Genomic DNA, 67,057 nt, shown 5'->3' with positions numbered 1-67,057 from the left:
GCTCAGTAAACACAACAATGACATTACATTAGCAACTGCAAATGAATTTTCTTTTAAGAGGGAAATTGAGAATACTCTCTTTTTTCCCTCTCTCCCGCTCTCTCACACACACCCAGACCGTCTGTTTGTGTGAGACGCTCGCAAAACTCAAACCCAAGCCATTAAAAACAGGAAGATATTCAAACAAAACAAAAACACCAACAATATTTCCCTTTCCCCCTTTCTCTGCCTCTCTCTCTTTCTATCTCCATCTCTTTCTCACTCTCTCACAGAGAATCAGAGATTCAAATGTACACACACCACTCTGTTATATGATCTTTAAGCATATATTTGTAAACGTCTAACTGTCATAATATCACATGGATATTACAGTACTTTTAATTTTGCATGAAGTAATTATGAAATATCTTGAAAAAAAATGTATGAAAAAAGGTTTTGGTTTCTAGAGAGGGATGTTTTACACTTTTGAGAACAGTATCAATACATATTTTTATTGAATGTTTATTTAACGAGGCAAGTCATTTAAGAACACATTTTTATTTACAATGACGGTCCAGGAACAGTGGGTTAACTGCCTTGTTCAGGGGCAGAACAACAGACTTTTACCTTGTAATCTCGGGGGTTCAATCTAGCAATCTTTCGGTTACTAGCCCAACGCTCTAACCACTAGGCTACCTGCCGCCCCATATTGTGCTTTTAGGACCAATTTTTTATTTTATTAGGCAAGTCAGTTAAGAACACATTCTTATTTTCAATGGCAGCCTAGGAACAGTGAGTTAACTGCCTTGTTCATGGGTAGAACAACAGATTTGTACCTTGTCAGCTCGGGGATTCGATCTTGCAACCTTTCGGTTACTAGTCCAACACTCTAACCACTAGGCTACCTGCCACCCAATATCTAAAAAACATATTGTATAGAAATATGCATGTTTGGTCATTTTCTTATTTCTAAAACACATTATATTTATTCTGCTTACCTTTTAATTTTACAATTCTTTTGTTCTACATAAATATTTTCAGTCATGAAAATTCTCATTGTCAGAAATCTTTGTATCCTAAATAACACACTCCAGTCACTATTAAGGCCTAAGACAATGTGAGTGGCATAAATTATCAGGCTAATCAAATTAATAATTATGTTTTTATTGCACACATTATGTATTTTTCTCCAAGTAATCAGCCTTTGAAGTCTAGGAAATCCATTAAGGCCATGCAATAGATCATCTCATTTGGCCGACGTGTATGTATATCGCCAGGCTCGTTTAAGAATATTGAATCTGTTACAGTAAAGTAACCCCCCGGATTGAGTCGAATGTAAAAATCCATTCCTTTCATGCATCTGTGAAGAGCTGTCATTGTGTGCTGTAATGACGGATGACGCCGGCTCTCTCTTTCAGCGAGAGGTGATAAAAAGTCAAATTATGACTGCTGGGGAGACAGGTGGGGATGCACGGACACATAGACAGGGAATTGGAAAAGATCCGTCAAGAGATAAGGCCAATCAGTCAATGAGGAAAGTATTTCTTCATGTGAGTGATGGAAAGCGTTATTCTCTGCAGTCTGGAGTCAGGGGTTAGCGAGGGGTCAAGAACATGACCTTTGACCTGGCACTAGCTGAGGCAGCAGAATACCAGACTGCTCCAAAGACCTAAAGTCTACACAGTCTGTTTTTGTTATATTGCACAATATCACTTTCAAATGAACCTAATTGGAATGTAATTTGTATTGTGGAATAGATTATTATTTGTAGCAACTGATCATCATATAATTGTAATGGCACATAATAACAATCACATAAAAGGCTGGATGAAATAAATAAATAATAGCCCAGAAGTGAATGAAGATTTTCCTATAAACACAATTTTCCTATAAAAATGTTGCATAAAACCCATGCAGTGCTGGACACTGTGTTCCATCCATTGTATTGGTATTCAAAAGACTCCCTTACTGAAACAGTGTGGAGAAATGACATCCCATGGCACTCTGACAGCAAACAGAACTGTACTGCATGTCTACTCTTGTACTGTATCTGTAACACAAGGTTCCTTATGTCACAGTGGAAATATGACCCTGACTGAGCAGACAGCCTAGTACTATCGCTCTCTCTCTGCTATATATGTCTCTGTCTCGTCACCATCAAACAGAACGAGGCCCCCTGCCAAGATGGCCTTAGTGGTGACCCCATGGCTTTGGTCTGGGTTTGACCCCCACTGAGGTGTGAGGACAGCCTCTACCCCTAACGGATGGAGCTCCAGCCATTTTACTGTCCCCATCCCTGGCCTTTTATGGCCTCTGCCTTGATTACAGTGTGGCCCTTATTGGCCCCCAAATCCATGTCCTGGGGAGCGGCAAAGTGCCTCCAGAGCTGTTAGGGCTCCAGAGAGAGAGAGAAACAGACACATCAAAGAGGCTATGGGAGGAATGCCGACATTTGTTTGTTTTATCATCTGGCATTCTGCTGCTTAATCAAAAAGGATTGGCTGGGAACGAGGCGCTGAGCACTCCGATGGCCAAACAAACACTCCTCGCTGCTGTAAATGTATCTGCTGGTCAGATAGGGCAGATTCATCTCAGCCTCGCCAGCTCCCCTCGCTCTCAACACGGTGGGATATGTGGGTGGTTTTAGAACGGGAGTAAAGTGGGACCTTGCTTGATATGATAACACATTGCAGGTGCAGGACAGAGGACTGAAAGGCCTTTGAACATTTAATGCCTATTAATGTCATATTCCTCATCATCATAATCCTTATCATAAGAGCCACTGATCCTAAGGTATACTATGCTCTTGGCCTGTGGTTTAGTTACAAAGACTGTGTGACACACAACACTTTAATTAAGTCAGAGGATATCTCTCTCTTTACCCCCTTGGTCAATCTGTCTTTGTGTCTTTCGTATCCCCTGTGTGGGAGGCCTGTGTGCTGGGGTGAGAAGCTGGGAAAGTCCCATGATTTATGGCCTACTGCAGGCCTGACTGCCTCTCTCCTCAATGAGGTTAGCAGTAGAGGTAACGAGGGTTGATTGCTTCACTCTATTCTCTTATTTGTGAAATCCTATATTGTTCATTGGGATTTATTGTCACTCGCATCCTTTCCACTTTACGATCTGATTAACAATCCTATTCGGGAAAAGGGGAAATGTTTTTACCATTACGCGTCTATATGTAATTGACTGCATTTTATTAGTTTGATTATTACATTGTGGAGATCAGATGTTAATAATTAAGCAATGCAAAGAGAAAGAGAGGTTATGGAGATTTTATCACCTGTCTCACATGGTCGACTTTCATTTCCCTGTTCTATTTTTTTCACCTTTAGAAGAACGCAACATACACATATTGTACAAAACATTAAGAACACCTGCTCCTTCCATGCCATAGACTAACCAGGTGAAAGCTATGATCCCTTATTGATATCACCTGTTAAATCCACTTCATTCAGTGTAGATGAAGGGGCAATTGAGACATGGATTGTGTATGTGTGCCATTCAGAGGGTGAATGGGCAAGACAAAAGATTTAAGAGCCTTTGAACGGGGTATTTTTTTAATTTCACCTTTATTTAACTAGCCAAGTCAGTTAAGAACAAATTCTTGTTTACAATGACAGCCTACACCAGCCAAACCCGGACGATGCTGGGCCAATTGTGCGCCGCCCTATGGGACTCCCAATTATAGCTATGTGTGATTCAGCCTGGATTCAAACCAGGGTGTCTGTAGTGACACCTCTAGCACTGAGATGCAGTGCCTTAGACCTCTGTGCCACTTGGGAGCCCGGGTATGGTAGTAGGTGCCAGACGCACCGGTTTGAGTGTGTCAAGAACTGCAACACTGCTGGGTTTTTCATGCTTAACAGTTTCCCGTGTTTATCTAGAATGGTCTACCACCTAGAAGGTCACAACTGTGGGAAGCAACGTGGGCCAGCATCCCTGTGGAATGCTTTCGACACCTTGTTGAGTCCATGCCCCGAGGAATTAAGCTGTTCTGAGGGCAAATAGTGTAACGCAATATTTGGAAGGTGCTCCTAATGTTTTTTACACTCAGTGTAGATCCTTATAAAACTATAAAAGCATATTCTACACTGGAACAAACCCAAGAGCTAAACCTGGGATTTTTTACTTATTTCCTCAGATCTTAAATGTATCTCCTTCTAGATTTCCTCATTCTGTACGTAAATACATTTATCTTTACATTAAATATTTGTCTTCTTAGGTAGAGTAATGACCACTATAGCTTTCAAGCGTACCAAAGCAGCAAACCACTGTGAACATGGATGGATCACACTTGTGCATGGTCTACTAAATCCTCCATACCTCCATGTTGAATCACCTTGAGGTCCAGTTGAATACTCCTGCTCTCGTTTTGCATCAGATGGAGGATCAACAGACTCTGGGTTATTAAAGTCAGCCAAGCTTACATGGAGAGCAGGGCAAACCACAGAATATTGTAACTCAAGGCCAGAGGAGGTTTGTTTTTCTCATGGCAAAGCACCCAAATTATGTTGGTATGAAGAGTGCTATATAAATGCAAATTGTATGTGAGATCTACTAGAGTCCTGGAAAAAGGTTGTGTGTTAATGTCCTATAACACCACAGTGGAGCACTCAGCCCAGGCAGATTAGTATGGGCTACGTTTTTAAAAGACAGAATTGAATTAAAAAAAATGCAATTGCCTTGTGGAAAATCATAAACAAGGTGAGAACTTCAGTAATTAAATGGTTGAGGTATTCTATTTGATTTAATGTATATGCAAGAGAGATTGTTGTAAATGCTCCAGTGTCAGAGATTGTTGGTGCAGTTCATGGCATTTGCTTTACTAAGGGAAGAACTCTCATGCATATAATGTTATCTTATTAAAATTCTAAGATATGAAATCCAGAAATCATCATAGTTATGTTTCGTAGTCATTTGGGGCTTTTATTGTAGTGGTGCAGATGATCTAGTCTAGACCAGTAGTCCATTCAGATGAGGGGAAAGCAGGGAAAGGTTAACATTTTCAATAAATGATTTCTTGCTTTGCTTGTTTGTGTCCTAAAGGATAATGAATAACGACTTTTTTTGACCTGTAAAATAAACACCTGATATGGATTAATGAATTAAGTCCATAACATAAAATCCTCACATAAACATGTTCAAATGTACATTGTTGAAGTACAGTACAAGGAGTATCCAACGAGTGTGGATCTGTGAGTGCTGTGAGCAAGCATTATGTCATGGAGATCAATAGTAGAGAAATGGTGCCCTCTAGTTATTTTCTAGGAGAAACACAGTCCTTCTTTCTGACATCCTGTACGTGGGAATTACTGATACACAGAGGAATTTCCCTGACCCCTGACCCAGATAGTTTCACATACACACAACAAAGTATTCAGCTGTTTATACTTTAAAAAAAACTACTTTCAGAATGTAGACATCTTCATAAGAAGCATCATGACTATTACAAAACCTGGCAACATTAAGTACACAGAAATGACAGTTGAGAAATAATTGAATAATTCCCATTTTTTAGATAATAACATATATACAGTATAAACAAGTCAAGAAGCATTAATAAAATGCTGGTTATGTCAACATTATAGAATGCTTCTCTTTAAAGTATTTGCTCTTTTGCAACTGACCCATGATCTATTTAAAGATCACAATACTGTAAAACTATATTATGAGCAAGTCAAAAGCTTTGATTATGAAGACCACTCCACGTTTCACCTCCTACCCTTCGTTTGAGTGTTTGGGAATAAGTATGACCCTGGCGTCATTTCTTACCAACTGCTATGTTCTTGCACACCCATGGCATGCCATCCTATAAAGTGAGGAAGTAAACAGACTCATAGTGTTCAACATTAGAGTTCAATCAGTGTCTGTGAGGCTCTCTAAATGTACATATATGTGTGTACTGTGTTGTATGCAAATGTAATGTATGGGCAGTTCATGTGGAGATATGTGTGTTTTGCTGCGGTGACTGCAGAGCAGGCCTGGATCTGCTATACCTGGTCTCTGATGATGTGCAGATTGAGGCCCAACACACATGAGGTCAGGTGACATCATTACAAACAACGCAAGTTGATACTTAGGTTACAGCTATGTAATGAGATAATAAGGACCTAGGCAACGAGGCATTAGGTTCAAACATAATTAACAGCAAGTGGACCAGCTCCAAACCACTGTTTTGTTAACAGGGTTACCTGAAAGCACGTTATTGCATAACAGAGCCAACACACCAGAGCAGAAACAATGCAAGGCCAGGGCAGCAGGCAACCTCGGCCAATCACGACACGCCCTGGTGTGATAAGGATTGGCACAGACGAATCCAGAAGAGCCTGAGCTCCGAGTGCAGAAGGCAAGAAGCAATAAGAGCACAAACTTAGCTGTTAGCCTCTTGCCATGGCCTACCTTCACATCAGCCTTTGATTGGACAGCTAGGGTCAGTGCACAGCAACAAGACTCTTCTATTGGTTGTTCTATTGGTCTTTGGTCTGACTGTAAGAGTGAGGGATGCTTATGAGGTTTTCTTATACACTGATGTCACTGTACTTTTTGAGCCAGTCAACTAAACAGACAGCAGATTATCTAGCCACATCCTTGTGACATAGCTAATGTCAAAATGTCTGTAGCTTAGATACCTGAGCAGGCAACAATAATTAGGACTAGCTAAGTAAATTGAGAGACCACAGGTGACTCTGTTGGTTTATGGTACCTTATTATTGCATGAATCAGATTAAGCAGTACTCATTGGTTTAGATAGCTGATTGCCAATCACAAGGTAAAAAATTGTGTCCATAACATTTGAAACATTGTTCTTAGCTAGCTAGCTATTGCAAGCCTATGCACCACAGTAGCACGACTGATATGATTTGATCTGACAGTTACAACACAGTAATGAGTGATTTGCTTGAATGGCAACAAACATATCCTGCCAGGTACAAACCTTATTGGCAGGTGCAGTAAGCTGTAGTTGGCTAACGTTACCAGTTAAGTACTGCGCTAGCTAGATAATCTTTATTTAACGTTAGCTGTGTCACACTTACTTAGGGATAACTGACTGCTTTTATGTCTTTTTTTTATTATTATGAAAAATACAAAAACAGAAATATACAGACAAATGTAGATACACTTAACCTAGACGGGTATTACATGTCAAAATCAATGTTACATTTCTCAAAAAATTTTATGGTACGTATTGCTTTTTTGTTTTTATATTTACTGATTATTTCTAAATAATGTTTCAGTTCTATCTTAATGGGATAACTGACTACTCTCACCCATACAAATACAATATTGTACACTACCTTGTACACTACCTGTGGACACCTGCTCGTCGAACATCTCTTTATAAAACCAATGGCATTAATATGAAGTTGGTCCCCCTTTGCTGCTATAACAGCCTCCACTCTTCTGTGATTGCTTGCAACTAGATGTTGGAACATTGCTGCGGTACTTCTCTTGTGGCTGAATGGGGCTTCCATTCAGCCACAAGAGCATTAGTGAGGTCCGATACTGACATTGTGCGATTAGACCTGGCTCACAGTCCGCGTTCCAATTCAATCAAATGTATTTATGAAGACCTTTTTTTAAAAATGTTTTATTTTATTTGACCAGGCAAGTCAGTTAAGAACAAATTCTTATTTTCAATGACAGCCTAGGAACAGTGGGTTAACTACCTTTTCAGGGGCAGAACAACAGATTAGTACCTTGTCAGCTCGGGGGTTTGAACTTGCAACCTTCCGGTTCCTAGTCCAACTCTCTAACCACTAGGCTACCCTGCCGCCCCATTTTACATCAGCCGATGTCACAAAGTGCTATACAGAAACCCAGCCTAAAACCCCAAACAGCAAGCAATGCAGATGTAGAAGCAGGGTGGCTGGGGAAAACTCCCTAGAAAGGCAGGAACCATAGGAAGAAACCTAGAGAGGAACCAGGCTCTGAGGGGTGGCCAGTCCTCATCTGGCTGTGCCGGGTGGAGATTATAACAGAACATGGCCAAGATGTTCAAACGTTCATAGATGACCAGCAGGGTCAAATAATAATAATCACAGTGGTTGTCGAGGGTGCAACAGGTCAGCGCCTCAGGAGTAAATGTCAGTTTGCTTTTCATAGCCGATCATTCAGAGTTAGAGAGTTAGCAGGTGCGGTAGAGAGAGAGAGTTGAAAACAGCAGGTCACAAGATAGCACATCCGGTGAACAGGTCAGGGTTCCATAGCTGCAGACAGAACAGTTGAAACTGAAGCGGCAGCACGACCAGGTGGATTTGGGACAGCTAGGAGTCATCGGGCCAGGTAGTCCTGAGGCATAGTTCTAGGGCTCAGGTCCTCCGAGAGAAGAGAGAAAAGAGAGAAAGAGAGAGAGAGAGAATTAGAGAGAACATTCTTAACTTCACACAGGACACCGGATAAGACAGTAGAAATACTCCAGATATAACAGACTGACACTAGTCCCTCAACACAAACTACTGCAGCATAAATACTGGAGGCTGAGACAAGAGGGGCCGGGAGACACTGTGGCCTCGTCTAACAATACCCCCAGACAAGGCCAACCAGGCAGGATATAACCTCATCCACTTTGCCAAAGCACAGCCCACACACCACTAGAGGGATATCTTCAACCACCAACTTACCATCCTGAGACAAGGCCGAGTATAGCCCACGAAGATCTCCCCCATGTCACGAAGCCGAGGGGCGCACCAACCCGGACAGGAAGATCACGTCAGTGACTCAACCCACTCAAGTGACGCACCCCCCCGCATTGCAGTGAAAGTTAATATTATGTTCCCGAATGACATCACCAAGACGTAACATATACAGTGCCTTGCGAAAGTATTCGACCCCCTTGAACTTTGCGACCTTTTGCCACATTTCAGGCTTCAAACATAAAGATATAAAACTGTATTTTTGTGAAGAATCAACAACAAGTGGGACACAATCATGAAGTGGAATGACATTTATTTGATATTTCAAACTTTTTTAACAAATCAGAAACTGAAAAATTGGGCGTGCAAAATTATTCAGCCCCCTTAAGTTAATACTTTGTAGCGCCACCTTTTGCTGCGATTACAGCTGTAAGTCGCTTGGGGTATGTCTCTATCAGTTTTGCACATCGAGAGACTGAAAGTTTTTCCCATTCCTCCTTGCAAAACAGCTCGAGCTCAGTGAGGTTGGATGGAGAGTATTTGTGAACAGCAGTTTTCAGTTCTTTCCACAGATTCTCGAATGGATTCAGGTCTGGACTTTGACTTGGCCATTCTAACACCTGGATATGTTTATTTTTGAACCATTCCATTGTAGATTTTGCTTTATGTTTTGGATCATTGTCTTGTTGGAAGACAAATCTCTGTCCCAGTCTCAGGTCTTTTGCAGACTCCATCAGGTTTTCTTCCAGAATGGTCCTGTATTTGGCTCCATCCATCTTCCCATCAATTTTAACCATCTTCCCTGTCCCTGCTGAAGAAAAGCAGGCCCAAACCATGATGCTGCCACCACCATGTTTGACAGTGGGGATGGTGTGTTCAGGGTGATGAGCTGTGTTGCTTTTACGCCAAACATAACGTTTTGCATTGTTGTTAAATTTTGGTTTCATCTGACCAGAGCACCTTCTTCCACATGTTTGGTGTGTCTCCCAGGTGGCTTGTGGCAAACTTTAAACGACACTTTTTATGGATATCTTTAAGAAATGGCTTTCTTCTTGCCACTCTTCCATAAAGGCCAGATTTGTGCAATATACGACTGATTGTTGTCCTATGGACAGAGTCTCCCACCTCAGCTGTAGATCTCTGCAGTTCATCCAGAGTGATCATGAGCCTCTTGGCTGCATCTCTGATCAGTCTTCTCCTTGTATGAGCTGAAAGTTTAGAGGGACGGCCAGGTCTTGGTAGATTTGCAGTGGTCTGATACTCCTTCCATTTCAATATTATCGCTTGCACAGTGCTCCTTGGGATGTTTAAAGCTTGGGAAATATTTTTGTATCCAAATCTGGCTTTAAACTTCTTCACAACAGTATCTCGGACCTGCCTGGTGTGTTCCTTGTTCTTCATGATGCTCTCTGCGCTTTTAACGGACCTCTGAGACTATCACAGTGCAGGTGCATTTATACGGAGACTTGATTACACACAGGTGGATTGTATTTATCATCATTAGTCATTTAGGTCAACATTGGATCATTCAGAGATCCTCACTGAACTTCTGGAGAGAGTTTGCTGCACTGAAAGTAAAGGGGCTGAATAATTTTGCACGCCCAATTTTTCCGTTTTTGATTTGTTAAAAAAGTTTGAAATATCCAATAAATGTCGTTCCACTTCATGATTGTGTCCCACTTGTTGTTGATTCTTCACAAAAAAATACAGTTTTATATCTTTATGTTTGAAGCCTGAAATGTGGCAAAAGGTCGCAAAGTTCAAGGGGGCCGAATACTTTCGCAAGGCACTGTATATCGAAAACAATAGTGGTCCTAAAACGGAACCTTGAGGAACACCTACATTTACGGTTTCCAATCTCTCTAAAATATTGTGGTAATCGATGGTTAAAAAGCAGCACTAAGGTCTAGGACCACGAGGACAGATGCAGAGCCTTGGTCTGATGCCATTAAAAGGGCATTTACCACCTTCATGAATGCAGTCTCTGTACTAGGATGGGGTCTAAAACCAGACTGAAGCATTTTGTATGCATTGTTTGTCTTCAGGAAGGCAGTGAGTTGCTGCTCAACAGCTTTTTCTAAAAAATTTGAGAGGAATGGGAGATTCGATATAGGCCTATAGTTTTCTATATTTTTGGGGTCAAGGTTTGGCTTTTTCAAGAGAGGCCACCTCTCATAGCCTGGTTCCTCTCTAGGTTTCTTCCTAGGTTCTAGCCTTTATTATAGGGAGTTTTTCCTAGCCACCGTGCTTCTACTCCTGCATTGCTTGCTGTTTGGCGTTTTAGGCTGGGTTTCTGTACAGCACTTTGTGACATCAGCTGATGTAAGAAGGGCTTTATAAATACATTTGATTAGATTTGATGTTTCAGTCAGACCAATCACATCAAGATTATGATCATTGGTTAGTTCATTGACTATAACTGCCTTGGAAGTGAGGGATCTAAAGTTAAGTAGTCTTATTTTTTCTTGCTATGTTGTTGTCTTAAGGTCTCTCTTTATGAAGTGTTGTGTTGTCTCTCTTGTCATGATGTGTGTTTTGTCCTATATTTATACTTTATAATGTTTAATCCCAGCCCCCGTCCCCGCAGGAGGCCTTTTGCCTTTTGGTAGGCCGTCACTGTAAATAAGAATGTGTTCTTCACTGACGTGCCTAGTTAAATAAAGGTTAAACAAAAATAAAATAAAAAATAAAAATGGGGACTAGCCCAAACCATGAAAAACTGCCCCAGAACATTATTCCTCCTCCACCAAACTTTACAGTTCGCACTATGCATTGGGGCATGTAGCTTTCTCCTGGCATGCGCCAAAAATAGATCATAAGTCAGACTGCCAGATGGTGAAGCATGATTCATCACTCCAGAGAACGCGTTTCCACTAATCCAGAGTCCAATGGCGGCGATCTTTACACCACTCCAGCTGACTTTGGTATTGTGCATGGTGATCTTAGGCTTGTGTGCAGCTGGCCGAGTCTCAATGTTAACAGTGAAGAGGCGACTCCGGGATGCTGGCCTTCTAGGCAGAGTTCCTCTGTCCAGTGTCTGTGTCCTTTTGCCCATTATAATCTTTTATTTTTATTGGCCAGTCTTCGCAACTCTGCCTAGAAGGCCAGCATCCCCGGAGTCTCCTCTTCACTGTTGACTTTGAGACTGCTGTTTTGCGGGTACTATTTAATGAAGCTGCCAGTTGAGAACTTGTGAGGCGTCTGTTTCTCAAACTAAACACTCTAATGTACTTGTCCTGTTGCTCAGTTGTGCACCGGAGCCTCCCACTCCTGTTTATATTCTGGTTAGAGCTATTTTGCGCTGTTCTGTGAAGGGAGTAGTACACAGCGTTGTACGAGATCTTCAGTTTCTTCGCAATTTCTCGCATAGAATAACCTTCATTTCTCAGAACAAGAATAGACTGACAAGTTTCAGAAGAAAGTGCTTTGTTTCTCGCAATTTTGAGCCTGTAATCGAACCCACAAATGCTGATGCTCCAGATACTCAACTAGTCTAAAGAAGGCCAGTTTTTTTGCTTCTTTAATCAGATCAACAGGTTTTAGCTGTGCTAACATAATTGCAAATGGGTTTTCTAATGATCAGTTAGCCTTTTAAGATTATAAACTTGGATTAGCTAACACAACGTGCCCATTTGAACAGAGTGATGGTTGCTGATAATGGGCCTCTGTATGCCTATGTAGATATTCCATTAAAAATCATCCGTTTCCAGCTACAATAGTAATTTACAACACTAACAATGTCTACACTGTATTTCGGATCAATTTGATGTTATTTTAATGGACAAACATTTTTTGCTTTTATTTCAAAACAAGGACATTTCTATGTGACCCCAAACTTTTGGACGGTAGTGGATATATATAAAAAAAGTATTTGTATTATCTGTCATTTGCACCGCCTATTTTTTAAATTTATTTTATTATTATTATTTTTTTTATACTTTGTTTATTGAATTTTCAATACCAGCATTTAAAAAACAATTGCACTTGTAAGTTATTTGGTAGTAATATAGAACAACACATCAAAGACAACAATACAGCAAAACATAGAGAGACAGAGATAGAAAATACACATTTTAAATACAAAAAATTTAAATAAAAAGGATAAATATATAATTTGATACAGTTATAGGTAATATCGTCCTTAACATCTGAGATGTCGTGTATGCACATACCAGGCCTCTTACATCACAAATATATAAATATACATCACTCTGGAACTGCAGGGAAATGTAGTCGTTTAACATAAGAAAAGAAGGGAGCCAACATTGCATAGAATTTGTATACAGACCCATTGAGTGTGTTGAATTTTTTCCAACTTTATGCAACTCAAAACATATTTAATCTAAAGAGCATGAGAAGGGGCTGCAGAGGATTTCCATCTAAGTAAAATTAATCGTCTCGCTAACAAAGTGACAAAGGCAATTACATCCTTATTCATTTTGGTCAACTGTATTGTGGGTAAGGAAACCCCAAATAGTGCAATAAAAGGGTGTGGCTCGATCTGTGTGCGCTTAATTCTGAGAGTGTGTTAAAGATATCTTTCCAGAAACCAACAAGAGATGGGCAACACCAAAACATGTGTACATGATTAGCAGGAGACTGATTACATCGTAGACAATTATGGTTCACATCCTTGTTAATTTTGGATAATCTTGCTTTGGTCTAGTGGGCCCTATGAATGAGTTTGCATTGAATGAGGCCATGTTGAGCGCGGATAGAAGAGCTATGTACTTCTTTGAGTGCCCCTTCCCATAGTTCATCAGATATTTCCTCACCCAGTTCCTCCTCCCATGAGGATTTAATATTCTTCAATGAGATGGTTTGTAGTGAGCAAATTTGACTATTGATTATTGACATGGTGCTTTTCAGAGTAGGAAGTGAGATAAGAAATGTGCCGAACTGTGTTTTACCAGGAAGGGTGGGGATTCTTGGATCTATGCTGCGGACCTAACTCTGGACTTGTAAGAACCTAAAAAATGATGTCTGTTGAGACCAGATTTAGCTGATAATTGTTCAAACGTACTAAATGTATTGTTAATATACAGATCTCTGAATCTTTTAATTCCAAGACTAGACCATGTTGAGAAAGCACCATCAACCACAGATGGGGGGAAAAGCTATGTTTGAGGCTACCGGAGCCAAAGAAGAGGATGTTTGAAACCCAAAGTGACACCTAAATTGATTCCAGATCTTCAATGTTGTTTTGACATATATACTGTATTTTTGGTGAAGGAAGAGTAAGGGCTTGTAATGGAGGAGTGAACGAGGGAAGACAATGATGCCGGTATAGACGAGGTGGCCTCCATCTCTAGCCAAATTGGGGGTGGGAATATCTCTCTGCTCTGCAACCATTACTGAATGATCCTAAGGCCCAATAATAGAATCTAAAATCCGGTAGAGCTAGACTGCTGTCTGGTTTGGGCCTCTGCAAAAGCTGTTTTCGCATCCTGGGGGGCTTTTTGTCCCATATAAAGTGTAGTATTAGGCCATCGATCTTTTTGAAAAATGTGTTGGAAAGAAAAATCGGAAGGCACTGATAGAGATATAAGAATTTAGGGAGAGTATTCATTTTAATAGAATTAATTCTTGCGACTAAGGAGAGGTGTAGCAAAGACCAGCCTTTCAAATTGTCCTTAGTGCGGGTTAAAAGAGGAGCAAAGTTGGCATGAAAAAGGTTTTCAAATCTTATTGTGACATGTACCCCGAGATAAATAAAACTACTGTGAGCAATTTTAAATGGCAAGTTATGTAAAGGGGATTCTTTTTGTGGCCATATTAAGCGGCATCAATTCACTTTTACTAAGATTCAGTTTATACCCTGATAAGTGACTGAAGGAAGTGAAAGTGGCAAGGGCAGCAGGAACAGAGACAGAAAGATTGGATGTGTATAATAATAAATGATTTGCATGTAAAGACAGTTTGTGTTCGTGTCCGTATCTGACTATACCTTTGATGAGGGGGTTGGAGCGAAGTGCCTTTGCAAGAGGTTCTATGGCGAGGGCAAACAGTAAGTGACTGAAAGGGCAACCCTGGCATGTCGATCGTTGCAAAGGGAAGCAAACTGATTGAGTGTTATTAGTCCTGACAGAGGCTTGAGGGAATGAGTACAGAAGTCTTATCCAAGTAATGAATTTGGAGCCAAAAGCAAATTTATTTAGAGTGTAAAAAAGGTATTTCCATTCCACCCGATCAAACCCTTTCTCTGCATTCAGGGATATAATGGCTTCAGAGGTATTAAGGACAGAAGGAGTATACAGTATATAATATTAAAGAATTGTCGAAGATTGAAGAATGAGTGTCTATTTTTAATAAAAACCTGTTTGATCCGGAGAGATAATTGATGAGAGGACTGTTTCCAGACGCGTTGCCAGAAGTTTGGCTAGAATTTTATAGTCGACATTTAGCAGGCTAATTGGACGGTATGATACACAGTCAAGAGGGTCTTTGTTTTTTTAAAGAATAAGACAAATGGTTGCCTGAGTGAGAGTCTGTGGGAGAACACCATTTACAAATGCTTCATTGTACATTTAAATTAGAATGGGGCATATTTTGGAGATAAACTTTTTATAAAACTCTGCTGAGTAGCCGTCAGTCGAAGGCAAAGCAAGTAAGTGGAAGAAATCCAATTCCAATGTATCCGCTTTACTTTCAGAAGTATATAGAGACTGGTAAAATCTATTGAACTCATCATTGATCCCCCTAGGGTCTAATGATATCCCAGATGATGTACGCATTTTAGGAATCTGAAATGATGAGGATAGTTGATGTAACTTGTGAGCTAATAATTTACTGACTTTATCTCCTTGTTCTTAGGAAGGGCTCCTAGACTTTACAAGCAGTTCAGTAACCTGGTCTGTTAATAATGTGTCAAATTCTGCTTGCAGAGTTAAACGTTCCTTATAAATCTCCGGGGATGGTGAAACGGCCCAGATGTTAACACTCTGGGCAATACAGAGTGTTAACATAGACAGCCTATCCCTTTTCAGTTTGTTCTCATGTGCGGTGTAGGAAATAATTTCCCCTCTGATATAAGCTTTCAAAGTTTCCCAGAGAGTAGATGCAGAGATGTTTGGGGTTCTATTTGTAATCATGAAAAAGTCAATTTGACTCAAAACAAAACTGACAAAGTGTTCATTACTGAGCAGTTGAGTATTTAGCCCCAAGGAGGTCGCAGATTGTGAACATTTTGAAGGGCTACTTCCATAGCAACAGGGGCGTGGTCAGATACAACAATTGGATTATATGAACCTGACGATATGGAATGGAGGAGCCTGTCATCTACAAGGAAGTAGTCTATGCGCGTAAAAGTCTGGTGAACCCATGAGAAAAAAAGAGTATGCTTTTCCAGCTGGATTAAACATTCTCCATGGATCGAAGACTGTAAATTCAGACATAAAGGTTTGCGTTTCAGTATTATATGTTGGATAAAGGAATAAAGAGACACCAATGTTAAGTTCAATAGCCTTGTTCATGCACTGTACAAACCCCACATGCAGAGTCCGGGGACCAGTCCGGCTAGTCAATTACCTATCAACTAGACTCCGTAACATCATCCTTTTCAATAGAAAGTGCAAACATAATGGCATAACATTAAGTTCTTAACAGTCAAGACATAACAATTGAAAAAGCATCCTTTTTACTTCAGTTGTCATCTTCCTCTTGTATTATTTTTTATAAACAGAGGACAAGTTAATGCAGTCTCTTGCTCCTGTCTGACAGCTGACCCACCCGTGAGTAAGTATTGGCTCTGACAGGGGTAGGATTAGGGCCACGAGCTGGAGACCTTTGTGGGGTAGAAGCCTCACCTTCAGTTGGCTCGTGTCAATTCTGCGCCCCTTACCCTTAGGCCTGGGCTGTGATCCTGCTCATCTAGGTGAGTGTATGGCGTGTTCAGGTTTGTTGTCTGCTCTGCTACGCGCAGATCCACCCGATTGCTACGATAGAGGGAGCCACCAACAAGAACGTGGTGCAACTCTCTGTAGGCACGTGCCCAGGCTACAAAGTCGTGTGTGGTCTCCAGGCAGCGGTTTCATCCTTATAGTTTCACCCACCTCCAGCTCTGGTAGGTCTCGAGCAGTCCGGTCGTAGAAGCACTTAGCGAGATGCTTTCTGTTACGCAGTTTGTCCGTGACGCCAACCATGACGCAGGGCTCAAGTATCTTGTTAGCTACGGGGATGGTATGGTAGTCTTCAGACGTCTGGACAGAAGGTGTTGTGCTGGGCTGCTGTCCATGTTTTCGGTGGGTGTGTTCCTCCACTGTAAGATCGCTTTCCATGGGTCCTTGCTGTCGTGCAAGGCCCTGCTTAACAGGTTTTTTGCAATCTTGACAGCTGACTCTGCCTTGCCATTTGCTTTTGGGTGTCTTGGAGAGGAGGTCACGCGGTCAAACTCCCATTCTGAGGCGAAATGCTTGAACTGTGCAGTGAATTGTGGGCCATTGTCCGTGATTACCTTGTCAGGCTGACCTTGCAAAACTTTATGACCGTCTCTGCAGACAAGTCAGGGAGCAGTTCTTCTACCCCAACCTGTGAGAGCCATGGACTTCAGTGATTGTAGGTGTTTGTCCTTGTCAGTGTGTTGCCTGATCTGGGCTAGGCGGTGATCTGTGACTTTTAAGTAGTCTGCCTGATTGATCTGTTGAACATCTTGTTGTTCCTGCTGTAGCGAACAGCAGGAACAATAGACAGTGCCTCTGTCTGTACATTGTGCTGTTGCCCTGCTCAGTTTGCCGCTGATGTACATCTCTGGTCCTGGCTTGTAAATGACCTTCAGACTGTAGTTTTGCAGAGTCAGGAGCATGCTTTGAAGCGACTTGGGCACGTTAAGGAGAGGTTTACTGAATATGGCAATGAGTAGTTTGTGGTCAGTTTCAGCGGTGACCAGCTCTCGACCATATAAGTAGTGATGGAAGCGCTGGCAGGAGAAGACGATGCTGAGGCACTATTTCTCAATTTGTGCATAGTTTTGTTCGGTGGGGGTGAGCTCTCTCGAGGCAAACGCAATGGGCTGGCCTTCCTGCATAAGACAGCATCCAAGTCCCCTTTGGCTTGAGTTGCTCTGGATTGTGACAGGCTTCGTGACGTCATAGTAGTGCAACACTGGCATGGATGAAGCCAGAGATTTCAACTCCTGCACTGCGGCCTCGTGCTTGGGTAGCCAGTGCCATGGTGTGTCTTTGTCCAGCAACCGGTGCAGAGGCTCACAGACTGCTGATAGGTGTGGCATGAACTTTGCAAGATAGTTTGCAAAGCCGATGAGACGCTGTACTCCTTTTGCATCAGGCGGGTTTGGCATGTCGAGGATCGATCTGACCTTGTCTGGGTCCGGCTCCAGACCTTTTGCAGAGAGAATGTGGCCATGGAAGTGGACGTCTTTCACCTTGAACTACAGCTTCTTCAGGCCAAGACAAAGCTTAACTGATCAACAGCGCTCCATCAGTGCCAGGAGCTTCACATCATGGTTGTGTTCTGCTTCTTCATCTGTGTCACCACAGCCTATGATCAGGACATCATCAGCGATGGGTTCAATGCCCTTGAGCCCAGCCAGTAACTCGTGCTGCTTGCGATGGTATACTACAGGCGCCACTGAGACACCAAACGGGAGCTTGAGCCAGGGGTTCCGACCCCAGGGGGTCCAGAAGGTAGTTATGTAGCTGCTTTATTCGTCCAGCTTGCATTGAAGGAATGCATCTCAGGCATCCACCAAGGGGAAATCCTGGCCTTGGGAAGCTTGTAGAGGACATCCTCTAGTGTCGGCATGATGTAGTGGGATCGTTTCAGTGCTTGGTTCAGATGCTTTGGGTTGATGCAGACCTCAGCTTCTCTGTTTTTTTCACTATGACCATATTGCTGATCCAGTCAGTTGGTTCAGTCACAGATGTCATGTGGCCATCGGCCTCATACTTGTCCAGCTGGGCCTTCACAGCCACTTTCATTGCAATGGGCACATTGCGAGGAGCACACTGGACTGGAGTGATGCTCTCATCCACTTCAAAGTGTACCTACCCAGGCATTGATTCAACGGGCCTGTTGAATACATCGTCATATCTGCTGAGTAGTTGTTCTTTGGACAGGGGTCCATGCTGGACATGATCCACAATGTGCAGGTCATTTGGTACAGTGAACTGCGTCAGTCCCAGGCGTTCACATGTAGAGTCTGAGAGGAGAGGATGTTGACTGGTTTTCACAATCTCAAACTCCAGCTTGTGTTTGCGTCCCCGAATAACACATTAGTCTCAAAAGGTACCCATATAGTTCATTAGCTTTCCTGAGTACAGCTTTCATCTAGTATCGCTGGGCAATAGATGTGTGTCAGGTGCCAGATTGATTTTGTCTTTGTAGCTCATTACGTTGCATGTAGCACCGGAATCCAGTTGACATTGTTGTTGCTTATGGTGTAATCGTAGTGTCACCAACCATTTATTCCCTCTTGAGTGTACAGCCCCAATGGATTCATGCATGTAAATGTCACTTTCACTGTTCAGCTCTAAACATTTAGTGACATCATCAACACAGTGAATCTTGCCCTCACTCACCCTTCTTTTGCTTTTGAGACACACTTTTGCAAAGTGATAATTAGTTCCACAAGCTCTGCATGGTTTTCCGTAGGCAGGGCAGTTCTCTTTGCCACGTGTGTGTGTATTCCCACAGTATTTACATGCTACGGGGCTCTCAGTGTTCACCGTTCGTGTTGAATTACTCTGCCTCGATTGGTTTTGTCTGAATGTCTGCCTAGCAACAGCGTGAACAGTATCAATGTCGGAGTGTGGGGTTTCGATTTCCATTGCTCTCATTCTCACGTCAGTGACTTCAGCAGTGCGGCACATTTCAATGGCAGTTACTAATGTTAAGCCTCGCTCTCTCCGTAGATGCCAGCGCGTATCCTCATTTGCAATTCCCAGTACTATTTTGTCACAATTCAATTCATCTTTTAATCCCCCGTATTCACAAGTGGCAGATTTTTCTCTCAAATTAGTTACAAAGTTGTGTACTGACTCACCCTCTTCCTGTTTGCAGCTTCCGAAAACGAACCACTCGCAAATGACGTTTCTGGCGGGTTTGAAGTAATTCTCCAATGCCTCCAATATAGCATTGGCATCACACTGTTGTCGTGCTGTGAGGGTGAGATGGTGCAGGTAGATATGCCTGCATTCGCTGCCCATTAAACTCCTCAGAGTTGCCGCTTGTACCTTGTTGGGTTTCTCATGTAGACCGGTTGCCAGCGCATAGTCCTCGAATTCATCCCTTGAAGTTGTCCCAATTAGTATTCCAGTCCCCTGTGAGAACCATGAGATTTGGTGGCGGAATGTTTGCTGCCATAGCGATGGAATAGGAGATTTATTAGCCTTCAGTCATCGAGGTAGGTAGTGATGCTAGCTAGCCAGCTAACAAAGAGTTGATCAGTGTTGTGACTAGATGTAGGAAACAGCGTGTGTTTGCATATGGAACGTAACTGCGCCTATACTGTACTTAGCTACAAAAATAACAAATGTGTGGTTTTTGAGCCACTTCTGATACCATGTTTCAGTATGATATGTTGGATAAAGGAATAAAGACATACACCAATGTCAAGTTCAATAGCCTTGTTCATGCATTGTACAAATCCCTACACGCGGAGTGCGGGGAACAGTCCGGCTAGTCGATTACCTATCAACTAGACTCCGTAACAGTTCGGACAACTCTAGCTGAGGTTGATAAGGTGGTAGGTTTAGTGGAGGATCGATTCAAATGTGGGTCTAACCAACAGTTAGAGTCACCACCTAAGATCAACATACGGGAAGACATATCTGGGAGTGTAGAGAAAAACGATTTGAAAAAATCACCGTTGCCACAATTAGGAGCATCAATATTAACAAGAAGTACCTTTGTATTGAGCAGCCTACCACTGACAATTATGTATCTACCATGGGGATCTGCAATCACATTAGAACATGTAAAAGGTACCGATCTGTGAAGTAAAATAGCCACCCCTCTTGCCTTACTCTGAAATTAGGAATGGAACACCTAACCCACCCATCTGCACCTAAGACTTGAGTGTTGTGATACCTTCAGATGAGTTTCTTGGAGAAAGATGATGTGAGCTTTAAATTGATGATGGTAGTGTAGCACCTTACTACGTTTAACTGGGTTATTTATGCCCTTGCAGTTCCAAGTAAGAAAATTAAAGCCATTCCCTCCAGCAGGATGGGCTACACTAGGCTGAGTCATGTCTTAAGAGAGAGAGGACGAGTAAAGGACAAGGTACAATGTAAACTGAAGATCTTAGTTGAACCTAAAAGCGCAAATTTAAAAAACCAAGACAAGCAACGAGGCACAAAAAACATAATAAAACTATATACAAATAAAGAGGGAAAAACCCCTTCCCTCACAACCTCCCTTGCCAAAGCATCTCCCCAACTGAGATGCAAGCAAAACCTTGAATACAAAAAACGTTTAGAGCAAAGCATGATAACTCTTACTCTGTGCTACCTGAGATGTGTGACCATTTAACTAGAGTCAGCCAAACATGCATAGATTGGTCCCCAGCAGAGTCTAAGGAAAACTAACCTTGGTTAAGAGAGGTTTAACAGCAATACAGATGGTAAAACTACGACTGAACCATGAAAACAGACGGATATTGGCATTAGAGGCGGCAACCTGGGTTGGAAATTAAAAAATTAAAAAAGAGAATGACATTCAAATGTCTATGAACCCAGCAGAGTTGGCTTCGCTAGCCAACCATTCGGCCTGCTAACTAGCCTACTAAAAATACCAGCTAACCAACCATTTGTTCCACACCATGCAATACAACAACTGCTTTCATTTTCTTGTTGATGAAATCTGTCGCTAAAGCCGGGTCCTCGAATCTGTGCGTGGAGCCGTCCGGTAAAGTCAGTCTCAGGACCGCAGGGTAGATGAGGCAGAACTTCATGCACCCTGATGATAAATGGTCGCGGGGGTCCTCCATCCCGGGGTCAGCTACGCAGAGTGCAGTGGGCCCGGTCTAGCTGTGGCTTCTCCTCCAGACCGAGCAGCTCCTGAAGCAGCTGGGCCATGAACTCTGTGGGTCTTGGACCCTCCACTCCCTCCGGTATTCCCAGTAGATGAATGTTGTTCCTCCGCATTCTACTTTCCATATCTTCACATCTATTGTCGAGGTATGCCACCATACGTTGTTAATGAGCAAATGCGAGCGCTGTGGTCTTTAGCACCTCGCTCCAACTCCGATAAGGCCACTCCGTGTGCGTCGAGCTTATTCTGTATACTCTCAATAGATTTTTTAAGCTCGACTTAGACCATTGATATCTCTGACCTGAGAATGGTAGAGAGAGAGTCAAATTTGCCGAAAATATCGGTTTTGAGGGTGCCTCTCAAAGATTGTAGCATCTTCACAGTCAGTGTTTCCGTGGGGCCGGCATTAGCAGCAGGGGGGAATCAGGAGAGAGCGGGGGCTTGCTGCGGCCTGCTCTTGCAGGCTGCAGACTCCGTTTTTGGCCGGGAGTTACAAACGACATTACAAACTTTAATTTCTCAAACTTGATCTGAATTGTTTAGCTGCCTCTCCAGATGCCTGGCCAAACAGAAATATATACAATTTCGCAATTGTATTTATTTGTATTTATTTAACCTTTATTTAACTAGGCAAGTCATTTAAGAACAAATTCGTATTTACAATGACGTCCTACCAAAAGGCAAAAGGCCTCCGGGGACAGGGGCTGGGATTAAAACTTTTAAATAAAATATAAATATAGGACAAAACACACATCACGACAAGAGAGACAACACTACATAAAGAGAGACCTAAGACAACAACATAGCAAGGCAGCAACACATGACAACACAGCATGGTGCAACACAACATGGTAGCAACACATCATGGTAGCAGCACAAAACAGTACAAACATTACTGGGCACAGACAACAGCACATTAGGAAAGAAGCACACAAGCAGCCACAACTGTCAGTAAGAGTGTGCATGCTTGAGTCTTTGAATGAAGAGATTGAGATAAAACTGTCCAGTGTTTGTTGCAACTCGTTCCAGTCGCTAGCTGCAGCGAACTGAAAAGAGGAGTGACCCGGGGATGTGTGTGCTTTGGGACCTTTAACAAAATGTGACTGGCAGAACAGGTGTTGTATTTGGAGGATGAGGGCTGCAGTAGATATCTCAGATAGGGGGAGTAAGGCCTAAGAGGTTTTTATAAATAAGCAGCAACCAGTGGATCTTGCGATGGGTATACAGATATGACCAGTTTACAGAGGAATATAGAGTGCAGTGATGTGTCCTATAAGGAGCATTGGTGGCAAATCTGATGGCTGAATGGTAAAGACCATCTAGCTGCTCGAGAGCACCCTTACCTGTCGACCTATAAATTATGTCTCTGTAATCTTACCCATTATTTTGCTACTATATATATATATATATATAAAGAACCATAGAAAGACCATAGCCTATCGTTTTCAATAGGCGCAAATGAATCATAGTGGGCAGAACAAGCAAAGAGGTGGCAGAGCCAAGCAAGAGCTAGCGAGATCCTATTGGCGCGTTCTAGCATTATTTGCATATTTCCGTTAGGGAACGTCTACTCTGTGAAGTGCGCGTGGTCAATAACTACGTTTTTAAATACTTTGGCAAATGGTAATGTCTACAAAACTTAGTCCACTGTGTTAGTAACATATTTTAGTTCTTGGGAGCAGAAAACTGTATTGAGATCAAATATTTAATTGATGAGAATATTAAGCAGAATTTCGGCCAAAATCCATATCGCTCAATCTTCTCCCACTGCCGGCCACTGGGCTTCCTTTCATGACCATATTTGGTGGTGAGTGGAAACGCCAACCGGATGCTTCAGATTTAAACATCTGGCTCATTGTTCTGTCTCTGGTACTAGTTTAAATCGCACCAGTTGCACAAAAGTAATGCTTCTCCAGTTGGGGTTGTATAGACACAACACCGCCCTCAAGTGGCTGGTGCAAAATATAACTCTTATTTTCTGGTTGAGAATTCAAACGCCTTTCGACAGGGACAAATTATGTCGCGTACGTAACGGTTTGAATTAGCTGTTCATTTCACAAGTTCTGGATCAACTGCTATATGATTCCCGTCGTGTTCTCGGCCAACAACGGGGAAAGATGCCACAGAAAACACTGGGATCCATTGTTGGTCTGCTTTGCACCGGGACCTGGTTGGTACAGGTAAGCGGCAGTTTGCTTTCATAGCGCTGTAGGCGCTTTCGACCAAGCCCGTGGATCGCAGCTGGAAGTAGGCCTTCTATTGTACATTTTTGTTTCCCCACAAAGGCACTTGGGCTCGCTAGCAACTCCAACTTTGCGTGACGTCAGTTTGACCAAATCGTGTGTTTCTTGATATATTTACACACTGTTTATAGCTTGAAATACTTATACGATATTATCCGAAATCTTACCATATACCAATTTAGCTGCAGCGCAATATCTTTCAAGACTAGCTGATAAACTAGCCACAGCTAAATATCTCGTTAGCCAACGTTAACGCTTTCAAACATTTGTAGACAATACGGCGACATATTTTGTTATACAGTAAGTGGCCACAATTTGAAGTGTATATAAAACAAATAAATAACATCAATAGCTGGCTGTTAGCTAAAACCCGTAAACAAACATAGCTAGCTAACATGCTAAATGACCAGTTAACGTTAGCTGGCTAACTGCGTTTTTCCTGTTGTTTATTTGTTGGCAGTGATGCATAGCTTGCTGTTACCGTCGTTAACTACTGGCCAAACATGTTTAGCTAGCTTACCTCTGTAACGTTAGTACCTAGTTAAAAAGGTAGTTAGCTAACCTTTTAAAACTAATTTGTGAGGTAATTTGGCAGCTTCTACTATGACATTGTTGTATCATCCTGAAATGTCACTTAGCTAGCTATCACTGCAATACCTATTTTGATTTTCCGAACATTGAATGAATGCGCCTACAATTTTCATCCCCAGTGAAAGTAGGTCTGTGCCTTTGCAGGCATGCTTTCTACAGTGTTTTGTGCAGTAAATGCCAATGTGAAGTTATGTCAAACAGTTGTGTATGCATAATACATAGCTTTCCTCATTTGTGTTTTGTAGGATGTCACTGAATAACATGCCTGTGTTTGTTTAGGGAAAGGAATTCTGTTTTGGAGTGAACAATGAGCAATACCGGTGTGAGATGGGCTACTGCTGCGGGGAGACAGAGTGCTGCACTTACTACTATGAGCTGTGGTGTATGTTCAGTGTCCTTTATTCTCTCCTTTTCTGGCACCACTCAGTCCCTCTTCCCCCTGTTCCCATATTTATTTTCTGACGATATTTCCATGACTTATTCTTCATGATAGTAATCTCTGAATGTGTCACTTTGTTTTTTCGAGTCACTAATTTTACATGTTTTGGTGCCGAAATCAATAACGTTAACATAAGCTGAAATGATTTGATGGAGAATGTAACTATGTGATTGTTTTGTGTAGGGTTCTGGCTGGTGTGGACCCTCATCATAATGCTGAGTTGCTGCTGTGCCTACCGTCACCGTCGGGTCAAGATGCGGCTGCAGCAGGAGCAGCGCCAGCGCGAAATCAGCCTTATGGCCTATCAGGGAGCTTCTAGTTCTTTCATCTCCCCTCCACCCCTCAACTTGAGTGAGTCTTTTAAACCCCGCGGGATACTTATCACCCCCATCTGCACTGGGCTGGATGCCTCTAGACCCTACAGCCCTGAAATTACTTCACCTCTCCCTCTGAGTTAACTGTTTACAGTAACTAGGCCTGGTAGTTGGAGATGGTTCTTAGCAGATTCAGAACCATATCTGACAATTAGTGAATTAGTTCAACACCAGCTAACCCTATCTAGACTGGTAAGATGGTTGACTCCTGTGTTTTTAAAAATGTTTTGTATTTACTCCCAGGGTTCTGGACAGACTGCAAGCTTCCTGACTATGAAGAGGTGGTGGGTCATCCCCCGACTCCACCTCCGCCTTACTCTGAGATCCCCCCAGAGACCACCCCTCCTATCCTACTGCCCCCCATCCAATCAGAAGCTGCTGTGGTGCTGGAGCCCCCAACAGAGGACACTCCAAGAGAAGAGCAGGCCGCTAGTTCCTCAGCAGACCAGGAATCCACATCTGCTCCCAGCAAATCACAACGACCGGTGGAAGAGGAGCTGGTGACCCGGCGCAGGCATGTGACTGGCGACTCAGGGATCGAGGTGTGTGTGTGCCAACTGGACGAGAGCTCTGGGCCGGAAGAGGACGAGGAGCAGGTGTGTCAGGGGGCCAGGGGGGACTGCTGCTCTGCCTCTGAGCACCACCACATCAGACACAAAGAGAGAACCCCAGGGCCTCAGCCCAAAGGCCAGGCCGCCAGCACCGGAGACCGCCTGATCTGAGCTCCACCACCAACCACCCAGAGGCTGCTGCTGCTGCCGGATCTGCGCTTTAGGGAGGGAGTGCCCTTGTCATCATAACAATAACCCAGACACCACCAGCAAATGAAATGTCCCACAACGACTCACCAAATGAACCAGGTTGTCCTGCTCTTTGACATGCTTGTCAGTTATGATCCATAAAATGACGCCAATGATGACAGTTTATTTAAAAGATGCTTAGTTTGGCTAACGGTTTAATTCTTTAATACCCATGGATGGTCCCTCATCTGCTTTGTTTAGTTCTTGCAATGGTGATGATGAAAATGCCAACTTCTAGAGATCTACCAAGTGGCAAGAAGAGGTGCTGATGCTGGTACAGAATTGACTACATCTACCCACCCACTTGTCCCTCACTCTCCCACCCAACTGTTTAGCCTGGACATTTTTCCTTTGGTCCTTCTAACATTTCACCTCTGTGGGGACAGGGCATGATGGCATACCACCATTGTCACCAATCCCTAGGCCCCAGCACATAGGGGCCAAAACATAAGATCATGCTACCAGACACAGTCCTGACCAGGGGATACAAACTGTTACGGATAGAACTTGTCTTGTTTTTGTAGGGGTTTGTGTGTGTGTGTACTGTGTAATCTAGGACACAGCTGCAAAGTGATGTCACCCCTGAGGTCATCTTGGCCTGCATCTGGTTTCCTTGTGGAGTGACAGCAGGGCTATTTGCATCCAGAGAAAAGGCTGGGACGTGAAGATGTGCCTGTCTCTTATAGCGTCTTTCTGAACTGTGTCCCAATAACATCAGACTCCACCCCTCCTACACCCATCCCTCATGTCTCCACCAGTACTCCGGTCAACACTTGGCCAGACTGAAAGGTATTGAATGGACTGGAACGGATGTGATTATCTGGTCTGACTGGCCAAGTGAACTGAAGCCGTGACAATATCCCATCGCTGTGCCTGCAACTTGGTATCTATAAAAAGCATTGTGGTGGTCGACCGTGTATGTGTTTTCACAGACCGGCGGTGAAATAACGTGGAGTGTGTGGTGGGGTCAGCAGCATTTTGAAGGACTGACAGTCTCACCGAGTGGTAAGGGGTATGTTGTTGGGAATAAAAGTACAAACCAGAGGGTGGGAAGACTGAAGTTTCAGCAGTGTAGTACTTTGTCCTGTATCATTTTCTCCTCTTTTATTACTTCTCTAAACCTGCTTTAGCTGAGGCCACTATAACCCACATCAATGGCAAAGAATCTCTTATCCAAGGGATGCTGTGAGTGTGGAGTAGTGTACTCTTATTTAGTGTATCCTCAGTGTCCTGGCCTCTGGTGTAAGTTAGTGCACTCAACTCACCAGGCTTTAGACCACTTTTCTTTAAAAAAAAATGCACTGGGTTCTTGTTTAGAGGGCATGAGTAATTCATTTGTGTGTCTGTGTAGGTAGATGTGTGTTCTGATTTGTCCTGTCAGAAACTGTGTTTTCGGGCCCGTGTTTCATATAGTGTACTACTCCCAGGCCATTGGCCCTGAGCTGACAATGATGAATCTCTGCTGTTTATACCCAGCAGCAGCCGGAGTCTGATAGTGTCACTCCCTTTCCGCCACGAGTCCCCTGCCCGTGTGGGACTCGGACGGAGCGAACCAAGGTTTAAGTATAGACACCATGTATCTAGTTTCATCATGTTATGACTTTGCACTGGGCCTGCAATGTGCTGTTGCATACGCCCTTGGCTTGCAGTGGTGTGAACATTGTAGAAGCAATGTGACAGATTTGTGTTGGTATTTTCCATTCAGTGGGATGGGGTTGGCTTTGCTGTTAGTGCAGCTGCACACTGTTATGATAAACCAGTGAAGTGCGTTGCTTGCCCAGCATGTGTCGAAGCACAGCCGTAGACTCGGGAGTGTGTTTTATTCTGCCGTTCCACCTAAAAAATAAGCACAAAAGTCCAGCTGTCTTGGGTGTGTTTTAAATGGCAGTGAAGATATGATAGTTTTATTATTTAGGGTATTGATTTGCTTTCATGCAGCACTTATTGATCAAGTAGGTTATGGACTGATGCACTGTTTATTATTTCACTGCTAATGAAAAAGGACAGACAAAGACATTCATTTCAACTATCAATCAATAAGTTGTCTGTCTTCAAGTGTTAAGTCTTGACACTATAAAAGTAACGCTGGAAAGTCAGATTGTCATGCACTCACAAAGACTCACCCGCTCACATTAGGACACTAACATGTTTTTGATAAGACACCATAAGTTGCCTTGGTAGGTTGCTAGGGAACAGACATGAGGCTCAAGGTGCACCACAACAGAGGGGTATCCTACGAAGCAGGTTTGATGAGTTGGCGAGATACCTTTGGTGAACCCTGAGTTCAACTCGGGATAACCAGTCATACGAAAGTGGCTCACATAGAATCAGGAATTAGAATACTATGGTGGCTCAACTTTGAGCCAGGTACATTTCTATGGCAACGAATCCTTCAGCACTTACCTGCTCTGGGGTCGGCTAACTCCACTTATCATGAATGAAATGACTGGGCTGTGAGTTGAGGACTATGAAATCAGATTCACTCCCACTTTCAAAGATTGTGTCATCACTCCCTTTACTTGAGGGATATGACTGATTTTAAATATTATCCATGGTCGTAGTACAGAGGAAGCCTGTGCTGTAATGTGAAGCTAGTTAGCTTTAGAAAAACCTGAGTAGATCTAGCTTGCTTTATAGGATACCCCTCAGAAGGCATATGAGCACTCATTTTAAGTGCTCCTTCTGAGGCATAAGAAAATAAATGCCTTACTGTGGCACGGTGGTAAAATGTAGTTAGGGACAGGTAGACTAAATGTGTTTTGGCATCTGTGTTTGAAGAGTAGGCGATTATATTCCAAACTTGTGCTTTGGAAGAAACCTAAAATGTTTTAGCCCCCCTCCCCCATGTTTGAAGCATGGTGTGCATAGTTTCTTCTAGTAGTCCAGAGGAGTCCTTTTCATACAGATTGAGTCCGAAGTGTAAAATGATCTCAGTCTGATGTATCGATTGGCTCAACTTATTCTAGACTGTGGTTATGAGTTGCAGGAAATGTATCCGAGTGAAACCACAAGACGAGATCATATGTTGTAAAAGCTGGCATGTAGAATAGGTAACATTTGTTTAGTCAGAACGCTTGTATCTGCTTCTCCCTGGTTATGTGGTTATTTGTTTAGTCAGAACGCTTGTATCTGCTTCTCCCTGGTTATGTGGTTATTTGTTTAGTCAGAACGCTTGTATCTGCTTCTCCCTGGTTATCTGGTTACTTGTTTAGTCAGAACGCTTGTATCTGCTTCTCCCTGGTTATTTGTTTAGTCAGAACGCTTGTATCTGCTTCTCCCTGGTTATGTGGTTATTTGTTTAGTCAGAACGCTTGTATCTGCTTCTCCCTGGTTATCTGGTTACTTGTTTAGTCAGAACGCTTGTATCTGCTTCTCCCTGGTTATTTGTTTAGTCAGAACGCTTGTATCTGCTTCTCCCTGGTTATCTGTGGTTATTTGTTTAGTCAGAACGCTTGTATCTGCTTCTCCCTGGTTATCTGGTTATTTGTTTAGTCAGAACGCTTGTATCTGCTTCTCCCTGGTTATCTGTGGTTATTTGTTTAGTCAGAACACTTGTATCTGCTTCTCCCTGGTTATCTGTGGTTATTTGTTTAGTCAGAACGCTTGTATCTGCTTCTCCCTGGTTATCTGGTTATTTGTTTAGTCAGAACGCTTGTATCTGCTTCTCCCTGGTTATCTGGTTATTTGTTTAGTCAGAACGCTTGTATCTGCTTCTCCCTGGTTATCTGTGGTTATTTGATCACTTTTTTTTCTTCCCCATCCCCATTTTCTTTAGTTATTATTGTATTTTTATTTCAAGGATATGATCTAGATAAGTTTGATATTTGAACTGACCTGAAAGGATGTTGAATTAGTACCAAACAAAATTATGTTAAGAAATCCTTTGTTTTAGTTTTTCTTGTGCTCATATGAGATGTTTGTTTTTTGAATGGTTGGGGGGGACTGACAAATGTAGATGCTAAAGTGCATTTATTTTTATGCAATATAGATAAATTAAGATTATGACATTGAGGGTGTTTCATGTTTCTGAAAAAGAAAATGGGGACCCATAGTTTCAGTCCCATTGCTCACTACTTACTGGGCAAACTCTTGTTTGGCTTTCACATGTTTACCTAGATAAAGGGCTATCAGTCAGTCATGGACAAACACCCATCCATTTCATTCATCTGCTCTGTAATTTTCCTCTTACCTACAGTTGCAGACACCGGCGATATGTGAACGTAATTCTTTGGACTTTTGTAGTACTCGTGTGAATAATGGGTGATTTGTATATTTTCAAGCATCTTTTGCCTTTTTGTTCCCTGTTCGCTTTTATTTCAATGTTCACAGAGGCGCGTGAAGCTCTTATCCCTCGCTCGGTCTCTTCTTTCTCTCAAACCCCTCCCAGTCCCCTATGGCCTCTCACCATATACCAGCACAGAGGGCACAAGCTAGGATCAGTGTCAGGTTGGGTATGTGGCCCATGATGAGGTAACTAGCCCCAGGTGTGATAGTGATGGGGGCTTTAGCCATGGCTCATTGCATCCCTCTAGACCATGAGACCCCCCCCCCCCCCCTCTCCTCCTCCGGGGGCCCGACCATACCGAGCATGGTAACAGAAACTGTGGCAACCCACACCAATGTTTGTCTTTGTGAGATGGGGTTTTGCCTCTGCATATATCATCCTTAAGATCATGCAGGCACAATTATCTTTTGAGATTGTTTGCCTGTATCTAAATTATCACTGTACTCAATATCAGTACCCACACGTTGTCTCATACACGCGATCCTATTGTCATGAATAGAAAACATTTTTTTTAATGGGCATCAATATTTGGCATCTTTCAGAATCTACCATTAGCACCAGTGACATCAGTTCTGTTTCATTTACCTTGCTCACTACACCAAAGGCCTCCTTTCACCCTAAATTGTTCCTCTTTTCTGCTCCATGCGCCTCTGTAATGTACTGTAACTGACTAGCCTATGCAAAAAAACAAACCCATTGATATGCTGCAATAACTCTCTTCTGTGTGGTTGCCAGTACAAGCAATATTACTCTCAGTACATGTCGCAAGTGTACCTCAGTTTATTTTTTGTTTTTATTGCTACTATGGTGTGTTTCGTGTGTATGCTTTGAAAGTAAATGTGTATATCTACATGTTACCTCTTGGTGGGTTGGGGAGTAAAGATAAAAAGCCATTCTAGTTAATTTTGTCTTTTGTTTCTGTTAGTCTTTAGTGACATGGATAGAAGTACAGTCTGCTGTCATTCTGATCTGCTAAGAATATTACTCCTGCTTATTATGAAGAAAAAATACATCTGTTTAACTTGTGTAAACTAAAGGAGTGTTTTGAATTATATTTTGTTGTATTAATACTATTTAATCTCTCCTCAGAATAATATTATTCTGTTGGTCATGTGGGTACCTTTGCCACTGTTCCACCCCTTGTGTGTTGCGCTGTCATGGTGTACTTGTAAACAGTGAGATGGCTTGTTTTTATTGTATTTGAGACATTTTCAGTGACTACTTAATGGTTGCCTTCTCTCCTTGATTGCCCAACCTTTTCATATAGAAGATAGTGAATGTGACCTTTTTATCAAGTATGGAAGCAAATCTAATCCGTGCTAGATAACCAAGTGGAGAAAATGATCAGGTCTCTTAAATGGGTTGTTTAGGGTACACCTCTGCTAGCCCAGGAGTTTGTTTTAGATGATCTCTCACTAAGGGGTGGGTTGCACTTGTAATCATACATCACCAAGGCAACAATGTACTCGCAACATAATCTAAGGAGGCTCTGTTTAACCAACATGAAACCCAGCTGTTTCTTTCATTTCTCCCTCAACCATAGATAATGTCAGGCGGATGTTGTGGCTGATGCGTATGTAGAAAGACTTTGCAAAAACCAACACCCACGCTAGAGGAGGAACCGGTCGACCACAATCACAGACCCTTTCGTGTTCTTTTTCCTATCTAGATCAAGCCCCCCCAAAAAGTGTAGGGGGAAAAAAAGCACTCAAATTTGTGGTACATTTGAATGCTTTGGTTTAGTTGGGGGTCTGCTGTGTACTGTTGGGTAATTTGGATTTTATTTTTGTATAATAAAACAAACATTGGCACTGTTGTTTGGCTCTGACTTACCTTTTTGTTGAATGCTGTACTGTTTCTCAAGCCTATAGTGTTGACATTGATGGACTAGCTGAGGGCATAACCTACTCCACTCAGCCGGAGTGGCCCCACCCAGGCATCTGAAGCAGTTGAGATATTGATCTGGAGGAGGAGCACAGAAGGGCAGTGTGAGATGGTGCCTGAAGCATGCGGCTGTCATTATTGATGAGTACCCCAAGGCATGGCCTCTTAACCTGCCCTTCTTTAAGGACAAAGACAGTCACAAATATAATAGTCCCACTTTGCCTGACATGCCTGGGGTAAAGCTTCAAGTTAAAAATGAGTGCAGAACAAGCAGACCTTGTGATAAGTAAACTAACCATGTGTTTTATCATGATATACAATCACATGACTTGTGAAGAGTATAATACTGGTATTTCCACTGCAGCATTACGAGACTAGGGATAAACATTACCATTTGGTTGAAATTAGAACAATCTATCCACACAGTACATCTCTGAATGGTCACTTCCATGTAAATAACCTACAGTACCATCTCCAGAGCAGAAGTCCAACAAGTAAGGAAACTGATGTCACTAAAGGTCGTTCTTTAATGGCAACAAAAACAAGTGTACCATCAGTATAGTAAAGAATCTCCTATTTTACGTTCCTCAGTGGAAAGATGTCAAATAGGGGGCGCTTATATTTGTCCTGTTTCACATAGCCCACTCCTGAGACACCCGTTGACAGCAACCTGGGAGCAATTAAGTTTAAGTGCCTTGCTCAATGACATTTGTTTTACCTAGTCGGCTCAAGGATTCTAACTAACAACCTTTCAGTTATTGGCCCAATGCTCTAACTGCTAGGCTACCTGCTGCCCCACACTGAGATAAGGTGGTTTAACGAGGGATAAAAGGCTGCATTGGTAATTGATAGCAGTGCACCAAGGTCTTCAAACATTGTTCATTAGGAGACAAAACACAGGGTTCAGTGTGAGGCTCAGTGAGTTTATATTGCAGAACATGTGGAATAATAATGGATTGCATCTACAGTGTCCCATTTCCCAACTATCCCTTTCAGAGCAGGGATTATATAAACCTTTAAAATTACTGAAATGTTATTGGTTGCATTCTGAGGTTGATTCTGGGAGAAACGGCAATGTACACATTGTTCTGGAATCCATACTACTGGCGAGGGCTATTTGGTAATATGACACAAAGCAAAACGGTACAGACAAGCAAAGGGAGCACAGACTAACACTTACAGTGAAACAAAGTGTCTGACTTGAAAGTAATGTTTTTTCCACCACACGAAGACATGAGATGCAGAAAAACCTCACTTGTGCTCTCTTCCGCAGTATCAACCAACCCAATACTTTCTGTGGAAAGTCCCAAACTCAGACTCGCCCTGTAATATATAAACTATAGATAGCATGTGCAAGAACGTGAGGCATGTCATAAGTTACAAATTTGAGTATACCACACACAAAAATGAGAAGACACAGACAATGTAGACTAAGTTAAAACGGTAGTAGGAACAATAAAAAGAACAGGCAACTAATTTAAATAAATTCCCTTAAGAACATGCAACCTGAAGGGAGAGGGATCGTTCACCTTTCCATTTCATACAGTCATATACACAATAAAATCAACAAACTACCTAATTGTGACAATCATGACAGAGTTAAAATGACCTCAATTACCTAAAGTAACAGTAACTAAGAAATGATAAAACCCATTTGCAACCATACATCTTTCAAGCTAACAAAATAAGGGAAAGCCAACAATGCCTTCAGCATTTAACACAACTCCTCTGAATCAGAGAGGTGCGGGGGGCTGCCTTAATCAACATCCACAGCGCCCGGGGAACAGTGGGTTAACTGGGGCAGAACGACAGAATTTTACCTCATCAGCTTGGGGACTTGATCCAGCAACCTTTTGGTTACTGGCCCAACGCTCTAACCACTGGGCTACCTGCAGCCCCCAATAGAGTATGAGACCGTCTGAACCAATTGAAATGCACAAAGACATACATCGATTGCAAGCGCCATAGAGTCAAATATGACATACATGTAACTATCCTAATGCTGCTTCTAGAGTGAAGCAGAAAAGTGACACATCAATTGCCAGTGTTCTGCTAATGGGAGCTGGTCATGTGGGCTGTTCGAGTAAGAACACATCGGATACTTTGTCCCTTTGACATTCTCATCTGTCAATATAAATCAATCTCTCCAGACCCTCAAAAAGACAAAAGCAAAACCAGCAATGGCAGAGTCCAGTGTAGCCAGCAGGGGGGAAATTGTGTATTTTGTGATAAAAGACACCAAATTTCCCATGCAGCTAGGGCATGTCTAAATAAGTATTTTTGGCTATAGTGTCATCTCAGATTTTGTCCATTACCCCCCTGGAGGACAATTAGTCGCTGGACTATGACAACAGGTAATTTTCACGTTGTCAGTACATTTGTGTGTAGAGTAAGGCCTGGTTGGTGAGGGTAGGGGTAGGGACAGAGAGTAAAAAGGTATCAGTCTATCTCTACTTATGGCAGGGGTCAGTGTGGTTTGTTGCTGTAGTGTTTAAATGCATCCATCTACTGCTTAGTCTTTCCCAGGATTCACTAGTGTTGTCCCAGGGGTACCGCTGTCTGTCAGCATATTGGTTTACATTGAGAGGTCAGTGTCTCTGTCTTGTTCTCATTTCAGTCTTGTCAGTCATTTCAGTGGCCTAGTGTCTTAGGAGTCTAATTTCAGTCTCGTCAGTCATTTCAGTGTCTTAGTGCAGTTTTGTCCTTAGTCTGCAGTAATAGAGGTTATGATGACAGGCCTCCCTCCCTCTCAGTAGAAGCGTTTGTCTGTTCTCGTTCCAGTGGCTGTAGACGATGAGACCGACCACGATGAGCAGGAAACAACCCAGCATGGAGAAGAGGATGGTGAAGAACATGGCAATATTACTCCACCCCTCTTCATTCTCACCCACTGACAGAGCGAAAGAGAGAAAAATATGTTAGGATGGATAGAAAAGGTAAACAATTGAGGTGACAAGAGTGACAAGGAGCCCTAAGCCTTGGAAACAGAGCGGCACATAGGTGGCCGTTCTGGTTTGATGTACAATTATACCCCCCTGGACAGCTTGACATACAATTACACCCCCTGGACAGGACGCTAGTCTATTGCAGGCCAGGGCATCTCCAATCCATCTCCTTATTGCTGAGTGACAAGCAGAAAGGCATTTTTTGGTATGATCGGGGATCAAACCCCCAACCTTCCAATCTCAGGGCAGACACTAACCATAAGGCCACTGAGTTGGTTAAGGAACTCTAATAGTTTAACCTAATAATTTGATAGTATGCATTTGTAGTTTAGCTTTTCATCAAGAATAACTATGTTACTCAAATAGGGTAACGCCAATGAATATGTAGGTCTATGTTATCTACACTGGGTAGAGGGATCTCATCTGGTACAGTCTCAGGGAGATCACATCGTGATTGTCTGTGAGGAACATAATGTTTCTATCATTTTATTTTTATTTTATTTTATTTTACCTTTATTTAACCAGGTAGGCAAGTTGAGAACAAGTTCTCATTTACAATTGCGACCTGGCCAAGATAAAGCAAAGCAGTTCGACAGATAAAACGACACAGAGTTACACATGGAGTAAAAACAAACATACAGTCAATAATGCAGTATAAACAAGTCTATATACAATGTGAGCAAATGAGGTGAGAAGGGAGGTAAAGGCAAAAAAAGGCCATGATGGCAAAGTAAATACAATATAGCAAGTAAAATACTGGAATGGTAGTTTTGCAATGGAAGAATGTGCAAAGTAGAAATAAAAAAATAATGGGGTGCAAAGGAGAAAAATAAATAAATAAATAAAAATTAAATACAGTTGGGAAAGAGGTAGTTGTTTGGGCTAAATTATAGGTGGGCTATGTACAGGTGCAGTAATCTGTGAGCTGCTCTGACAGTTGGTGCTTAAAGCTAGTGAGGGAGATAAGTGTTTCCAGTTTCAGAGATTTTTGTAGTTCGTTCCAGTCATTGGCAGCAGAGAACTGGAAGGAGAGGCGGCCAAAGAAAGAATTGGTCTTGGGGGTGACTAGAGAGATATACCTGCTGGAGCGTGTGCTACAGGTGGGAGATGCTATGGTGACCAGCGAGCTGAGATAAGGGGGGACTTTACCTAGCAGGGTCTTGTAGATGACATGGAGCCAGTGGGTTTGGCGACGAGTATGAAGCGAGGGCCAGCCAACGAGAGCGTACAGGTCGCAATGGTGGGTAGTATATGGGGCTTTGGTGATAAAACGGATTGCACTGTGATAGACTGCATCCAATTTGTTGAGTAGGGTATTGGAGGCTATTTTGTAAATGACATCGCCAAAGTCGAGGATTGGTAGGATGGTCAGTTTTACAAGGGTATGTTTGGCAGCATGAGTGAAGGATGCTTTGTTGCGAAATAGGAAGCCAATTCTAGATTTAACTTTGGATTGGAGATGTTTGATATGGGTCTGGAAGGAGAGTTTACAGTCTAACCAGACACCTAAGTATTTGTAGTTGTCCACGTATTCTAAGTCAGAGCCGTCCAGAGTAGTGATGTTGGACAGGCGGGTAGGTGCAGGTAGCGATCGGTTGAAGAGCATGCATTTAGTTTTACTTGTATTTAAGAGCAATTGGAGGCCACGGAAGGAGACATCATTCAAGGCAAACTGCAGCAAAAACACCTCCAATGAAAAAAAAATACAATAAAATATCCACAGAAATTACTATATTATAGTTCTATATGTAATTCTATGCCAATATCTTCGTTTCCTATTAGACTACATGCCCTCTGAATTTCACTTATGCATCACATTGTCATGCCCTGGCCTTAGTTATCTTTGTTTTCTTTATTATTTTGGTTAGGTCAGGGTGTGAAATGGGGGATTTATGTGTTTGTCTGGCCTAGGGGTTTTGTATGTTTATGGGGCTGTTTCCTTTCTAGGTAGTTTTGTATGTCTATGGTTGCCTAGATTGGTTCTCAATTAGAGGCAGCTGTCTGTCGTTGTCTCTGATTGGGAACCATATTTAGGTAGCCATGTTCTTTGGGTATTTTGTGGGTGATTGTCTTCTGTCTTTGTGTCATTGCACCAGATAGGACTGTTTTGGTTTTCACTTTTGTTGTTTTGTATTTTGTAGTGTTCTCGTTTATCGTCGATATTAAAGATGTTGAACACTAACCACGCTGCATTTTGGTCCTCCTTTCCTTCCCAGGAAGAAAACCGTTACACACATGACTTTAATTCTGGGCAGTCTGGTCATAATGAGTTAATACAATTTATCATGATAATAATCTGGGATGGCCACATCTAACTGGAAATTAGACACCTCAATGAAACACCATCAAGTAGGCAATAAATTAAAACTAGGTGATAATTCATAGGCAATAAAACAGTTCATGTAAATGCCATTTCATTAACACTACTATGTCAATCACAGAGGAGAGTACTACCAGAGAGATCTCCTGTGATGGCAGAGGATCCAAAGTAGTAGCCCTGAGGCAACCGCACCCCCGGTATGTCCAGGCAGTCTCTCCATCCATGTCAATCATAATCTAGTAGAGACAGAAATTGGGAGTATGCTCCACAGGGTATGCCAAGGCACTACCTAGTACAGTCAAGTCATAATATACTTGACATGTGTGTTGAAACAATTCACTTCAACATAACTGTTTTCTCAGACTCCAGAGTGACCCAATATGCATCTCGGATTACATCATTATTTACATAGTTATTACACAATAACTTGGATAGTGATATTTCGTTGAGCCTTTAAAATGAGTGTGTGTGTATTCTCACCGTGGGCCTGCAGCGGACGTATCTGATGAAGATGAAAGTGTTGTGATTGTGGTTGCGCAGCATGGCGGTGCAGACACCATCGTCAACACAAAGGGGTAGATCCTCTGTTGGAAGGTGTGAAAAAATAAAGGAGTGAGACACAGAAAGCAGTGAGAGAGAAGGAGAACAGGTAAAAGATACAGCAGTCACAACAATACAATACTGCTGGTACAATGTACCTTTTCCTTTGCCTGATCCCCTAGTCATTCAAATGCTAATTATACTCAAGGTGCAAAGAATTGTTACTGGGTAATAAACAACAACAACATGGGGCAGTAAGCTCATTAGGGGTTGATGGGAGTGGCTAAGGAGAGGGGTATGGGGGGCTTTTGGTATGAGAGGTGGGTGGTCCAAACATTGGGTACCTGTGTGCGTGTGGTGTACCTCATCTTCTGCGCCTGTCTCCATAGGGATGCACAAAACAGAGGAGCACAACACAAGACAAGGCCCTTTACACAGGTCTGTGAGCCCTGCCCAAGCAAGCGTTCCAACAAAACCTCATAAATATTCCACTGTATTGGCTTGCTTGTATGACGCAAGTCTGTATTGAGGTGAGAGGTGTTGGGTGTCAGTTGTCTAAAGCCCCTCTCGGAGCACAGGAAGATCAGGACATGTTAATCCAGATTTGACAGGATATGACACATACATAAACACCCCTGTGTCATATATATATATGTAAACATTCATACACATAGCTCATATATTATACAGCGCCAAGCCAAACCGCCTGACTCAAGTCATCTTACTTACCCCTGCTAAAACAGGAACCAGCTCACTCACCCAGCAATAAAACTACCCCCCTCAGCTCTGTTGTCTCACCACCCCAGGAAACAAAGACATTCCATCGCAAGAACACATACACCCAGCCATAAAACTGCCCCCCTCAGCTCTGATGTTTCAAGATCCCCTGACACACAAATATCTCCTTGCATAAACACACACATCTAACCCCCCTCTACTGGTCGGAAGCTCAGAGCAGAAGGCTCTGCTGTGCACCAATGGGGCTCCTGCTCTGGCTAGAGCAGGTCCACCTCCGACCCTTCAGGACCATTCAGAAAGTGACATGACAAGACTCTACCTACTTTATTCTATGTATAAAAATGATTGTAACCTTTGATATAGCGCCTTTTTCACCTGACTCCTTACTGAGTTATATGAACTAGGTCCGTGCACGTAAAACTGCAGGACAAGATATCTTTTGACTCATCATTAAAACTGCCTTTTGTTACAACTGAAATCCACTCTGTCCAGGGTCCGTGATTTGGTCTCAACTCTCCAGTATTTGAACATCAACACCTGCCAGACAGTACAATGAGTGGGAAAAAAACAGGAAGTAGTTGAGATAAAAGTCCTATTATATAATGTGAGATAACATGGAACAGTACTGTAGCTACTCCTACCCTCCACAGAAACACATAGAAGAGGCTAGCAGATATATGCACATACCTCTAGGTGTTATTCCTCATTGGGGTACGTGTCCACCAACACACCCAGCCCTGTGAAGAGGTCCTGGTTTCCAAACACAGGACCGACACAACAACATAAATGCATTTATACAGTTGCATTGCACCAACACTATGATATTTCTGTTGGAACTACATTGTTGGGACAGTACCTTCCTGCATGTGTTCCTTGGTGTACCAAATTGCCAGTACATCCCCATTAAGATTCTTCATTCCTTGGCTATGAATCTTAAAGTGCATTTGTAACTCCAAGGCCCTTAGGTGACAGGGCTGGACACATAAACACACATAGATATGACAATTTAGACAAAGCCATGCAAAATGTGATATGCATAGAGAGAATAAGTATCATTTATGTAGACATATTAACAGTGTGCAGTGTTCTAAAAGCTACTCACAATGCGGCTCCACACTGCCCTCTGCTTGCTCTGCATGTCAGACGTGAGGCGCACCTGCTCTGTGGTTACCATGGCGTCGCCCATCAATTCCTAATGGGAGGAGCTGGAGGAACCCACACATGAACACACAAACTAGAGGTCGACCGATTAATCGGAATGGCCAATTAATTAGGGCCAATTTCAAGTTTTCATAACAATCGGAAATCGGTATATTTGGGCGCCGATTTTGCCGATTTAAAAATATATATATTTTTTATACCTTTATTTAACTAGGCAAGTCAGTTAAGAACACATTCTTATTTTCAATGATGGCCTAGGAACGGTGGGTTAACTGCCTTGTTCAGGGGCAGAACGACAGATTTTCACCTTCTCAGCTCAGGGGATCCAATCTTGCCACCTTACAGTTAACTAGTCCAATGATCTAACCACCTAACTAACCACCACTCCACGAGGAGCCTGCCTGTTACACGAATGCAGTAGAAGCCAAGGTAAGTTGCTAGCTAGCATTAAACTTATCTTATAAAAACAATCAATCAATCATAATCACTAGTTATAACTACACATGGTTGATGATATTACTAGTTTATCTAGCGTGTCCTGCGTTGCATATAATTGATGCAACGCTGGGGGATGATTTAACAAGAGAGCGTTTGCGAAAAAAGCACAATCGTTGGACCACTGTACCTAACTATAAACATCAATGCCTTTCTTAAAATCAATACACAGAAGTATATATTTTTAAACCTATTTAGCTAAAAGAAATCCAGGTTAGCAGGCAAATTTAACCAGGTGAAATTGTGTCACTTCTCTTACGTTCATTGCACGCAGAGTCAGGGTATATGCAACAGTTTGGGCAGCCTGGCTCATTGCGAACTAATTTGCCAGCATTTTACGTAATTATGACATAACATTGAAGGTTGTGCAATGTAACAAGAATATTTAGACTTAGGGATGCCACCCGTTAGATAAAATACGTAACGATTCCGTATTTCACTGAAATAATAAACGTTTTGTTTTCGAAATGATAGTTTCCGGATTCGACCATATTAATGACCAAAGGCTCGTATTTTGGTGTGTTATGTTATAATTAAGTCTATGATTTTATAGAGCAGTCTGACTGAGCGATGGTAGGTAGCAGCAGGCTCATTCAAACGACACTTTTGTGCGTTTTTGCCAGCAGCTCTTCACAAGCACAGCACTGTTTATGACTTCAAGCCTATCAGCCTAATGGCTGGTGTAACCGATGTGAAATGGCTAGCTAGTTAGCGGGGTGCGCACTAATAGTGTTTCAAACGTCACTCGCTCTGAGACTTGGAGTAGTTATTCCCCTTGGCTTTGTGGAGCGATGGGTAATGCTGCTTCGAGTGTGGCTGTTGCGATGTATTCCTGGTTCGAGCCCAGGTAGGTGCGAGGAGAGGGACGGAAGCTATACTGTTACACTGGCAATACTATAGTGCCTATAAGACCATCCAATAGTCAAAGGTATATGAAATACAAATGGTATAGAGAGAAATAGTCCTAAAAATACTATATTAACTACAACCTAAAACCTCTTACCTTGGAATATTGAAGTCTCATGTTAAAAGGAATCACCAACTTTCATATGATCTCATGTTCTGAGCAAGGAACTCAAACGTTAGCTTTTTCACATGGCACATATTGCACTTTTACTTCTCCAACACTTTGTTTTTGCATTATTTAAACCAAATTGAACATGTTTCATTATTTATTCGAGGCAAAATTTATTTTAATTGATGTATTAAGTTAAAATAAGTGTTCATTCAGTATTGTTGTAATTGTCATTATTACAAAAAAAAATATATATATATATATATATTTTTTAATCGGCCGATTAATTGGCATCAGCTTTTTTTGGTCCTCCAACAATCGGTATCGGCGTTGAAAAATCATAATCGGTCGACCTCTGACATAAACTCAGCAAAAATAGAAACATCCCCTTTTCAGGACGCTGTCTTTCAAAGATAATTCGTAAAAATCTTCATTGTGAAGGATTTAAACATTGCTTCCCATGCTTGTTCAATGACCCATAAACAATTAATGAACACGCACCTGTGGAACGGTCATTAAGACACTAACAGCTTACAGACGGTAGGCGATTAAGGTCACAGTTATGAAAACTTAGGACACTAAAGAGGCCTTTCTACTGACTCTGAAAAACACCAAAAGAAAGATGCCCAGGGTCTCTGCTCATCTGCGAGAACGTGCCTTAAGCATGCTGCAAGGAGGCATGAGGACTGCAGATGTGGCCAGGGCAATAGATTGCAATGTCCATACTGTTAGACGCCTAAGACAGCGCTACAGAGACAGGACGGACAGCTGATCGTCCTCGCAGTGGCAGACCACGTGTAACAACACCTGCCCAGGATCGGTACATCCGAATATCACACCTACGGGACAGGTATAGGATGGCAACAACAACTGCCCGAGAAACGCACAATCCCTCCATCAGTGCTCAGACTGTCCGCAATAGCCTGAGAGAGGATGGCCTGAGGGCTTGTAGGCCTGTTGTAAGGCAGGTCCTCACCAGACAACACCGGCAACAACATCACCTATGGGCACATGGACCAGACAGGACTGGCAAAAAGTGCTCTTCACTGACAAGTCTGGGTTTTGTCTCACCAGGGGTGATGGTCGGATTCGCGTTTATTGTCGAAGGAATGAGCATTACACCGAGGCCTGTACTCTGGAGCGGGATCGATTTGGAGGTGGAGGGTTTGTCATGGTCTGGGGCAGTGTGTCATAGCATCATTGGACTGAACTTGTTGTCAATGCAGGCAATCTCAACGCTGTGCGTTACAGCGAAGACATCCTCCTTCCTCATGTGGTACCCTTCCTGCAAGCTCATCCTGACATGACAATGCCACCAGCCATTCTTCTCGTTCTGTGCGTGATTTCCTGTAAGACAGGAATGTCAGTGTTCTGCCATGGCCAGCGAAGAGCCCGGATCTCAATCTCATTGAGCACGTCTGGGACCTGTTGGATAGGAGGGTGAGGGCCAGGGCCATTCCCCACAGAAATGTCCGGGAACTTGCAGGTGCCTTAGTGGAAGATTGGGGTAACATCTCACAGAACGAACAGTCCATGAGGAGGAGATACACTGCAGTACTTAATGCAGCTGGTGGCCACACCAGATACTGACTGTTACTTTTGATTTTGACCCCCCTTTTGTTCAGGGAGACCTTATTCCATTTCTGTTAGTCACCTGTCTGTGGAACTTGTTCAGTTTATGTCTCAGGTGTTGAATCTTGTTATGTTCATACAAATATTTAAATATGTTAAGTTAGCTGAAAATAAACACAGTTGACATTGAGAGGACGTTTCTTTTTTTGCTGAGTTTATATAAAACAAGCCTATTCACTATAGATAGAAATATACTTTTGATGGTGTGGGAGGAAAGTATTAATCTTATGACCAACATTTAACTGTCAGTATAACATTGTTGTAATGTCACACAATTATATTTGGATTATTGCTTGCATATTTGGTTGTGACCTTTGCAAATTCACTATTTTAGAAACAGCAGGTGTTTACTACAATGCTAACGCTCATTGATATAAGCTGTAGCAAAAGCTTGTCAAAGATCAATTTTACTGGTTGAAGTGTTTAAGTATAACGTTAATTCGGTTGATTTGCGAAGATGACATGAACATTATATTTTGCAGGAAATTCATACAAGGTTTACAAACCAACTATAATCCCAAAGTAGTGTGAAATTCACGTATAATCAATATGTAAATAGAGGCGTTTTTGGCGCGCAATAAGAACTCCCCCTTGGTCTGCCACCAACTTGCCCGCATTGCCCTCGAGTCGTGTGGCAATTTTTGCAAACACAGAAAGGGGTCTATAATAACCGGTGATCCTGCACAATTTAGCTACCTTGATAGAGCTTCGACAATGAATGCTCCCTTTTCAGAAACTCCTTCATTTCATAATGCCCATCTTCAGCAAAAGATCGACCTGCTAAAATAAGAAGAAACACAAAAGTCCAATATAATTTTAGAGCCATAGTCTGACGAATCAAAGTATCTGGCAGTTCTTGTTTATCATGGCGGCCATCATCGTTTGCGACTCCGCTCATTCAACCAAAGATGTTCTACTTCAACCACGTTATTCTTCTTCTTTGATGAGGTTTAATGGCAGTTGGCATCCAATAAATGTTTCATTACCGCCACCTACTAGACTGGAGTACAACTCCCTCATACTTTTATTTAAAAAATGTATAAATAAACAAACACTCTACCATCTAACACTACAATCACACAAAGAAAATAGCACCACTTTAAACCACTATTTAAATCTATTTAGTCCTACCTCAAGCCAACAACCTGAAAGGATGTGACACCACCACTTAACACACCCTGTACCTCTTCTGATGTCAAATCTCGCACACCCAAATACCTCTCGGCAGCTGCCACCATAACCTCAATTTTCTGCGACTTACATTCCATCCCTGCAGTACAGTTGATAACCATTGCTATAAATGCAATAAATCCAATCGTACTGAAACATATATCACTTCTTGGCCTATCCCTCTATACTGTACAAATCTACTACTCACACCACTCCTCTCAGGATCCCTCCCCCTTGACCCATCTTCCTCTACTTCCTTCACTGCCTCAGCATATGACGACTTCTGCACTACTCTAACCCTGGAAACCTCAACCTGCCTCTCTCGCACGGGACATTTCTGATCCCCAGCTCCATGGGCACCCCTACAATTAACACATACCACAACTTTCCTTAATGCTCCACATTCTTTTGTCTCATGCCCTTCTACACACTTCTCACACCTAGGAACGTCCATCCGAAACACTGCTGCCACATGCCCATAAGCTTGACACCTGTAACAACGTAATGTATTTGGTACAAAAGCTCGTACAGGATAACTTATACATCCTAACATTTTTGCATTTGTATTTTTTATAGATCCCCAGTGAAATTAAGGCACTTTATACAATTTAAAAAACATCACAATACATTCACAGACTGTGTGCCCTCAGGTCCCGACTCCACCACTACCACGTACAGTTGGAAAGTCGGAAGTTTACATACACCTTAGTCAAATACATTTAAACTCAGTTTTTCACAATTCGTGACATTTAATCATAGTAAAAATTCCCTGTCTTAGGTCAGTTAGGATCACCACTTTATTTTAAGAATGTGAAATGTCAGAATAATAGTAGAGAAAATGATTTATTACAGCTTTTACTTCTTTCATCAAATTCCCAGTGGGTTAGAAGTTTACATACACGCAATCAATTAATCACTCAATTCGTTTATGGTAGCATTGCCTTTAAATTGTTTAGCTTGTGTCAAATGTTTCGGGTAGCCTTCCACAAGCTTCCAACAATAGGTTTGGTGAATTTTGGCCCATTCCTCCTGACACAGCTGGTGTAACTGAGTCAGGTTGGTATAGGCCTTCTTGCTCGCACAGGCTTTTTCAGTTCTGCCCACACATTTTCTATAGGATTGAGGTCAGGGCTTTGTGATGGCCACTCCAATACCTTGACTTTGTTGCCCTTAAGCCATTTTGCCACAATTTTGGAAGCATGCTTGGGGTCATTGTCTATTTGGAAGACCAATTTGAGACCAAGCTTTAACTTCCTGACTGATGTCTTGAGATTCTGCTTCAATATATTCACAATTTTCCATCCTCATGATGCCATCTATTTTGTGAAGTGCACCAGTCCCTCCTGCAGCAAAGCACCCCCACAACATGATGCTGCCAACCCTGGGTTTCACGGTTGGGATGGTGTTCTTCGGCTTGCAAGCATCCCCCTTTTTCCTCCAAACACAACGATGGTCATTATGGCCAAACAGTTATATTTTTGTTTCATCAGACCAGAGGACATTTCTCCAAAAAGTATGATCTTTGTCCCCATGTGCAGTTGCAAACCTTAGTCTGGCTTTTTTATGGCGGTTTTGGAGCAGTGGCTTCCTCCTTGCTTAGCGGCCTTTCAGGTTATGTCGATATAGGACTCGTTTTTACTGTGGATATAGATACTTTTGTACCTGTTTCCTCCAGCATCTTCACAAGGTCCTTTGCTGTTGTTCTGGGATTGATTTGCACTTTGCACCAAAGTACGTTAATCTCTAGGAGACAGAACATGTCACCTTCCTGAGCGGTATGACAGCTACGTGGTCCCATGTTGTTTATACTTGCGTACTATTGTTTGTACAGATGAACGTGGTACCTTCAGGCATTTGGAAATTGCTCCCAAGAATGAACCAGACTTGTGGAGGTCTACAATTATTTTCCCGAGGTCTTGGCTGATTTTCCCATGATGTCAAGCAAAGAGGCACTGAGTTTGAAGGTAGGCCTTGAAATACATCCACAGGTACACCTCCAATTGACTCAAATTATGTCAATTAGCCAATCAGAAGCTTCTAAAGCCATGACATAATTTTCAGGAATTTCCGAAGCTGTTTGAAGTCACAGCCAACTTAGTGTACGTAAACTTCTGACCCACTGGAATTGTGATACAGTGAATTATAAGTGAAATAATCTGTCTGTAAATAATTGTTAGAAAAATAACTTGTGTCATGCACAAAGTAGATGTTCTAACCAACTTGCCAAAACCATAGTTTGTTAACAAGAAATTTGTGTGTAAACATCCGACTTCAACTGTATATACAGCACAAAATTCACGTGTACGTGTGTGTATAGTGTGTATGCCATCGTGTGTGTGTGTATGCATGTGTCTCTGCCTATGTTTGTGTTGCTTCCTAGTCCCCTGTGTTTTTTTATTTGTTTTTTTAAATCAAACTTTACTGCTGGCATGAGTTCACTTGATGTGGAATAGAGTTCCATGTCATGGCTCTATGTAGTACTGTGCGCCTTCCATAGTCTGTTCTGGATTTGGGGACTGTGAAGAGACCTCTTGTGGCATGTCTTGTGGGGTATGCATGGGTGTCCGAGCTGTGCACCAGTGGTTAAAACAGACAGCTTGGTGCATTCAACATCTCAATACCTCTCAGAAATACAAGCAGTGATGAAGTCAATCTCTCCTCCACTTTGAGCCAGGAAAGATTGACATGCATATTATTAATTAGGTTTCTTTGTACATCCAAGGGCCAGCCATGCTGCCCTGTTCTGAACCAATTGCAATTTTCCGAAGTACTTTTTTGTGGCACCTGACCACACGACTGAACAGTAGTCAAGGTGCGAGAAAACTAGGGCCTGTAGGACCTGCCTTGTTGATAGTGCTGTGAAGAAGGTAGAACAGCGCTTTAGTATGGACATACTTCTCCCCATTTTAGCTACTGTTGTATCAATATGTTTTGACCATGACCGTTTACAATCCAGGGTAACTCCAAGCAGTTTAGTCACCTCAACTTGCTCAATTTTCACATGATTTATTACAAGATTTAGTTGAGGTTTAGGGTTTAGTGAATGGTTTATCCAAAATACAATGCTTTTAGTTTTATAAATATTTAGGACTAACTTATTCCTTGCCACCCACTCTGAAACTAAATGCAACTCTTTGTTAAGTGTTGCAGTCATTTCAGTCGCTGTAGTAGCTAATATATATAGTGTTGAGTCATTCACATACTTAGTCACTGGCTTTCCTCAAAGCAAGTGGCAATTCATTAGTAAAGATTGAAAAAAGTAATGGGCCTCAACAGCTGCCAAAGGGAATTCCTGATTCTACCTGGATTATGTTGGAGAGGCTTCCATTAAAGAACACCCTCTGTATTCTGTTAGACAGATAACTCATTATCCAATATAGCAGGGGGTGTAAAGCCATAACACATACGTTTTGCCAGCAGCAGACTATGATCGATAATGTCAAAATCCACACTGGAGTCTAACAAAACAGCCCCCACAATCTTTCTATCTTCAATTTCTCTCAGCCAATCATCAGCCATTTGTGTAAGTGCTGTGCTTGTTGAAAGTACTTCTCTATAAGCATGCTGAATGTTTGTTGTTAGTTGGTTTACTGTAAAATAACATTGTATCTGGTCAAACATAATTTTTTACAAAAGTTTACTCAGGGTTGGTAATAGGCTGATTGGTCAGCTATTTGAGCCAGTAAAGCGGGCTTTACTATATTTAGGTAGCAGAATGACTTTTGCTTCCCTCCAAGCCTGAGGGCACACACTTTCTAGTAGGCTTAAATTGAAAATGTGGCAAATGGGAGTGGTAACATCGTCAGCTATTATCCTCAGTAATTTTCCATCCAAGTTGTCATGGATAGACAACAATAATTTGTTCACCACATCCATACTACATTTAAGGTATGCAGCTGCCAACACAACATCTATCCTCTGTCATTTACATTCCATTCCTACAGTACAATTGACAATCATGGCAATACCCCCCCCCCCCCCCACATTTTTTTTTTTACTGAAGCACATGCCATTCCCATCACTCTTTATTGGCCTCAGCCTACTCACAGGGATCCTTTTAGGATCCCTCACCCGTTCCATAATAACTCCCCCTTGTTCTGCCACCAACGTGCGCACATTGCCCTCGTACGGCAATGTTGGCAAACACAGAAAGGGGTCTATAGGGGGTCATCTTCGTCTACTACTCTCTTCACTGCCTCATTATACAACACCTTCTGCACTACTCTGATCCAGACAATCTCAACCTGCCTTTCTCTCACCGGACACCTCTGAACTCCAGCACCATGGGTGAAAAACTATTTCCACCGATACTCCATATTCCTTTGTCTCATGTCCTCCTTCACACTTCTCACATCTAGTAATTTCCCACTTACACACTGCTGCCACATTACAATAAGCTTGACACCTAAATCACTGCAATGGATTTGGGACAAAAGCTCTCACAGGATAACTGACATCCTAATGTGACTTCCTCTGGCATCAAAACTCAGTAGTACAGACAGTGTCTTCTCTTTATCACCACGCGTTTCATCAGGTCTGTGTCGCACCAAACGGTGGGCGTCACATTCACAGGGAATCTTCACAACTTCAGTTGATCCTCAACACTTATTAACGCTGTCACGACTCCTACCGAAGGTGGCTCCCCTTCCTGTTCGGGTGGCGCTAGGCGGTCGTCGTCACCGGCCTACTAGCTGCCACTGATCCCTTTTTTCCCCTTTTCTGTTTATTGGTTTCACCTGTGTTTAGTTTAGGCTGATTGGTTGGGCTTTATTTACCAGCCGGCCCGCCTGCTGGTTGTGCGGGATTATGTCGATGTACATGTGTACATGGCTGTATGTCACAGTTGTCCGTGTGTTTGGGTTTTTGCTGGACTGTTTAAGTCCCCCGTGATTGGGACATTTGTTTTGGTTGATATCTGTTCATCGTTGTGGTGCATTAAAAGTTAGCGCTACCCTGAACTCTCTGCTTCCTGCGCCTAACTTCTTCCCCACTACACCCCGGGCGTTACAAACGCCACCCCAGTTATCACTCCTTTCAACAACAGAAAGGAAAGCTAGTCACAGTTCTTGTCCGCAGTTGCGTGAGGAGGAGCACACTCTCCCTCTGGATGGCAGAAACACAAAACATCTACACAATTCCACTTTCGAGTCGCTTTCTCCAACCAACCTGACACAACATATGGATCTGCCAGAAGGCAAGGATCCATTCTTTCCAAAAATCTCACTCCCACTTGGCCAGAATAATCTTTGTCAACATCAGGATGAGGCTCAAACCCGACTGTCTTCACAGCACCTGCCACCGCAGTTAATTCATCGTCAAGTTAAATTTCCTTCTGGAGCTCTTCCAAAAGTTCTGTGTGATCCACCACTCCATATTCACTCAAAACATGTTCAATTTTTCTCAATTTGTTTCCTGTTCGCCATCTTCTCCTTTGTCAGATATTTCAAAAGGATTGTGCAATCCCCCATTCCCCTTTACTTATGTTCCACTTTTCCACTCTTAATCCTACCTTATGGCCAAACTGGCTGCCAATCTCCCCATTCAATCATACAACATCCTGTGGATTGTGAATTGTTTGTAGGGTTGCATGGCATCTGGTTATTTGTTCACAAGTCTAATTAGTCAAATTATAGACTTTACATTTCATATGATCTGACATTTGAGAAGTGGATTTCCCTTATGCATGAGAAAAAGTATGTCATTTGTGTATTTCTTCCCATAAATAACAATGTAACAGACAGAAGGACTGACTATCCATGATATCAAAATGATAGTTTTAACCACGTTGAGGCTATACAGTGTATTTCCCTTTACTTTGTTTAAAATCATTGAAGTAAAATAAGCTTATATTTTGGGTTATGATGTGGTATGACAGTTTAACTAAGCTCCCGAGGCATTTATACATTATATTCATCAAGAATCAATGGGTACATATTATTCATTTATAAGTTAAAAAAATTAACCAAAATAAGATGATCAGAATTCATCTTCATTTACGGTCAGTGATCTATTATAATTCTGTCTTTGAAGAGGTGACATTGTGATGTTGATCATAATCAGTAGAAACATGCAGAGGTTGTTAAATCAGGTCAATATCTAGGCCTATATATGATGCTACAGTCAGAGAGGAAGAGGTGATCCATTATCTCTGCCAGAGACGTAAGAGGAAGCGAGACATCCCACTCCCTCATTTTTTATGGTGAATATACAGTCAGTGAATTAAGCAGACTGTCACAACTTCCGCCGAAGTTGGTCCCTCTCCTTGTTCGGGTGGTGTTCGGCGGTTGACGTCACCAACCTTCTAGCCATCACTGATCCATTTTTCATTTTCCATTGGTTTAGTCTTGTCTTCCTTCACACCTGTTTCCAATCCCATCAATTACATGTTGTGTATTTAACCCCCTGTTTCCCCTCATGTCCTTGTTGGAGATTGTTTGATTGTATGTTTTGTGCAAGGCATGTGTCGGTGTGCGACGGGTTTTGTACCCACTTTTATTATTTTTTTGTATATTTTGGTTTTTGGTGTTTTATGAGCACTTATTAAGTGCTTTATTTCTTTATTTTATTTTTTATTTCACCTTTATTTAACCAGGTAGGCTAGTTGAGAACACCTTTATTTAACCAGGTAGGCTAGTTGAGAACACCTTTATTTAACCAGGTAGGCTAGTTGAGAACACCTTTATTTAACCAGGTAGGCTAGTTGAGAACAAGTTCTCATTTGCAACTGCGACCTGGCCAAGATAAAGCATAGCAGTGTGAGCATACAACAAAGAGTTACACATGGAGTAAACAATTAACAAGTCAATAACACAGTAGAAAACAAAGGGGGGGTCTATATACAATGTGTGCAAAAGGCATGAGGAGGTAGGCAAATAATTACAATTTTGCAGATTAACACTGGAGTGATAAATGATCAGATGGTCATGTACAGGTAGAGATATTGGTGTGCAGAAGAGCAGAAAAGTAAATAAATAAAAACAGTATGGGGATGAGGTAGGTGAAAAGGGTGGGCTATTTACCAATAGACTATGTACAGCTGCAGCGATCGGTTAGCTGCTCAGATAGCTGATGTTTGAAGTTGGTGAGGGAGATAAAAGTCTCCAACTTCAGCGATTTTTGCAATTCGTTCCAGTCACAGGCAGCAGAGTACTGGAACGAAAGGCGGCCAAATGAGATGTTGGCTTTAGGGATGATCAGTGAGATACACCTGCTGGAGCGCGTGCTACGGATGGGTGTTGCCATCGTGACCAGTGAGCTGAGATAAGGCGGAGCTTTACCTAGCATAGACTTGTAGATGACCTGGAGCCAGTGGGTCTGGCGACGAATATGTAGCGAGGGCCAGCCGACTAGAGCATACAAGTCGCAGTGGTGGGTGGTATAAGGTGCTTTAGTGACAAAACGGATGGCACTGTGATAGACTGCATCCAGTTTGCTGAGTAGAGTGTTGGAAGCCATTTTGTAGATGACATCGCCGAAGTCGAGGATCGGTAGGATAGTCAGTTTTACTAGGGTAAGCTTGGCGGCTTGAGTGAAGGAGGCTTTGTTGCGGAATAGAAAGCCGACTCTTGATTTGATTTTCGATGTTTGATATGAGTCTGGAAGGAGAGTTTGCAGTCTAGCCAGACACCTAGGTACTTATAGACGTCCACATATTCTAGGTCGGAACCATCCAGGGTGGTGATGCTAGTCGGGCATGCAGGTGCAGGCAGCGACCGGTTGAAAAGCATGCATTTGGTTTTACTAGCGTTTAAGAGCAGTTGGAGGCCACGGAAGGAGTGTTGTATGGCATTGAAGCTTGTTTGGAGGTTAGATAGCACAGTGTCCAAAGACGGGCCGAAAGTATATAGAATGGTGTCGTCTGCGTAGAGGTGGATCAGGGAATCGCCCGCAGCAAGAGCAACATCATTGATATACACAGAGAAAAGAGTCGGCCCGAGAATTGAACCCTGTGGCACCCCCATAGAGACAGCCAGAGGACCGGACAGCATGCCCTCCGATTTGACACACTGAACTCTGTCTGCAAAGTAATTGGTGAACCAGGCAAGGCAGTCATCCGAAAAACCGAGGCGCCTGATTTCCCTGCCGCCAACATGCACTTTATTACACAGACAAGAACTAGCTGCTATGGCATTGGTGTTTTTTTGAAGAGACACTCTTTAATGTGGCACTCCAGCCTCCTTTTCACCGTACCTATTTACTCATTAAATGGCACATCTCAATAGGTTCAGGTATGTAATGATATCTGTTCTCTATTGCTCCTCTATTGTTCCTCATGCAAGGGGGAGGCAGATGACATCATGGATTCCCATCAGACCAATTCCTTGAATGACCTACTTCTTGAAGTTTGCAGTTGTTTCTAAAAAAAAAACACTATTTTGCTTAAAACATATATTTTTCAGTCTGTGTACTTTACTGTATTTATAATTAGGATATCACTTTTCAACAGTAAAAGTTCAAATATTGCTGTTGGATGTCTAAGTAGTATTGAAACTGTTTGAGCGGATCACTTTTGTTAAGTCGATGGTCACCGCCTTTCAAATTGTTGTGGGGATAAAAATGATTTGACTTGCATGTCAACATGTCGACTGCATGAACTTTACAAAAATAATGTGATCAAAGGTCATGAAGTTTTGACTGCAAGTTTCTGCGGTTACTTTTTACCAACTTCATCCTACATTGTGGGAGGATCTATTACCAACCAATCGTTATGCTGTTTTTATTTGACCATATGAAAGTGACCAAAGGCATGACTGAAACAGGAACCAACTTTGTCGCTAATACATTGGTATACAAGTGCAAATAACTGCACTATTTGAGTCTCTATTTCACTGATTGATTGTACAATGTAGGCCTACACACATATGATTTCAGTTTGTAAGTGTGTTCATTCTGGGTTGTAAACAAAATCAATACATAAAACCACACACTTCATCCTTTCTAACCCTTCATTCTGGGTTGTACAATCCAACTTGTAAAACCATTGCAGTCAAATGTTTTAACGTAAGTCCCCCCTGCGCGACGGTTGAGCTAATGTGACTGGCATGAGGTTGTAAATAACAAGAACGTTTCCCAGGACATAGACATGTCTGATATGGGCAGAAAGCTTTTATTTTTGTTAATCTAATGGCACTGTCCAATTTACAGTAGAAATTACAGTGACAAAATACCATGCCATTGTTTGAGAGTGCACAGTTATGAACTTGAACATTTATTCATAAACCAATTAGGCACATTTGGGCAGTCTTGATACATTTTGAACAGAAATACAATGGTTTATTGAATCAGTCTACAACTTTGCACATACACTGCTGCCATCTAATGGCCAAAATCTAAATTGAACCTAATCTGTGATATTACATTTTGGCCTTTCTCTTGCATTTCAAAGATGTTTGGAGAAAAAACAGGGGAAAAAGGCATGTATTATCTTTTACCAGATCTAATGTGTTATATTATCCTACATTAATTTCACATTTCCACAAATGTCAAAGTGTTTCCTTTCAAATGGTATCAAGAATATCCATATCCTTGCTTCAGGTCCTGAGCTAAAGGTAGTTAGATTTGGGTATGTCATTTTAGGTGACAATTTAAAAAAAGGGTCCGATCCTTAAAAGGTTTGACCTTCGCTTCATACAGTTCCACATATGCTTCATTACACAATTTAATTTATGGATTCTGGCAATTACATTTCAGCTGGAACTTTTGTCACGAATGGCATGTTAATGGCAGATCGGTATCTCAATGCATTTCTAGTCTAAATTACTATAACCTTTGCAGTGTGCAGACCTCCACAATCAATCTGATCCCCAAATAAACACTTTTGGACAAGCCTAAATCAATTACGGGCACAGTTGACCCCCTCCTTCATGGCACTCATTCTTCTGGTGTTTCTTCATCAGATGTTTTTCAGTTCATCCTCCCAATGCCACACATGTTCAAAGTGGATGGCCCTTAATAATGTCCCGATTATAATATCTGGGGAATAATCAGATTTTCCCAAGCAGCCAAATCTCTCACCTGAGCCACCACTGTCCTTTACGGTCCATTATGTCCTGTCCATTTTACTACTAGTCCACCAGAAGTATGTAAGAAGTTTGGACGGGATCTCTCTCCATGCTCACTCCACGTGGACTCATGTCGCACTCCTGAGAGAAAAGGCAGTTGATACCTTCGGCTGGATGCAGTGTACACGTTTCTGGCTCGAACACAGGTCTCACGGTAGAAGTGTTGAAGGACCATAGTGAATTGTCGCCATTACTTCAGCCAGTTAGAGGGGGTGGGGGCTCACACTGTTCTTGGATGAATGATCCCTCCCATGCATCTAGATACCATCTGTGGTCACTGTGGTGGTTCATTTATTTACTATCAAATGAGGAAAGACAAACTTATCACACATGTCAGAGTTATACTTAAACTAAATCTTTATTCGCTAAGTTAATAAGGGAGCAGGTCAATACAGCACACACTTATAAAGTGAAGCGATTGAGTGCTCTACGTTAATGATGGGTGGTCGATGAATCACCCTCAGATGATTTGTTGAGAACCCCGAGACAAAGGTACAAAGGTATTTTATAGCCAAGACCCCCTTCAGTCTACATGACGAACAACAGATGTATGGAATTGGTCACAGACCTCCACAATCAATAGTTTGCACATCAAAATCAGTCCTAAAAATTCTTAATCTTAATCGAGTTTACTGCATCTTGGGCAGGAAGTCTTGATAAAACCATGCGTATCCAGAATTATACTTCAGACACATCAGATGATGCAGTGTCCCGTTAAGCGGAATAGGCACCTTCTAATGTAAACAATCTCAGAGCCCATGTTTTGTAACCTTATAATTTTGACCTGTTGAATTGACATATGTCCCTGTGACATCAACTAGTCAAAATATGAAACCTGTTGTTTAACAAATCTGCTAGAACCTTCAAAAATGTTGGTGCTGGCTTATCATTCAGTATTCAGTACTAAAAACATTTACTTTGATCTACTTCAATTCTGGACACAGTTCCACGTAATGGAAACAGATTATTGTTTTAGGTGACATTACCTTCTTACTTAAATCACTGGTATTATCCAAACTATAGAATTGAGCAATAATAATTGGAAATGGTCATAAATGTCTCTTATTCAATTATTCTTACATCTGTCCCAAATATTCCCAGTGTCCCTTACAGACTGTTTGAGTTCAGTGAGTACTGGCAGCTATCTATTTATCCACAGGAAGCTTATTTCTAACCCAAACCACAGATGGCGGCCTCTCATTTAATATCAGTCCCATTGCTCTATCACTCTGTTCATCATGTGATCTTGTATTGAAACATTTACTTCTTCAAAATGCTAAAGCATTGCAGTATTAGAGTGCTATCTGAAAGCCACTAATATTACCATTCACTTTGTTACTTTCACTAGTCTCCATATGTTTCCTTCAACATGGACTCCCTTCTTCCCAATAGGAAGACCATGGACAGGGTAGCCTAGTGATTAGAGCGTTGGACTAGTAACCGGAAGGTTGCAAGTTCAAACCCCCGAGCTGACAAGGTACAAATCTGCCGTTCTGCCCCTGAACAGGCAGTTAACCCACTGTTCCTAGGCCGTCATTGAAAATAAGAATTTGTTCTTAACTGACTTGCCTAGTTAAATAAAGGTTTTAAAAAATTTAAATCACTACTGCTAATACACACGTCTCATTCTCAAACAATGTTCTGCCTTCACACCTATTTAAAACAAAACAAATATGACAACTTTCTCTGTATTGGAAGGTGTTGTTTTCATTTTAGTCTATCCTAACAATGTTACTCTATATATTTATTACCAATTTCTGTTGGATATTCACTCTATGCTTTAGACTTATTACATGTCTATTATTTTGAGATTCATATGTAATGTGCCAAAATTATAAAATACATTGGCCAATTCAGAAGGGAAGAGATAAACATTCTGCGATCAACATGTTTTAAAACTGGGCTGGCAATGTCTATCAGTCCCCTGTAGATGGCATGCTCTATCCATAATAAGCCTCTACCTGGCAAGTTAAACTCTAGTAACCCATTATACATTCATACATTGTTCATACAGTCTGGTATGGTAATCTGAGTGTGAGGAGCAAAAGTAAACTGACCAGAATAGTAAACACAGCCAGCAAAGTAATTGGTTGACCACAGGCACATATGAGCATTCTGTTCCATAAGGCAACCAAAAAGAAGGACCTGGCTGTTGCTGGCGACGCCTCCCACCCTCTACACCCTCAGTTGGAGAGTCTTCCCTCTGGCTGGCACTTCAGAATGCCTATGGCCAAGAAGAACTTGTTCAAACATTCATTCATTCCCTGTGCTGTTGGAATACTAAATGCAAAGTAAATTGTATCGGTATATGTACTTATCCATCTAGTGCAGTTGGGACAGTGGTCATTTTATTAATGTCCTCTTTGTTGTTAGTGTATACACTATACATTAGTGTATACAATATGATGGACTGACTGGTTTAAATGTGTATGATGTGAGAATGTATGTGCATGTGATTATTTTAATGGAAGGTGAATCCAAAGAAAATGTCCATCCTGGATGGACAAGAAAGTTTTATTCTATTCTATAACTTTATCAAATCTAGTGTCATGACTGTCCTGATCAGGTCAGGTTACAGGAGACCACAACCCTACAGATTATCTCTCAACCCCAACAACCCCTTGCCCTCTCAACAGAGGAGAGATCTAGGGGTCTGAAGATGTGGGGGTTTTATGACCCCTCACGCCCCTGGTAAATCTCAGGCCACAGACAAATTTCTTTGTCCTGTTACTATGAAGAACCAGCCTCAGAACATTAAACATGAAATAAAGGGACTTTGGAACAATGGTTTCCGTCAGCCACAATGGTGGTCATGACGATAGATGGAATATGAAAATGTATGTCATTTTTGTTTTGTTATTAAAGGTTAATAGATGGCGTTATTACGAAAACATTGTAACGTGAAGAGTTTTCCTAGTATACGTTGGATGTTTATACATTGTACGTTGTATGGAAAATATCCAAATCAAAGAGAATGTTTTGGGGAAGATGAAATGTGAAGTTAGTTGTCTAAAATTGGATTTGAGTAAAATCTAGACCTTGCCCTCTTTACTTGGTACGCCCAGAGAATTGCCCTAGAGGCGGTTACGCCCACTTCTGACCCAAGGGTATAAAACCTGTGAGTAAAGAACTTCCAGGGAAGACTACGTGACCCAAGCTGCAGCCAAGGTCTAAAAAGTCAACGAACCCAGAACGCAACACAAGTTTGAAGACAAATAAATATTTTTCTACCCAAGCTACGGATGAGTAGCTGTGTCTAAGTGGGCGAATTCAAGCTGGACCCCCTTAGCATCCAATCCCAGCGAATCGTGGTATCTAAAAGGTTTCATTCCTATGCTGTGAGTTCTGAGCTACAGAGCTGTCTGTCCTCAGAAGACCCCTTCCATAGCAAGGGTGAGGGAACAGACTCCTAAGCCAAAAGGACATTGACATCCTGAGGACGACCAGAAAGGTGCGCCGGAGAAGTGCATCATCGTGCAGCCTGAACGGTCCACGCGGAGGATCCACAGATAACTTCCCCACGTAATTACATCATTATATTCTGACCCATAAGAGCGGCAGTTTGGGGCAAGGCTAGGGTTAGAATAGCATAGCTGACAAATTCACCCACATGTTTATTTCTCTCGTGTACTTTCTTTTTTCTCTCTCTCTTTGAAATCCCCATTGTGGGTAACACGCGCCATAGTGTGTTAGCCCGTAATACTAAGTTCTAATCAATAGCCTATAATGTGTTTTGTCTATCTTTTATCATCATTTTAGCTTTTTAGTAAATAAATATTCAACTAAGATTGGTGTGGTACGAACTCATTGGTGAGACCCGGGTCTGTGCAGATTTACGGACTATACGATGTTCAGAACGAGATGGTAGAGGCAACTGGTTAATTAGCGGCTGTTGTAAAATCGATATTCTGATATTCTTTGAGTTAATTTGGGAAATAGAAACTCAATAAAAACTAGTTTTCCTGTTTCAAATATTTTTTATTAAACACACACAAGAATGGTGTATAGGTATACAAGACAGGTATACAATTCTTATCTAAACATAAAAGAGCATACAGGAACAACAAGACCTAGAGTCCTGGGTGCAGAACAAATAATACAAAACACGACATACAAAACAAGGACACGTAGAAAGAAAGAGGGAAGATTTCCCCCCTACCCCCCCCCCCCCCCCTCCCAACTGCTCGGGTGGCAGGGCCAGCACATGCTGCCCAAAGGTAGATTAAAATATTACAATTGAGAGTGCGTTAATAAGTACAAATTCACAGCGCCGACTCGTCCAAGTAGGAGAGGTAAGGCTGCCAGATTTGATCAAATGTTGATAATTTATTGTTCAGAATATATCTAATTCTTTCTAAGTGTACAGTGTTTGCCAATTCACTGAGCCATAATTTGGTAGAGGGCGCTTCCCTCCTTTTCCAAAACAACAAGATTATTTTTTTTGCCGAGATGAGACCGTACGAGATTAGTTGTTTTGGGGGGATGGTTAATCCGTTTAGGGACTCAGATACTCCCAGGATTATCAGAAGCGGGTCTGGATCTATTGAAGTCTCCAAAACTTCAGAGAGGATCCCAAAAATTCCACACCAATAACCATGCAAGCTAGAGCATAGGGCAAAGCAGTGGAGTAGTGTACCCTGCGTAGCCTGACATTTATCACATGTAGGGGATGTGTCAGGAAATATCCTATGCAGTTTAGTTTTGGAATAGTGTAATCTGTGTAATACCTTGAAATTGTATGAGACGATGTCTGGAATTAATGGAGCATGTGTGGATATACTCCAAGCTCTCTTCCAGTCTGCCACCGAGATATCAGTCCCTAGTTCTTCCTCCCATTTTGCCTTGATGGCATCAGTAGAAGGTGTGCTAACAGATTGAAAAGCATCATATAGACGCGATATCAGTTTATCTGAGGTGGGGCATATTTTTATGCATCCGTCAAACATGGAAGATTTAGCATTCCCAAATGTTGGGAGGTGTTTTCTAACGTAGTCTCTAATTTGTAGGTATCTGAAAAAAATACTTCTGGGAAGATTATAAGTTTCCCTCAGCAACTCAAAGGAAGCAAAGGTCCCTTCTATGTATAAATCCCCTATGGTACTTATCCCCAACTCTCCCCATCGCTCAAAGGTGTTATCAAGGTTAGAAGGGGCAAAGGAGGGATTCCTGGCGACAGGGAGCATGAATGACATTGGTCTAAGCTCAAAGTGGACTTTAATTTGCTTCCAGATTCGGACTGTGCTATGTATAATAGGATTGTTACAATAAAGTGACATCTCCAGATTGACAGGCGACAAAATCACAGCGCAAATAGAGAAGGGGTGACACTCCTCACGCTCCATACTAAGCCAGCTGGATGCCGGAAGTACGTCATCCAACAGAAACGTAACAACGCGGAGGTTAGCGGCCCAGTAATAAAATATACAATTTGGGAGAGACAATCCTCCTTCCATCTTGGATTTACAGAGGTGTTTTTTACCTATCCTCTGTGTTTTATAATCCCAGATGAAAGGATTGATAATTGAGTCCAGTTGTTTATGAAAGGATTTAGGTATGAATACTGGGATGTTCTGATATAGGTAGAGCAGTTGTGGGAGGTAGAGCAGTTGTGGGAGGAAGACCATTTTAATGGCATTAATTCTTCCGAGCAGAGAAATTGGGAGAGTTCTCCAAAATAGTATGTTTGCTTTGAGTTTTTGTATCAGAGAGGGGAAATTCTCTTTAAATAGTAAGGAGTATTGTTTGGTAACTACAATTCCTAGGTAGGTAAATTTTTCTGAAGATAACTTAAATGGGAGATGTTCTAGCCAGGAGGTATTTTGCGACCATATGGGCATTAATTCACTCTTGTTCCAATTTATTCTGTATCCCGAGAAGGTACCAAACAAATTGATCACATCAAGAATAGCTGGGATACTAGCCTGGGGTTCTGTTACATCGAGGAGGATGTCATCTGCGTATAGGGAGATCTTATTTAGAGTATCTTTAGTATTATAGCCGTGTATTGCTGCATGAGATCTAATCGTCTGAGCGAGCGGTTCGATAATTAGGGCGAAGAGCATAGGCGACAGCGCACAACCCTGCCTTGTCCCCCTGTTGAGGTTAAATCGGGACGACAATGATTGGTTAGTGAGTATTCTGGCACAGGGGTTCCTATATAAAAGCTGGATCCAATTTATGAACCTATCTCCAATATTAAATTTCTGTAGGACCTTGAATAGATAGGGCCACTCAACTTGGTCAAAGGCCTTTTTGGCATCAAGAGATATGACGGCAAGGTCCACGTTGGGTAACCTCTGAGAATACATAATATTGAAGAGGCGCCTGAGATTGAAGAATGAGTTTCTGTTAGGGATAAAGCCGGTCTGATCCGAATGGACCAACCTCTTCTGGATCTTTACCCTTCTTATGTATAACTGTAATGAACGCTTCGTCCAAAGTAGAAGGGAGAGCTCCATCCTCATTGGCCTGAACCAACATTTTGTGCAGATAGGAAGAGAGCATGTTGCTGACTGTTTTATAGAATTCACCAGGGTATCCATCTGGGCCCGGGGTCTTGCCACTCTTTAGAGATTTAATTGTTTCTCGAATTTCATCAAGAGATATTTCCTTATTCAGGAAGTTAGAATCTTCCTGGTTCAGGGCAGGAAGATTACAGTCCTCCAAGAATGTTTGCATAATTAAGGGGTTAGGATCCGCTTTAGATGTATATAGAGTCTCATAAAACTGCCGGAATCTGTCATTGATGTCTTTGGGGGAAGACAGTAATTCCCCAGATGCAGATTTAACCCTGTGAATCATTCGAAGTTGTCTGGCGAGTAATTTGTGTGGTTTGTCACCAAACTCAAAATATTTTTGCTTGGCATAGAGAAAAGATTTGGCAATTTTAGCTGAGAGAATCTGATTATATTCAAATTTTAAAGAGGTAATTTTTTTATGTTTCTCCATAGATGGGTGGCTAGCATTCTCCCTATCCAGTAAGTGAATTTGTCCCTCCAGTTCTTCCAGTTTTCCTCAGTTTTGCCTACTCCTGGCAGCCTGAAAGGAGATGATACAGCCTCTCAGATAAGCCTTCAGTGTTTCCCACAATAATGCTGGGGAGGTCTCTGTGTTGTCGTTGGTATCAAAGAAAAATGTAATTTGGTCTTTAAGATATTCACAGAATGTTGGTTCTGTGAGGAGCTGAGGATTCAACCTCCAGACCCTCTCGTTTGGTACAATGTCAACCAATCTCAGGGAGAAGGTGAGTGGACTGTGGTCCGAGATTATAATATCATGATACCTCACATTACAGGTATAGGGGAGTAGTCTAGCATCCAACAAAAAGTAGTCAATTCGAGTGTAAACCTTGTGAACATGAGAGTAAAAGGAGTATTCCCTACCCGTAGGGTTAGCGATCCTCCAAATATCAAATATGTTTGAATTTGTTATGTAGGTATTCAAGAATTCGCTTGAATAGGAGGTAGGGGTTCGCCGGGTAGAGGATCTATCCAAATATTGGTCTAGCACACAGTTAAGGTCCCCTCCAATGACCAGGTTAGTATGAGAGATATCTGGAATCAGGGCAAGGACTCTTTTGAAAAAAGAGGGGTTGTCAATGTTTGGCCCATAGGTATTTAGTAGAGTTACTGAGATAGAGTGGATTTCTCCTATTGCAATCACATACTGACCCTCTTTATCCGCAATAGTGGTTTTATGTAGAAAGGGAATTCCTTTCCATACCAGAATCGCTGTGCCTCTCGTTTTGGCAGAGAACTTAGAGTGATACACTTGCCCCACCCACCTACACTTAAGTCTGCTATGAGAGTTATTCTTCAGATGGGTTTCTTGCAAAAATATAATATCAGACGAGAGTGCTTTCAAGTGGGCTAGGACCTTGCCCCTCTTAATTGGTTCATTTAAACCCTTGACATTCCAGGAAGTGAACGTAAGCCCCGCCCTCCTCTCGTTTGTAGTTCCTATGGTGGCCTGCATACCATGTAACTTGATAAAAAGGTAAGAAAGCGCACCAAACCATCACGATCAGCATATGCAGCACCTACACCCGAGCAGTATCCAACCCACCCCTCCACCCTGCAAGCCCCTTTACTTCCCACCCTGTTCCCTTAATTTCCCCAACCCACATTTAACAGGCATGTACAAACAGGAAAAAAAAAAAATATATATATTTTTATAAACACATTGTCTGGCCAATGCCAAAAAAAGCACGGCGCGACCTCGAACAAGAGGTAAAACTAAAATAAAATCCCAACTATACGTTCACCTCTCACTATCCTAGAACTTCTACTAACATATGAACTGAGGAGGCTCCCGCGAGTTAAGTGTTCAGTTAGCATCTAATAAACCTAAACCGAATAAGTTGCAACTTAAACATATTGCGCATTTAAGCGTCATCCTGGGTCAATCCCAGAGATAAGCAAGATATAGCCACAAGATTATATTGCTAAGCACTGCCGGTCAAAAAATAAACCATCCGCAACCGACATAGTCAGCCGTACCTTTACATACTGTGGGTCAGGAGATCGGAACAAGGATTTGTTAAATTAAACATAAAAAAAAACATGTTTAATAAAAAATAAATAATATATACATTATATATATATATATATATATATATATACACACATACATACATACATACACACACACATATATACACAGACACATATACATACATACACACACACATACACATATACAGTGCCTTGCGAAAGTATTCGGGCCCCTTAAACTTTGCGACCTTTTGCCACATTTCAGGCTTCAAACATAAAGATATAAAACTGTATTTTTTTGTGAAGAATCAACAACAAGTGGGACACAATCATGAAGTGGAACGACATTTATTGGATATTTCAAACCTTTTTAACAAAGCAAAAACTGAAAAATTGGGCGTGCAAAATTATTCAGCCCCCTTAAGTTAATACTTTGTAGCGCCACCTTTTGCTGCGATTACAGCTGTAAGTCGCTTGGGGTATGTCTCTATCAGTTTTGCACATCGAGAGACTGAAATTTTTTCCCAATCCTCCTTGCAAAACAGCTCGAGCTCAGTGAGGTTGGATGGAGAGCATTTGTGAACAGCAGTTTTCAGTTCTTTCCACAGATTCTCGATTGGATTCAGGCCTGGACTTTGACTTGGCCATTCTAACACCTGGATATGTTTATTTTTGAACCATTGTAGATTTTGCTTTATGTTTTGGATCATTGTCTTGTTGGAAGACAAATCTCCATCCCAGTCTCAGGTCTTTTGCAGACTCCATCAGGTTTTCTTCCAGAATGGTCCTGTATTTGGCTCCATCCATCTTCCCATCAATGTTAACCATCTTCCCTGTCCCTGCTGAAGAAAAGCAGGCCCAAACCATGATGCTGCCACCACCATGTTTGACAGTGGGGATGGTGTGTTCAGGGTGATGTGCTGTGTTGCTTTTACGCCAAACATAACGTTTTGCATTGTTGCCAAAAAGTTCAATTTTGGTTTCATCTGACCAGAGCACCTTCTTCCACATGTTTGGTGTGTCTCCCAGGTGGCTTGTGGCAAACTTTAAACAACACTTTTTATGGATATCTTTAAGAAATGGCTTTCTTCTTGCCACTCTTCCATAAAGGCCAGATTTGTGCAATATACGACTGATTGTTGTCCTATGGACAGAGTCTCCCACCTCAGCTGTAGATCTCTGCAGTTCATCCAGAGTGATCATGGGCCTCTTGGCTGCATCTCTGATCAGTCTTCTCCTTGTATGAGCTGAAAGTTTAGAGGGACAGCCAGGTCTTGGTAGATTTGCAGTGGTCTGATACTCCTTCCATTTCAATATTATCGCTTGCACAGTGCAAATTGGGATGTTTAAAGCTTGGGAAATCTTTTGTATCCAAATCCGGCTTTAAACTTCTTCACAAAAGTATCTCGGACCTGCCTGGTGTGTTCCTTGTTCTTCATGATGCTCTCTGCGCTTTTAACGGACCTCTGAGACTATCACAGTGCAGGTGCATTTATACGGAGACTTGATTACACACAGGTGGATTGTATTTATCATCATTAGTCATTTAGGTCAACATTGGATCATTCAGAGATCCTCACTGAACTTCTGGAGAGAGTTTGCTGCACTGAAAGTAAAGGGGCTGAATAATTTTGCACGCCCAATTTTTCAGTTTTTGATTTGTTAAAAAAAGTTTGAAATATCCAATAAATGTCGTTCCACTTCATGATTGTGTCCCACTTGTTGTTGATTCTTCACAAAAAAATACAGTTTTATATCTTTATGTTTGAAGCCTGAAATGTGGCAAAAGGTCGCAAAGTTCAAGGGGGCCGAATACTTTCGCAAGGCACTGTATATATACATACACACACACACACACACACACACACACACATATACATACATATACATGTATGTATACATACCCACACAAAAAAATCATATATAAAAATATATATTTAAAGAATATGTATATACATCCATATGCACATATACACATACAAACATTCATACCCCAGAATAACAATCTACACTGATTTAAAATATACACATACATAATACTAAAATGCTAAGAGAAAATAGTAATAAAGTACAAATAGTAATTATATGTACGCACACCTACACAGACATAAGCACTACAGAGGGCTGGTGGGACTCTAGTCGGGAGAGAGGCTCACGGCCAGACAGAGGCAGAACGGCACAAAACATCAACTTGCTAACCAGGTGTCTGCCCCCTCCCAACCATCACCCCCAGTCCCCTGCAAGCAATAAATAAATGGTATGGTAGTAAGAATAATGTAAGGATTGTAAAATTAATAACGAAACAAAACAAAAGTGGGGGAATATAAGTATATCCGTCCGAAGGTGTCAGTGATCAAACCTGGAAGTAAAAAATATGCATCGCTGAGCACAGCCGGGATGAAAGTGAATTTAATGTTAAATGAGAGCTCTGACCGCCATCCATTGGTCTACTCAGCGTCTTACATGTTCGGTAGCCCTTGTTGAGCCCGTTTAATATAGTTTCACCCAATATGGTATAGTATGGATTCGAGTCCATGAGCAGACCCTAACACGCAATAACAAGGCACTCTAACCTGTACGGGGGATTGGTGTATATCCCCAGATAAACTTCTCTGCGTCCAAAACCCGAGGAGAGCCAAATCTTCTCACCGGAAGGCGGGGTAATTCTTAGTCTTGCAGGGAAGAGTAAGGCTGGGCGAAGATGGAGTTTGTAGAGTTTGGTCATGACATCTCTGTAGTCGGCGCGATGCTTTGCCACATCGGGCGCATAATCCGCATAGACACGGAATGGATGCCCTTTAGGTGACAAGTTGCCCCTCATTCAAGCTTCACACAGGATAAGATCCTTGGTCTTGAAACTGTGACAACAGATGATTACTGGGCGAGGACGTTGGCCCGGTCCAGGCACTGGGACAAGGGAGCGATGTGCGCGGTCCAGCTGGGGATCCGAATCCAAAACATCCGATCCCATTGCATCCTTCAATAGCTTGGCGAAGAAGTCGGTGGGGCGAGAGACCGCCTCTACCCCCTCTGCCAGACCAACAACGCGAAGGTTATTACATCTGGATCGGCCCTCCAGGTCCACCACTTTCACAGAAAGCCTCTGCACAGTATCCTGCAATGACGTGCATAGCTTCTCTAACTCGTCGATCCTACCAGCGTTGAATTCAGAAGCTTTCTCAAGGTCCACAATACTCTGGCCATGCGAAGCAACCGTTCGAATGATGCTCTCGATTTTGGTGTCCAGTTCAGCAATAGTGGCCTTAAGATCCTCAGCTATAGCAACACATAGCTCCCCCAAAGCCCGGGTAAGTTCTGTAAGTGTCACGTTGTTGCATGTGCCTCCCGCCATGTCTGTCTCGTTGTTTAGTGGGGAGTAGGCCTCCGCTGTGGATTTATTGTCCTTTGGTCGCTTATTACTCGGCATTTTCATATAAAAGTTACAATCTTGTATTAGAAAGAAACGTTTGTTGTAAAAAGTGCCATAAAGTAGGTTAAATTTGATTATTTCGCAAAAAAGTTGCAGGAGCCTCTCACGCACAGCCGTTCACTCCAACATGCTAGCTCCGCCCCCTAAAAACTAGTTTTCCCATGGTGCCCCAGGTTAATGAGTTAATAATTGCTTGATTCAGTTAATCACGCAATTAGAAACTTTAATCATTCGATGACACGACACTAGTAACCCATTATACTATTAATTTCTCTTAATACTTTTTACACCACTTACCTATGTCTATGTGTGGTTGTGCAAGTTGTATATTATTATGATTTTCCATTGTTACTTCATCAAATCTCTAGTAACTGATTATATACACATACAATTTAATCTCTCTTTTCATATCTTCCCACACACACACTAGGGTTAATTTACACATACAATTTGCCTACCTCTATATAAGGTTATAAATGAACTTCCACACCACCAGCGACGATCACAGCACAGACAGCCCTAGAGGTAGTGTCCGGGGGCATCAATGAACAGCCCTTACCCATATAAGCTGTTACCCTCTCAAACTCTTATTATCCAAATTTCAATCAGCTTAACACGTCTTTTCCACACTCACACAACTCTCACATCAACATGAATTTAGTTATATTCCCAAACACACTCAGTAATCTCCCTTACTACTCCTTATGCATCTTCAACGATTCTCTTGTCGTTACCTCCTATGCATACATATGTATCTTCTGCGGTTCCTCTATAGTCTCTTCAGTCGCCATAGACTCTACAGTATCTATAGTCCCTGAGTATCATTAGTCCCTGTAG

The 67,057-nt window shown here is 42.0% G+C and overlaps 1 protein-coding gene and 1 long non-coding RNA gene across 5 annotated transcripts; one reads left to right on the top strand and one right to left on the bottom strand.

Annotated features, from left to right (window-relative positions):
- The first annotated feature begins 23,509 nt into the window (after positions 1-23,509).
- Positions 23,510-32,153, top strand: LOC109868498 (WW domain-binding protein 1-like). Its single transcript, XM_020458097.2, has 4 exons — positions 23,510-23,785; positions 24,719-24,821; positions 25,062-25,229; positions 25,496-32,153. Exons 1-4 carry the CDS (start codon positions 23,723-23,725, stop codon positions 25,972-25,974), a joined length of 813 nt encoding a protein of 270 aa, XP_020313686.1. The 5' UTR covers positions 23,510-23,722; the 3' UTR covers positions 25,975-32,153.
- Positions 32,154-32,730: 577 nt separating this feature from the next.
- Positions 32,731-43,982, bottom strand: LOC116356589 (uncharacterized). 4 transcript variants are annotated; one of them, XR_004204999.1, is made up of 8 exons: positions 43,764-43,982; positions 39,867-39,969; positions 39,621-39,738; positions 39,452-39,514; positions 38,371-38,403; positions 37,967-38,070; positions 37,621-37,722; positions 32,731-35,111 (listed from the first exon to the last, which is right to left on the bottom strand). It is a non-coding gene; the product is annotated as an uncharacterized LOC116356589 (long non-coding RNA). The 4 variants fall into 4 exon arrangements; XR_004204997.1 differs by having other exon boundaries at positions 38,371-39,301; positions 43,764-43,959; XR_004205000.1 differs by lacking the exon at positions 38,371-38,403 and having other exon boundaries at positions 43,764-43,959.
- Between the last annotated feature and the right edge of the window lie 23,075 nt (positions 43,983-67,057).

The sequence above is a fragment of the Oncorhynchus kisutch genome, linkage group LG23, assembly GCF_002021735.2.
Source record: "Oncorhynchus kisutch isolate 150728-3 linkage group LG23, Okis_V2, whole genome shotgun sequence".
Taxonomy (NCBI): Eukaryota; Metazoa; Chordata; class Actinopteri; order Salmoniformes; family Salmonidae; genus Oncorhynchus; species Oncorhynchus kisutch.
Note: the sequence above shows the minus strand (reverse complement) of the source record. Positions and strands in the feature narration are given on the sequence as shown.

Coding starts and splice junctions, on each gene's coding strand:
- LOC109868498 (XM_020458097.2), top strand. CDS start 23,723: ATGCCACAGAAAACACTGGGATCCATTGTTGGTCTGCTTTGCACCGGG. Junction 24,822..25,061: donor TTACTACTATGAGCTGTGGT/GTATGTTCAGTG, acceptor TGTTTTGTGTAG/GGTTCTGGCTGGTGTGGACC. Junction 25,230..25,495: donor CCCTCCACCCCTCAACTTGA/GTGAGTCTTTTA, acceptor ATTTACTCCCAG/GGTTCTGGACAGACTGCAAG.